This window comes from Lytechinus pictus, chromosome 18 (assembly GCF_037042905.1).
Source record: "Lytechinus pictus isolate F3 Inbred chromosome 18, Lp3.0, whole genome shotgun sequence".
In the NCBI taxonomy this organism is placed as follows: Eukaryota; Metazoa; Echinodermata; class Echinoidea; order Temnopleuroida; family Toxopneustidae; genus Lytechinus; species Lytechinus pictus.
The window spans coordinates 25,946,234-26,000,000 of record NC_087262.1 but is presented as its reverse complement, the minus strand read 5'-3'; the positions used below and the strand labels follow the sequence as shown (position 1 = coordinate 26,000,000).

Here is a 53,767-nt window from a genome sequence, read left to right as displayed (position 1 = left end):
TGATATATTCATTGTTATCAATCACACATTTATATTCACCAAAACCGATGACAGGGAGAAATTACCCCCCCCCCCCTCTGTTTGACACCATTTGTTACAGGAAAATTGTGAATAAACACTGTTCCATTCGACCCTAATCTTCTGATTTACATACATGTTTAACATTAGTCCTTAACTTAAGACCAAACTGTAAGTCATCTTAATATAATTTAGCTGACTCTTTCATCATTACGAGGAGCTCAAATACTTTTCCTAGAATACTTTCTAAAGTAATGGTCCTAGAATTACAAGATGTACCTAAATTGCACCAACGCCCTTTTGGTATTGGAACCATCGTACTCTTAACCATATCAGCAGGAGCAAACCCATGCCATAGCAGAGTGGTAAATAACAAAGATAAATGTCTGCTAAAGACATCTTTACCATGAATTATATAATCTGAAAAATAACATATATGTCATCACATTTTGACAAATTCAGTTTAGAGATGATTGCTTTTTTTAATTTCGACTCTACTTGTGTCATGCAGAGTTCACATTGGGCAGTACCATGACCTGTACACTTCTCATGAACTCTGCTCTGAATTTTTCTCCATCAAATCCAACAATGTTAAACAACTCATCAAAATTTTCAGCAAACCTTGCTAGCAATACCCTCATTACCCTGTATACCATCGAAAACTGAATTCATTGACTTATTATTACGTGTACGCTCTTCAGCCCCCGGGTTCAGCCCAGAAAGATTTGGGATTATTTTTCTTCAGTTCCACAGCTAATCTATCACATTTTATTCTCTCAGAATGCTTAATTGCCTCTTTTAAAGCCTGATGATAATCCTTTCTTGTTTTTTCCTCAAAACAATAAACCATCTGAGGTGCAGCCATTATGCACATATAATGACTTCTGACAGACGGTAGACTAGGCCATGGTCATGAGGTAAATCTTGGCTGAGCTGGGCGAGGGAAAGCAGGCTAATAAAGGCTTTCCAAGAAATGAAGCATCATGCGAGGAGATAGAGAGAGACAGAGATAGCTAGGTGAGAGGGGGGGGGGGGAGCGGGAGAGGCCGGGGGAGGGGCAGTCAAATACATTGCTGTACACATGCGTGACCAAAAAAAAACCGCGTTTAAAGGTCAAGTCCACCCCCGAAAATGTTGATTTGAATAAATAGAGAAAAATCAAACTAGTATAATGCTGAAAATTTCATCAAAATCGGATGTAAAATAAGAAAGTTATGACATTTTAAAGTTTCACTTATTTTTCACAAAACAGTGATATGCACATCTCAGTGACATGCAAATGAGACGGTCGATGATGTCCCTCACTCACTATTTCTTTTGTTTTCTATTGTTTGAAATATACAATATTTCATTTTTTACAGATTTGACAGTAAGGACCAACTTGACTGAACCATATAGCATTAAACAATGCTAATTCCACATGTTCATGGAGGAATTAATCGTTGTTACACTTGACAAAGAGGAGAAAATTAAATTATTTCATATTTCATATAATGAAATACAAAAGAAATAGTGAGTGGATGATGTCATCAGTCTCAGTCTGGCAATTGAATGAATAAATACCTCTGATACGAGGAAAAGAAAAAAAAAAAAAGTCATCAGTCTCCTCATTTGCATACTGACCAGGATGTGCATATAACTGTTTTGTGAAATAAAGCGAAACTTTAATATGTCATAACTTTCTTATTTTACATCCGATTTTGATGAAATTTTCAATGTTATACTTGTTGGAGTTTTCTCTTTTTATTCAAATCAACTTTTTGTTGGGGTGGACTTGTCCTTTAAAGGTTTTTTTCAGTTTTAGATGCGGGCCGCGCATGCACTCGTTAAGGGTATCAAAAACACCGATTTCCTAAGAAAGGGTGGTTTTGAAAGATTAGTCAATGGTCAATCGCGGGGTCAAACGTGTTTAGGGTATGTTTTTTTCCCCAAAAGTTTTTTTCTTTTAAGACTAGCCAATCGTGTTTCGGCAAACTTTCGGGTAAAGTTTTTTCCCCAAGCTTCCCCCCCCCCCCCCGGTTTTGTGTTCTGGCGACAACTTGTTTAGGGGCCAAAATGTTTATGAAGCCCGCGAAAAATTTGTTATGGGGTTATTTTGCACACAGAGAAAAAAAAACTCGTTTAGGGGTGTTTGGAAATGATTGTGTACAGCAATACATTTGACTGCCCCCCCCCCTCCCGGGGGTAAGGAGGGTGATAGAGAGAGAGACCTTAAAGGAGAGAAGATAGAGAGGAGAAGACAGAGGTACATAGAGATGTACAGGGAGGGATGTCGACATGATCAGATGAACATAATAATAAATAGGCCTAAATAAAATAATAATAACGTTTTATTTACCCACATAGGGCAGCCACTTCAGTTAGGAAACTACCAGGGAGCCCTGTATAACATGATATGTAATTATTACCCTTCTCCATTTTAAATGTTGAGCGCCTAGCAAAGACATGGAAAAGGCAGAAGGTCTCATAAGTCTTTGGTATGAATTGGCGGGGATCGAACCCACGACCTCCTGTTCATAGAGTTGTGTGCTCTACCACTCAGCCTCCATGCCCGTATAGAACAAAGAGAGAGGAACACAGAAATAGAAAAGAAGAAACTTAAGAAATTAGAAAAAATGGAATATGAGAGCGGGATAGAAATGGAGGGAAACAAAAATGGTTGAACCCGGAGGAAGGGGGACACCCGGATTTAAAAAAGGATAGGGGTGTGCGGCCACAAAATCTGACACTATTCCCTTAAAAACAGGGAAGCGTTTCATTTCATCGACATTTTTGTCCGACAAGTTGTCAGATCTGGTATCTTTCCTAGATTTTGATAAGCTGAGAGACACTATTACTGTGGCAATTGTCAGATAAAACGGGATTTGTCGGATAAAACGTCCAACAAGTCCTTTCAGAAACGTTCCCCTGAACATGCTGAAGTTGCTATGAAATAAGGGGCTTAAGAAAAAGAGAGAAATAAACAAGAAGATGAGAGCGGAAGAATGATCAATAAAGACTGCAATAAGATAATGATTCAGATTGTGAGGCAATGTTGCACTATAGGTTGTGACCAAAGTTTTTTTTTTTTTTATTGATGACATTTGTAACTACCAATTTGTCTCATCTGCAGTAAATCTTATCGTTGCCGTAAAATTGCTTTTAAACCAAATACCCAACTATGAATGCATTGTGAGTAAAAGCTATTAAATGCACATATAATCATACTATTGCACCTGGTGCTTTCATTGACATGCATCAAGAGTGTTTTAAGTTTAATTCTACACAAGAAAGTAAACGGATACCCAACTCTTTCCTTCTTCTCGGGGACTTTTTATTGATTAGCATATCTGTATTCTATTTATCAAAATACACAACAAAATTCAGTCATCAACTAATTATAATGCCATGGGTGTCGATTTGTGTTGCGAATCTATTGTTCAAGGGGGGGGGGGTGATTTATTTTTTCACCCCCCCCCCCTTGAATAGTATGACGTCACGGATCGACACCAGAGTATAATGCTAAATTTTACAACACCCATTTTCAGTTTTTCTCGACTGTCTTTAAATAAAGTACAGCTCAACTTTGTTTTGTTACAATTACAAAAGAACGAGCTTTAGCATAATTTGTATATTCCCCTACACCATGGATACGAGACAGAAAGACACAAAGGAACGATGATATTAATATGATGTCATACCTCATTTATTCATGTTACATTAATTTATTCTCCCCGTTATAGCGCGCCCTTTTCCCCAGTTATTAATTTTACTCATAAATAATATTACTGGGGGATCATCACTAAATATGGCGAATTACTTTAAAAAGTGTATCGTCTACAAAAAATGATGACTCCAATATGTCGGCTACTTTTTGACGTCATTTATATACACATACTATTGTGAAATAGCGTGTATATAGTTCATGATGTAGTAGAATTCTACCTATGTAAGGATAGTAGTCAATTAAATATTCCTGATCACGCTAAAATATGGATTACAAACATGTAAAGTAATCATGTTAATCATGATTATGATCTATATAATATCACAGGCAGACAAAATGAGAGAGAGAACAGAGAGAGAGAAGGGGTGGACGAAGGGAGCGGCAAGAGAGTAGAGGAGAGAGGGGAAGAGAGAGAGAGGGGGGGGGGGGCAGATAGACAGATCGGCAGGAAGACATACAGATGTGGAACAAACGAGAGAACTTCGAATCATACTGGAAATGATGAAGACGAAAAATAGAGGGTCTAAACTTAACCTTGGAAAGGTGCACGATTTCTTTCAAATTGGGGGGGGGAGCAAAACGAGCTATTTTAATTGAAGAGAAGTCTATAATTGGTAATCTTCTGTGAAAATTAAAGAGAAATTCCAGTAGTTGCAGTAAACATTGATTTCATGAGAAAGTCTTAAAACAAGGATTAATTGCCAGTATATCATCGAGGATCTAGATCTGGTACAGTTACATAAACTGAACTTTGTGAAATCTTGAAATCTACGCTGAAAAATGTTCACGCTGAAGATCACCAACACAGATAGGCACACGTGGGACAGTGTATTATTATTGCTGGAATAAAGACCCGACGGAAGTGACCGAATCCGCGCTTATTTTGCTTATTTCTCAGCAATTACACAATTTCTTCCAGAATCCTTTGGCACATATTTTTTATTTATACAAACAGACACTTGGATGGTCATTATGTTAGATTCTGTAAAAAGTCATTTTGAGATCGTTACCAAAACTGGAATTTATCTTTAAACAGGGCATATTAACACTCATAGCACAGTAATTGGAGGTCCAATTCTGTTAACAAATCTTGTATATATTTACAATCCTTAATGATCAATGATTCTGTATGGATTACATTGAAAATTGATATATTGTGAAAATGGAATAAAATAAATGTTAATTTGAATTGAAAATAAAATAAGTTTGGGTTAGAGATTCATTGCAGATTTAAAGTGGGAAATATGAAGATTTCTTTTTTGTAAACAAAATAAAATTATAGATTCTTGATCACCCCCGTCGCCCTTCCCCCTTTAGTACAGAACCGTTGAATAAAAATGACTATGTATTGGTAACTTTGCCATACAATGGGAAGTTACATCCTTGATTTTGATTGGCTGTTGATCAGCGTTACCATGGTAGTAACCATTTGATGGCAATGTCACCATAATAGTAACTTTTGTGCAACGAGACCCAGTACGGCAGTGACAAGAAAGAGAAAAATATCAATATTTTTAAAGCAGTATAGTATAAGAGATTAGGAGAAATGGGTATAGATGGGGGAGGGTGGTATCGACAACACTCACAAACTAATGTTGATAACTTTGTCATGGGCTTTAGATCCATTGCCACATCTGATTGGCCAATAACAAAAGAATGGGCAGGGCCTCGACCGTGTGGTGATTTTTTTTCTAAAAGATACAGTAAAACCGCAAAGTGCAAGCTTTTTTATTCCTATTTTTTTTTCATCTGGGCGAGTCGTAGCGACGAAGAAAAGGCCTGGGAAAGCGTGATTACAGAGGATTTTCTGGCATAGTGGTGATTGTGGCGTGTATAGAGGTGAATATCTAGACAATACCTCTTTCTAAAGAATAGTTCGGCATCAATATCTACACCCCCCATTCTTTTTAGTTGATATTTCTTGATTTGACCTGAATGTTATATAGAAATGTAAAGAAACTCGCAGCAACCAAGGGCTAATTGAAGACTCAACGTTACACAAGTTACACAACCAAGAAAAAAAACGGAGAAATGAAAAGAAAAGGAAGAGAAAGAGTGAAATATTATATTGTTTTCTGAATATTATGTCAAAATCTATCCAAAAATTAGATTTTGGTATTGAAAAGGGTCAAAAATTTACCAAATTCAAGTAAATCTCAAACCAATTTTCTTATTTTTGTTCTTTTGATGTTTCTTCTTTCTTATCTAAAATATTCACACAAAAATCACTTTAAAATTCGTCGAGATATATCATTAGTCTACAAGTTTCAATCATTTTTTTTTTCTCCTTTCTGTATCTTACTTTTTTTTTTGTAATAGGTAGTGAAACAGGTTTTGGAACAGGTCGTGGAAAAATAAAATGTTTTCGTTTGGCCAGAGAGTGAGATATAAAAACACTTTTCTATAATACATCATTTTGATTTCTTTCCATTTGAACTATGATCCATTACAATCTAATTTTTGTGTTGTCAATCAATCTGATGTTAATATCGCCAATTGTTGACTTCAGTCGAAATATCTTTAAGCCCCTAACAACAATGCTAGTCTCTATTCCTTATATGCAAACGACGCGTATTTGCGGTCAAATGGTAAGAAAGAAAAACGCATTGAATTATTAGAAGAATGTTCGTATTTAGAACGACGAAAGCTATTATGAGCGCGATGAAAAATATTTGGTTGCCTAAACCAGCTTTTCGTTGCATATATACCTACCATTCGATGGATTATGGTTAAGCAACAGAATCAAATCTATTCTTGGGGGAATTAAAAAAGTATTGTATATCCCCTCGGTATTACGACTTTATGGTGGATTCTTACATTCATAAAAACGCGTTAAGCTGTGTATTTGTCAGACGAAGAAAAGAAAATCCATGTCAGATTTTTTGTCGATAAGAGAGAGTAACAGAGCTCCCGTTGTCCTCGTTAATTGCTTATGATAGAATCCTCCCAATAAGCCCTTTTCTTTTGTCATGATAACAATTGTCATTTGAGTTAGATGGCGACGGTTGAGATCGAGCCCTGGATATTTTGATGTCAGATTATTCAGAATTCATAACTGATGAATGGGTTCATAGTCCACATTTTAATTGTAATTTAGCAGTGTATGTAATTCGCATAAAAGTGAAAAGGGTGCATTATCATTATTATGGAATCTAAAAATGTTGACGTTGCTATCAAATTATAACCATGAAAACTTTCGTCTCAGTATATGAAAGTGAGGAAAACGTAAATCAACCTTTGAACGTTTATATAGTCTTTATTAATTTATAAATTATGTATAAGGGATGATTATTATCTTATTCGTGCATTCATAACATTGATCAGCTGATGATCTGATCGTTTTATACAAGGAAAGGAGGATACGTGACAAGAGGAGAGTTCTATGATATCATCCAAAGAGTTTAAAAGTGACGGTACGGGGATAGAAACATAAAGCATACAAAATGTGAAAGAACGTAAGAATGAGAAACCATGAACACAAAACAAAATATATGTATATATATTTCCTCTTTGTAATATATATTCATAAGTACAGGAAATTCTTACCCTGCAACTCCCACCCCTTACAAGCGCTGCCCCCGCTCTCAGATTTATAACATTAAAGGGATTCTCCGGGCTGAAGATATTTTATCTCAATAAATAGAGTAGAATTCACTAACCAAAATGCTGAAAATTTGATCGAAATCGGATGTTATTGAATTTCAAAGATTTGCATTATTCAGGTGAACAGTTCTAGGCATGTCTTCATGAATATTCATTAGGTGGGCTGATGATGTCATATCATATCCCCACTTGTTCTTTTGTATTTTATTATACGACATTTGGTTTATTCAAATTTTTTCTACCAAGAACTAAAACAATTGGATTGAAAACTGGTTAAAGGCATTAGTTATTTCTCGCTGCAACTTCTTTCATCATAATGGAGACACATCATTTACACATTTATGAAAAAAAGAAATATGTAATAACATGATAAGAAAAGGAAAGAGGGGATTTGACATCACAAGCCCACCTAGTGAATATTCATGAAGATATGCCTTGAATTGTTTTACCAGAATAATGCATATCTTTAAAAATCAATTACTTCATTAATTGCTACCCGATTTTGATGAGATTTTTAGCATTTTGCTCTGTAAAATCTTCAGCCTGGAGTATCCCTTTAACCCCCCCCCCCCCCCCTATCTCCCCTCTTTCTTTCTCTCTCTCCCATCCAGTCCCCAATCTCTCTATTCGTATCATGTGCTAAAGTAATTTTCAATAAATATTATTCTCTGGAGTAAAATATCTATAATTTTATTTTTTACTTTTTTATTTTGATGCTGATCTCACCATGTTACGGATCAGTGACTCCATTTTCATGAATTACATACTGAGAACGAGAGAATCTACGAAGTAAAATCATCTAATTTCGTTTATTTCATTCATAACTTTTAGACTTTTCACAATGAATACATTGAGTTATTAATCGCTTCTCGCTAGAGGTTTTACTGGTTCATTTCTCTTTCAAAGATACCAACTATCTCAGAATTATTTATGATAACATATTCACAGACATGGTCCATTAAAACCAATTTTGAAAGTTTTCTATTTCCAAAGTCACTTTTTAAGTTATAAATGGCAGGATCAAGTTGACGAGTCCGCATTTTGTTCTTCAAGTTCTTGTATTTTAGGATGAAATGAACAGCATGTAAGATCTGTTATGTGATAATAACCATTATATATCAATGCCGAAGCTGTATATTGAACGATGCAACGAAACAAATTATAGAAGTGCATGAATCTTCCTTCTCTAAGCGAAATAAATCCTCTTAAAATCATTGAATCAATTCTGATACTAATATCTTCAGCTTAAGTTGGTAAAAATGTTTTTTCTTTTATCTGAAATACCATTTCGTAAAACAATCCAACATTATTATGGCGTTTATTCTCATGAGCTTTAATAACGGTTTAATAGAAAATGCCTTCTTTGCTTGCTATTGGTTTCTCCTTGTCACCATAGCGACAAAAGTATGTAATGAGAAGAACAGCGAGGAGAGTAAGAAACAATCCGAAAAGAACTTGATAGCGAACAACCTCTTCATGGTGGCGCTCTTCAAATAATTCACTCTCTTTGCGATAAAGTGCCGCCGGGGCATTGTCGATGGTTTCAAGCAGACGTCGATGTTTTTCTTCTTTTTGCATAGCAAGGGCTATTCCAATGTCCTCGAATCTATCCAGTTTCTCTTCCATGTCAGTCTTCTCCTTCTCGAGCTGTAGAACTTGTTGAAGTCGAAAATCAACCTTGGAATGACTGAAGTCTTCGAGTTTGTGTCGTTTTTGCCGGGCCACCCGGAGTTTCCCTTGGTTGTTCCGGGTGTTTCGAATGAAACGACGCTTCTTTTCTTCGAGTTTGAGGATCTGCCCCAAGACTAGTCGTCGTTTGTCTTTCGGAGTCGCGATCTCATCCTGCAACATCGCAAGACGGTCGCCGTCCTCGCCGAGGTTACCGTTAGCATTCTTCGTCATATCATCAAGTGGGCCCTTTCCAAAAAGACGCCTGGTCCGTTCATCCCCATCAGCAAACATTTTGATTTTGCCACCTGCTTGTCCATCAAAAGGTTTCAATTGACTAATAAGAACAGGGTTGACGATGGCTGTAGTGGCAGTTATTGTGGTTGATTTCGTCTTTGGTTGTATATTTGGTAAAGCTAGGTTGTCGACGGCAAGTCCTGTGTAATCCTTATCGTGCATGTCGTGTAAGGATTTACAAAAGTAATCTGAAGGTGTTCTTCTGTCTAGACGTGATGCAGAAGGAACATAGTGCTCACCCGGTATATGTAGATTCCCGAATTTTGTAGCAGGATACCTAAGAGAATTAAGGGGAAAAAATGATGAACGATGATTACAGATAATACAGATGATTACAGAAAATGAAGGAACGGTGAGGGTATGGTAAATTGCCAATTCGTCTACTGCCACTAACTCGTCCACTCACCACATGGTCTACTTTCATTTAGTCTAATGCCGTACCATTTGGTCCAATAACCACTTGGTCCAATTATCACTGTCTTCGTCTAATCACCATTTCGCCTATGACCATTTCGTCTCATAACCAGTTCTTTCAGTCATTTTACACAATTAACACTTAGTCCGATTATACCAAATGGTATATGGACTAAATGGCTACTGGACCAACTGGTTATTAGACGAAATGGTGAGTAAACGAGTTGGCAATTGGTCAAATTATAACCAACAGAATAAAAACGACCCCGATGGGGGCCTTGTCCACATGCTAAATTGGCAATGGTCTCGAGAGTCCCTATATCTACCCCCCCCCCTTTCTTAAAGACATGTTTTCAATAACAATAATATGCCTAAACTACATTTGTACTGATCTTGTGAGCTAACTGTAGATTATTATCCTCAAATCTGGATTCATGGAGTACAAAGGTATTATAATGACAATCATCACCATCATCACCATCATCATCATCGTCATCATTATCATCATCATTTATCATCATCATCATCATCAAGATGTTATGAGGCAATGTAGTCCTATATTATCCTCGATCATTGGCGATTTTTTTTTCGGAGGGGGGGGGGGAGGTGACACCAAGCCCCCCCCCCCTCCGAAAAAAAAAGTTTAACGTGATAAGAAAATGAGAAAAAAAGTAAGAAGGGGGATATTGAAATAATATACTTATACACTTATTTTGAATATTATGTCAGAATCTAGTCAATTTTTATTGTTTTAAAATATTTACATGATGAGTCAATTTTTTTGCTCGCTTGCATCTTTTTAGAACTTTTGCTCCATTCCCCACCGACCCCTCCATTTTTACGCCACTGTCCTCGATCATGGATTGATCAAAACTTTCATCCCCATTTGACGTATTTGCTACGAAAGGTAGGGTCAATGTGAAGTGTTATTTATAATTATGCTAAGTTTCTCAAGACCAAATAAGCATGTATTCGACCTTCAGGGCCTTTGTTGCAAGAAGTACTATACTTACCTTGATATATTGATGCCGTGTATGTCATGTTGCTGTCCACGATATCTTTTTAATTCCATCAGAATTATAGCAGCAGTAAACATTTTTATTTATTTTACTTATTTCAAACCTATTCAGTTCAAATTTAAATATATTTTTATAAGTTTCATTTATTTTCGTAATGCTTCAGTTTGCATAGGCTTTTGAGCTTTGAACACGAAGCGCGTTGCTATGCGTATGTTAATTGTGACGTCACGACGCACGAGCCTTCATGATTATGACGCCACAGTATACATAACTCTGGATGTAGTTGTATTTCATTGATCAAAATAATGTCACGTCAAATCTTTGCCCCCCCCCCCATCAATCATCATTATGACCGCCCCAACAGTCGCAGGTGTTTCCATCCCTAGCCCCATTTCTGTATTTTTTCCGACTTTTTTTTCACCGCCAATGGGACAAGCCAAAGGGTCGGAAGCTTCGCCCCCACGATCTGCCTATAATGTAAAACAATAATAATATCCAAGATATTTCATGAATTATACAGTCCTGATGCACATTTAGAATAAAACATGATAAAGTATGTACACCTTTTTTTATTGCTTGGCACGAACGTCAAAATAGAGAGCGCTTATATTACAGGAAATGGTGGAATTTTTGCCATCCTGGAGGCACAGACTGTAAGGCAAGTTCAAATTAATGCCCCTTTAAGGAATTTTCTATTTATTATGCTAATATGCTACGTGCCCTGTCAGGAGCATAAATACATAAAACAACAACAAAACAAACTGCAAAAATGAATTAAATCATCATCATTGACGAATTTTCATTATTGCGAAACAGTTTCTATTAACCCGCGAAGCGCGAAGCTTTTGGTGTTTCATAAATTAAAATGAAAATAGGAGCCGTCTCTCTTGTCTCTAGTACCTATATCAGCTCCAATTCAGTTGACTATATTGTGATTTTGAACCTTGTTTTCGAAAGTGATTGTGAACGCACAAAAAAGGAATACAATGGAGGAAATTAAAGTAATAATAACCCCGCGCGAAGCGCGGAAGCTAAAGCGTTTTATCATTTTTTTCAAAGAAAAAGGTTCCGAGAAAAGGAAATTCTCTAAGATATATTGAATACTTCCCTTGGAAAGATCAGATTTGATTACAAACAATTAGCGACAGTGCATATCTTTAATTCGCAAAACAGAGGAGAAGTGTATATGCCGGGAGGAAGATATTCCTCCCCGCGCAGAGCAATGAAACTCTGAAATTTTAAAGTGCGGACGTTTCATCAAATGCAGATATCTCTAATACCACATCGGCTCTAATTCAATTGATTATCTAAGATTATTGAACTTCATTACAAGGAAAATAGTGCGCAAAAAGTTGAAACTTCTGTGATTTATTGAAATTATATAAAAAAAGGATGCCTAATTTCTTTGACTTATCCTGAAGCGCTTCATTTTGAATGATAAAGAAACTTAATTGTCATTCAAAATTTCAATCTGAGGGCGCAAAACAGGAGATGAATGTGCAGGGAAATGATATGAAGTTTAATAGAATTTGATAAAAAAATATTGTACTTTTTTATTTAATACGACACGAAATTTATACCTTCCTCTTTTTAAATTAGAAACCTGTTTGCCCCAAAATTATGGTTGTTTAGTAATGAGCTGAAAAGCGGGAGAAGTTGCCTATATGGAGGTGACGGCAGAAATTGAGATAAAGATTTTACCCGCCAGGAGCCGACCCGACCAGAAGTTGCGCGATCAATAAAAAAAAAAGATAACTTCATATACTTCGGCCTAACCTTACTCTAATTCCATGCCCTAATGTATACGTTTGAACTTTAACGGGCAAGAAACACATATAGCTGAGGTGGAAAAACAGGGTTAGAGAAAGGGTGAGGGAAACAATGGAGAACTGCAATATTGTCATTTAACCGCGCGCAGCGCGGAAGCAAAATTCATATATATAAATTTAGAGCAAGAGTAACGGAGTTTCTTTTTTGAGAAAAAAAATAAAGAATAAAAAGAAAAACCCACAAAGCTACCTTTCTTCCCTTTCCTCTCTTCGCTTGTCCTTTTCTCCTCTCTTTTTCCCCTTCTTTTTTTTCTTTTTGGGGACGTTTTGGGGGGGGGGCGACCGCCCCCACCGCCCCCCCCCCCCCTGGCTACGCGCCTGATAAACGCACCCATAGACACCGTGAATTTGAAGTCTTATGTGAAGAAAAAGGAAGGGAGTAAAACAGAAGATAGAGTTGATGAAGAGAGAATTCGGAAAAAGAAAAAGAAGATCAAGAAAAAAAAGAAGATGATGAAGAAGAAGAAGAAGAAGAAAAGGTAGAAGTAGGAAGAAAAATCAGAAGAATGAGCAATTAGATGGTTGAAAGAAAGAGAGACGTAGCGCAGGGGAAGAGTAAGAAATATATAAGATTTAAAAAATCTTTGGATGAACCCATGGAAGTTTATTTACTTTTATTAAAGAATTTGCATTTCTTTTGTTTAATCTAATAACAGATCGATTCATCAACGATAAGGACGATGACGACGTATCGGTTCCATCTGACGTCGATTGCAGTGATGAGTATCACGATGCTGATGTTGAATCCATCATTGATGATGACAAGACTTCAGTATCCGGCTTTGAGTATCTAGAGAATATGTGTAAGTATATAAAGAGAACCCCCCCCTAAAAATATGTGTACATATATCATTATACTTAGAGTACAAAATCGATGACAGCGAGAAGAGACGGCATAAAGAGTTTAAATGCAATATAGACCTATAAAGAACCGCAATGCGCTTTACAGAAAAAAATAGACATTACTTTTACAAATTATGTTAAATTAATGAAGGCAAACTGCAGGCATGGCAGGTGAGAGTGAAATCATGAAAATATATTTTATCTCCTTGGTGAGATCCAACATATAAAAAAGAAAGATTTTAAGGGGTAGGGAGGGAGGGAGAGAGTAATGCTTAATTCGATGATATTAAATACGGTCACCTCAGTTAAAACTTTATTCGGAAGAGATGACAATTTTAACATTTTGATATATCATAGTTGTGAAGTAGGATGATATCATACTTTTTGAAATTTATTTACTTTAACAAGATGCCGTCAACATTCAAAAGGAGGTCGAGAACCTTATCGAGGAAACGGATGATGAGTCCAGTGGAAATATGGCTAGCTCAGAGTCAGTGGTGGTCAAGGGGGGTTTCATTGACAGGATTACAAATATTATGGACGCTGATTGGTCAGGTGAGCTATTCTAAATTTTGAGCGCGTATTATGAAGATTTTATGAAGAAGTTCGTTCTTTCTGTTTGCTTCACTCTCTTTTGTACTTGCCATCATCTCTCTCTCTCTCTCTCTCTCTCCCTTTCTGTGTTTCTTTTTGCATTTCCCCTTTCTTTGTCTCTGTTATTTCTTCTCTCTTTCTCCCCTGCTTTTCGTTTCTGTATTTTGTTGAATATGGGTGTGTGTTTCGTTCTTGATAATCTATGAAATTTAATATGTGGAAAATAATAGTGAAATGATATGCCAGTTTCATTTCTCTCTACAAAGGAGCTAATATGGTCCTTAATCATGCTATAATCACACTCATCTAAGAGTGAGATGAGGTGAAGACAAGTCCTGATGGTATGAGATTTCAATCTTTCAAGAATGAAATTTTACCTTATTTTGAGATGAAAGTGTGCATCTTTCCACACTTTCACTCCAAAACGGTAAAAATTTAGTCTAAAAGATTTAGAGAGTATAATCATAATCAATTGGAGGTAGAGTATAAACATTAAATTAGTTTTGTTTATTGATTAGATGAAGACACCATCTATCCCTCGAGCACATCAGTGGGAAATGATGTCACAATTGAGGATGAAAAGGACGTCGACGAGGAGAAAGATGTTGGTGTCCCCGGAGAGACAGAAGATCGTATTCTCTTAGGTTTGTTTATTTCAATAATTGAAAGATAAGACAAAGAAAGAGAGCAGGAAGAAATAGGGAAAAATTAAAATCGCAAGAAAAAAATAATGAAATGGAGGAGAATTAAGAAGAAGAAGAAGAAGGAGGAGGAGGAGGGAGGAGGAGGAGAATAAGAAAAAGAAGAAGAAGAAATTAAGAGGAAAACAAGGAAGATGGAGATAAAAGCAAGGGAGTGAAAATATAATGATATCATTTTAAAGGACAAGATGTGTCCACAGACCAAATAAATCATTGATAAAATAATTGTATTAAGCTTATTTTGTTGATCTAAATATGTTTTTCACTCTTTTTTTCATTAAAACATAAAATTAATTATCATTTTAGTAGAATACATCTACCGTAAAATCCATTCATTATCAAATGAATTATTATTTTTTGTTATTACACCATCCAGAAAAGTATCATGACTTCCACTTTAATATCTTGGATGACATCTGGAATGCATGCGACAACATCTACCAAACCGGACTCCAGATCGTACATGACATCGTGATGGGAGAGAATAAGGATGAGAAGGACGACGATGAGGGATGTACCGTGGTCGATGGTGAAGAAACGGGAGATCATACTCTTTCAGGTTGGTATAACGATTGTGATAAAGACCATTAAAGACCCTCATTCTTAATCTTTAAATCGGTTGTAAATTTTCATTGTTTTCATTATTAGACCATACATGATTATTTTCAGGCTATCAGAATGTTTTAATACTGCCTCCCTGTCAGATAAGATGAGGAAAATCACCTAGCTGATGTATATTGGCTGGTTGTCATTTTAAGCTTGGTCTTTTTCTTTTGAGGTCGCCCTGCTCTCTGGGACGTCATCAACTGCATGATCGCAGGCGTCCCCTTTGAGAAGAGGGAGAAGAAAGAGAAGGAGGAGGAGAATGGGAAGAAGGTGGATGGGTAGAGGAAGGGAAGCAGAACATGCAGAAGGCAGATCGAGGAGGTGAAAGGATGATGACTATAGGAGATGGAGGGGATACGAAGTTGGAGGGGAGAAGGTGAAGCATTGGAGCAGTATTCCTGAGGAGAAGGAAGACGATGGAAGAGGAGGAGGATGGTGAATATCAATATGATGTCGAGGAGGAGAAGGGCAATATTGACAACAATTGTGACTCTGACTGTAACGGTCATCGAAGAACCAGACGAACATATTCACAAGGTTTGTAAATCTGATTAATACTGTGAGGGTGAAAAAAAAAAATAACCATAATTGATGTAAATAGTCATGGAATCAATGGACTTTGAAGTAATTATCATGTTTGGGAATTGCTCATTCTTCAATAAAAAAAGATGGAGTATTTTGTATGTCAAAAAGTAACATAAATGCACCTTTGGGATAAAATAAACAAATTATAATGTTTACACTCTAAAAACAGTTTACCCAATATTGGGTAAAATGGGAGCATGTATGCTTGCTGGGTAAAATGATACCAAATAAGAAAGGGTGGGGGAAACAATGGAGAACTGCAATATTGTCATTTAACCGCGCGCAGCGCGGAAGCAAAAATAGAAATTTAGAGCAAGAGTGAAGGAGTTTCTCTTTTGAGAAAAAAATAAAATAAAAAGAAAAAACCCACAAAGCTACCCTTTTCCCTTTCTTCCCTTCGCTTTTCCTTTTCTCCTCTCTTTTTTTCTTTTTTTTTCTTTTTGGGGACGTTTTTTTTTGGGGGGGGGGGCGACCGCCCCCACCGCCCCCCCCTGGCTACGCGCCTGTGTACTAGTAAGTAAAATGACGTAGGTTATGGTGGGATAGTGGGGCAAGCAGTAGGAGGGCCTAATCAAGATGGGATGCCAAATGCCCTTTTTAGGCATAGCATGCCATTTGAATATAATTCACCTAATTATGTATTCTCTTTATTCTATACGTGTCCCTTCAGGGTCGAAAAGGAAATAAACAAGTGGAATGCCTCTGGCCGTCTCACCTGCATCACGCGATTCAATATAGCAGCAGTGCTGATTTTGAAAACTACTATAACTCGCACAAGATGTTCAGTGATACTTGGTTACTCGTATTTCCACGTTTTATGAATTAGACCAATACACTTATAGAGATATGATGGCAATTCAACAAATACCCCCAACGTGGCCAAAGTTCTTTGACCTTACATGACCTTTGACCTTGATCATGTGACCTGAAACTCGCACAGGATGTTCAGTGATACTTGATTACTCTTATGTCCAAGTTTTATGAACTAGACCAACACACTTTCAAATTTATGGCTGTAATTCAACAAATACCCCAATTTGGCCAAAGTTCATTGACCCTAAATGACCTTTGACCTTGATCATGTGACCTGAAACTTGCACAGGATGTTCAGTAATACTTGATTACTATTATGTCCAAGTTTCATGAATCAGATCCATAAACTTTCAAAGTTATGATGGTAATTCAACAGATACCCCCAATTCGGCCAAAGTTCATTGACCCTAAATGACCTTTGACCTTGGTCATGTGTCGTGAAACTCATGCAGGATGTTCAGTGATACTTGATTAACCTTATGTATAAGTTTCATGAACTAGGTATATATATTTTCTAATTTATGATGACATTTCAAAAACTTAACCTTAGGTTAAGATTTTGATGTTGATTCCCCCAACATGGTCTAAGTTCATTGACCCTAAATGACCTTTGACCTTGGTCATGTGACATGAAACTCAGGCAGGATGTTCGGTAATACTTGATTAACCTTATGGCCAAGTTTCATCAACTAGGTCCATATACTTTCTAAGTTATGCTGTCATTTCAAAAACTTAACCTCAGGTTAAGATTTGGTGTTGACGCCGCCGTCGCCGTCGCCGCCGTCGGAAAAGCGGCGCCTATAGTCTCACTCTGCTATGCAGGTGAGACAATAAAACGAGATATTTCATGAAGTACATAGCAAAGAAAAGAGAATAAACTTTAGGGAAAAAACGGTTTTGCTTCACGATTGGCACATTTCATTAAAAAAAATCACTACGGGATTTTTATTCATTTATTCAATTTTTATCTATTCATTGTCTCACCTGCATAGCAGAGTGAGACTATAGGCGCCGCTTTTCCGACGGCGACGGCGGCGGCGGCGGCGACGGCGGCGGCGGCGGCGACGGCGACGGCGGCGTCAACACCAAATCTTAACCTGAGGTTAAGTTTTTGAAATGACAGCATAACTTAGAAAGTATATGGACCTAGTTCATGAAACTTGGCCATAAGGTTAATCAAGTATTACTGAACATCCTGCCTGAGTTTCATGTCACATGACTAAGGTCAAAGGTCATTTAGGGTCAATTAACTTAGACCATGTTGGGGGAATCAACATCAAAATCTTAACCTATGGTTAAGTTTTTGAAATGTCATCATAACTTAGAAAATATATGGACCTAGTTCATGAAACTTATACATAAGGTTAATCAAGTATCACTGAACATCCTGCATGAGTTTCACGTCACATGACCAAGGTCAAAGGTCATTTAGGGTCAATGAACTTTGGCCGAATTGGGGGTATCTGTTGAATTACCATCATAACTTTGAAAGTTTATGGATCTGATTCATGAAACTTGGACATAATAGTAATCAAGTATTACTGAACATCCTGTGCAAGTTTCAGGTCACATGATCAAGGTCAAAGGTCATTTAGGGTCAATGAACTTTGGCCAAATTGGGGTATTTGTTGAATTACAGCCATAAATTTGAAAGTGTGTTGGTCTAGTTCATAAAACTTGGACATAATAGTAATCAAGTATCACTGAACATCCTGTGCGAGTTTCAGGTCACATGATCAAGGTCAAAGGTCATGTAAGGTCAAAGAACTTTGGCCACGTTGGGGGTATTTTTTGAATTGCCATCATATCTCTATTTGTGTATTGGTCTAGTTCATAAAACGTGGAAATAAGAGTAACCAAGTATCACTGAACATCTTGTGCGAGTTATAGTAGTTTTCAAAATCAGCACTGCTGCTATATTGAATCGCGTGATGCAGGTGAGACGGCCAGAGGCATTCCACTTGTTTATTATCTTTATGCCCTCCCATGAAATAGATAGACATTTCCTTGTTACTTTTCCCTACAATACTTATCTTGTTGCGAAGAAATGTCTCTATGGATCCCCAATTAAAAGAAAATGATATATTTACCGTTTCATTCAAATCGCGTTTATTGGATTTTATGAAGTAATAACCCCGCCTCCATCCCTTTCAAAAGTTTCCTTCATACTCGACCAAGATTAGACATGACATGAGATGAGATCACCCTGCTATATAGACATACCATGTGTCACAAGCAATTCTTTTCTATTTTTGCACTCAAGCCAAATTCTAAAATTTGTTTATTTAACATAGAAAATGTTAACAGGAAAAATTGATTAATGGTGTAATTTTGAAAGTTGTGTTTAAATGAAGAAAATCCAGATTTAAAAGGTATTGATAAATTACTCATTTTGGCCTTGTGATGGCAGTATTATTGATTGAGTTATATAAAAAAAAACCTATGTATTTAATTACTTTAAATAGGAAGGGCTATAATGTATTCAGCTCTTGCAGGTTCTTTTGTTGTAGGTTCCAGGTTCTAGTAACAGGTGGAACAAACACTTAGCATTCCAAGACCCGCCCGAGGTCCATTGATTGTACAGTGCATCTAATTGCTGTGCACAGAGAGTAGGATCACTTTCCAGCTTTAATTATCACAAATATATTGCAGTGATGGAATGGCAGTGTATTTCAGTAATTTTCAGGAGAGAATTAATGTCAGTTTTTTTCTAGGATTGATACATTTATGCTATATTACCTAGATACTCTGTCATTTCTTATTAAATAAAAAGAAAGACATGTATTTATCAAATGATTTATAAAAGTGATCATTGAGATGTTAAAAATTAGGATTTATCATTTTAGATAATGGGAATTTATTCAATTTTAAAGGGTCCTTTGGTCAGGGAGCTGTTACCCATGGACAGCCATTTTATTCTGGTGCTACATCCTTAGAAGCCTTCAGATTTCGTCAGCCCTGAACTAAGATGTCATCTGAGTATTCAACCCCGAGTTCAGCTTAGTTTCTTCTCGACGTCATGCGACAGGTCGAAAGCGCCTAGACTTCGGTGACGCCATTCTTCGACAGACTTCGTGGATCTCCGATAACCTTCGACATACGTCATCGGTTTTCAAGGTCATCGGATAACCGCAACTTCGGTCAACGCGTCATTTTTTTATCGACATCATATGGACTGCATCCATGATTAATCAGGGAAGTCCTTTAGTTTAATAAACCTTTAATATTGTCCGGACAAATTATTATTTCTCCCATCCAATACTGATATATTCTAGTTTATTCCAAATCTGAAATTCTAAATTGATAAAATCAAACTTAATTTATTTTGTTATCTTTTGAAAGTCAATATCATTTATATGTGAACCTATGTTATATTCATTGTTGAAATTTCCATAGAAATGAATCGCATTTGGAGCGAAATGTTATAGTACAACTATAAACAACTTTAAACCGGAATAATTATTGTGCAGTGCAATTACTTATGTGTACTTTGACTACATCATAGCTCTCTTCACTTTAAAAAAGGATGCTTGGGGTATGTGAGGTTGTTTATGTGATTTGGGGTTGATTGGTGACCAAATCTTTAGGTAAACAAAAACCCAGGTTTGATCCTGACACCATGCATAAAAAAACAAATATAATGTAAAAAAGAAAAGAAAGGGGAATGGAAGGTGAGGTGGGGGGGGGGGGGGCGAGGGAGATAGCATCAGGAGTTCACTGGGATTCTGATTGGGGGCCATGCTCCCCCCTCCAACAATGCCCACTGGTATACATAGGGGGGTGGCTTTGGAGACACTTGACTACCCCCCCCCCCCCCTTTCACAAAATTTCCAGAACCAAGAAAACAGTTAAGAGGCCAAGGTATTTTAAAATATTTTTTTATATGTCAAAGACTATATCACAAAATTAATTTTCATATTTAAAAGCGTTAAAATTTTTGCTTACTTGGTTTGCTCACTTGCAACTTTTGTCTAGTAATGTCCAGCCCTCTCAACATCGTTGGCTCATTATTTCTGTTTATGTAATTACACCAATTACTCAAGATAAATGAACAACAATTTCCAATACTTTTCTGCAACAAAAAAGTAAAACTTTTGGCTATCGCATGGCTTTTTATTTGCCTCCATGCAACATCATCAGCCCCCCTCCCCCTCCCAATACACCTACATGGAAGAAGACACGCCACCACTTCTTCAAATAAACCTGGCCCTATATGACATTGAGATCATCACCAACATGTTGTTCTCAATATCTTAGGAGAGTATGAATTCTCCTCACTGTTGTCAGTTAATCAAAATCAAGGATTTCATTCATATTATCAGTGAAAGACAACTTGTCAATGATGACAACATTTATGAGATGAACCTGAATCTTATATACTCAAAAACTTCATATCCATAACTCTTTGCACATTCAGTATTGGTAGAGTGGAACCCCATTACAGGAAACATTTTCATCACTGAAAACACGAGTGAACTTTTGACTTTTTTTTCAAATTAAAATCTCATTTTTTGATATATTTTGCCTTAATGTCAACAAATATCATTACTTTTCTTTTTTGAGGTCATAGAACTTTTTTTTTTTTGGGGGGGGTCTTTCTGTATGTCAGTGCACTTCACTAGACCCAATAATTACAATATTCCCATGCCCTCTATCTCTATATCACCTGAAAGTGTCATCCTATTGGCTTTCGTTGGGGGGGGGGGGGGTAGGGGCAATAAGGTTTCACTATATGCTGGACAAGTCTCATTCTCATAAACCTATAACTTTCTACCAATCTTATTTCACAAATCCTTCCTTCTCTTTCTTATCAAAGTGAAAGTTAGTCTCATTCACTTTCAAACATAACTTTTCCACAATCGTAATTCATAAATCTTTATCTTTCGCATCATGAGACATCAAAGTCATCATCCAGGCTGAAAATAATAAACAGAGTAAAACTAATCAAGCTTAATGCTGTAAATTTCATCAAAATCAGACAAAAATAACTAAGCCATTGACTTCTAATTAAACCTTTTAGCATTTTTTTGTGAGATTAGTTATATGCATAAATATGTAATAGGTGGGGTGATGATGTAACATCCCCATTTCACATTTTTTCACATGAAATCATGATTTCATGTGTGTAAAACACGTCTCCCCAAAGTGTGCAGCAATGATTATCTTTTTTTTGCTTATATGTAATCATTACATTCTTGAAGGCAAAATGTAATCAAATAAAAAAAAATAAGCGGGGGAAATGACATCAGCTCACTCATTGCATATTCATGAGGATGTCAAAACAGTTCAACTCTGATATAATGCAAAACTTTGTTACCGGTATTCCTAATTTTGATGAAATTTCAGCATTTTGTTAATCTTGATTTGAATACATCTATTCAGATCAGATTATTTTCAACCTGGAATACTCCGACAGGTAAGCATGCAAGTCTCATTCTCTTTCACCTATAGAGTACCCAAGTGATGACGTCACAAAAAACTTTTTTTGCATTTCAGAATTTTATATACCATATTTTGGTAGAGCATGATGAAATACCTCCACTACCAAGTTTTGGTGCAAATCGGTCCATGGGGGCCTGAGTTATGACCTCATGATAGCCCAATTGAAGTCAATTTATTATTGGCCTGGTTCTAAAAGTTTGGAAAATTCATGACGTCACACGTCGGTACTCTATAACTTTCAGAGCTGCCAACTTTAATTGTGAAAAATTCATATTCTTTGTTTCTTCTTATCCTGTTTTTCAAGCCTAAAGTAAAATTATATTTCCTTCAAAATTTTGAAAAACACCAAAAGTCATAATTTTTGCAAGTTTCAATAATCTTATTTCTAGGTGAAAAATCATACATATGAGTCACTTTCCCCTTAAAATCCAACTAAATTTGATAAAATTCTACTTATTGGCAGCTCTGTACTTTCTTACAATCACATTTCATAAACTCATCTTTCTTGTGCTCATTCATTTGTCACACTCCCACATGTCATCACTGCCATTGAAATAGCAGCACCTATGGCTCTCTTCTGCTACAGTAGCATGAAATAAACAGTCTGCTCGTAGAAAGACATTGTTTTTACATTCATTCAACCATTCTGTGATTCCAACCAAATAATATGCACAATGCAGTCTAATGAATTCCGATCGGGCACAATTTTTTTGAAATACAATAACACTAAGCTAATTTCTTATCCAAATAAAACAATGATAAAAGGGATGTGGCTACCTGTATGACTCAAGCAAAGAATTACAATAGCCAAAAGCATTGAGACTTCACCAACATGCTCAAAGGCAATGAAAAGTATAAACCCGGGTACTCAACTATGGTTGTAAACAACATATCAGCTTTTATTACTGATACAGGTTGGTTGGTCCTGATATGGTTGGCAAAATTGCAAAACGATGTCTTCTAAGAATGCAGTGATCGCGTTTCAAGCAGAAAACCCAAATTATTACAAATTTTGAGAAGTCAAATTCTATGTTTTTTTGTCCTCAGGGTGTTTATTCTGAGATGCAATTGATAGACTTATTTTACAATTGGCGACGATGAGTGGCTTGGTGTTGTTGTGAGCCTACAGACGGCGACCTCGGCGACCTCCCTTCCTACGAGTACTGTCTGATGGGATAGGTGTTACATCCTCTGTAATGTGAGGGTAAGGGAATATGGAGGAGAAAGATCAGATGATTATAGAAAGAGAAAGATGATAGGGTTAAGGAAGAAAACAACAAAAATAAGAAATAAATTATGATCAAGGTTTAATACATACCGAAAAGAAAATCGACCGCAGCTGTTATTTTTATTAAAAGAGAAGCTCAATGAAATAATCTACTTTATCTGCAATCCTATATCACTTTATGAACTGTTTATCCATTATAATTTGAGAGCATAACAACAAATCATATGGCCATGTGTCTTGAACTCGCTTCACAAAAAGGTATGTTTTTTTAACGCTTTTTCAATTTTCATTTGGTTTATAACACACAATATCTCAGTTGAACGGAGAGATATTTTCATGACAATGGTATCATTTTAAAGCTTAATATACATGTATACTCTATCATGTCTGAAAAAATGAGCACAATAGCACATAAATTCGCAACGACAAGTGGCGAGGGTGGTGGGGGGGGGGGGGAGAGGTACACACAAAGTCTATGGGAAAATCACGTTTCATATTTTGAACATGAATAACTTTGGTATACAGGGGGTTAGAGACTTCATTTTAGTCTCATTTTAAAGCGTGAAATGAGTATTATAATAATCCAACACTCTTTTACAAATTATTTCAATCAAATAATTTTAATTAGTGATAATCAATTTAAACAAGTGGAATGCCTCTGGCCGTCTCACCTGCATCACGCGATTCAATATAGCAGCAGTGCTGATTTTGAAAACTACTATAACTCGCACAAGATGTTCAGTGATACTTGGTTACTCTTATTTCCACGTTTTATGAACTAGACCAATACACTTATAGAGATATGATGGCAATTCAACAAATACCCCCAACGTGGCCAAAGTTCTTTGACCTTACATGACCTTTGACCTTGATCATGTGACCTGAAACTCGCACAGGATGTTCAGTGATACTTGATTACTATTATGTCCAAGTTTTATGAACTAGACCAACACACTTTCAAAGTTATGGCGGTAATTCAACAAATACCCCAATTTGGCCAAAGTTCATTGACCCTAAATGACCTTTGACCTTGATCATGTGACCTGAAACTTGCACAGGATGTTCAGTAATACTTGATTACTATTATGTCTAAGTTTCATGAATCAGATCCATAAACTTTTTAAGTTATGATGGTAAATCTACAGATACCCCCAATTCGGCCAAAGTTCATTGACCCTAAATGACCTTTGACCTTGGTCATGTGATGTGAAACTCATGCAGGATGTTCAGTGATACTTGATTAACCTTATGTATAAGTTTCATGAACTAGGTCCATATATTTTCTAAGTTATGATGACATTTCAAAAACTTAACCTTAGGTTAAGATTTTGATGTTGATTCCCCCAACATGGTCTAAGTTCATTGACCCTAAATGACCTTTGACCTTGGTCATGTGACATGAAACTCAGGCAGGATGTTCAGTAATACTTGATTAACCTTATGGCCAAGTTTCATGAACTAGGTCCATATACTTTCTAAGTTATGCTGTCATTTCAAAAACTTAACCTCAGGTTAAGATTTGGTGTTGACGCCGCCGCCGCCGTCGCCGCCGCCGTCGGAAAAGCGGCGCCTATAGTCTCACTCTGCTATGCAGGTGAGACAAAAAACCCTAAAATTCAACATAAAAAACAAAAAATTCTCGCATAGGAACATGATGAAGTTGGTTTCAATTGGAAGCCGAGTATAAGCTCTATAAGGGGTGATCAATTTGAGTCATTTTGCTTCATAAAAGAAAGGTTGTTGTAACTTGTAACTTTGGTTTCCAAGGGGCTGGACCTTTCATTTTGGTCTCATTTTACTACTAAATATAACATGTATAGTAATACACTTCTACACACATCATGTAAATAAATGATTCATTAGAAATTTAAGGTAAATTTTTTTAAAATTTTGGTTTTCGATATTTGAAACTAACATAAATTTGCATAATGAAATAACCTTGATGAAATTATTGAATACCTGTAAGTTATATATCATTTGAAAGGGAATTTCTTGAGCTCTTCTTCTTCTTATGTTGGTTTGAGTGGCGATTAGTCATATTTGACTATTGTCGCCATTGACTCTATCCATAAAATCTCACTTCTCACATTATGATATTATTACCAATATGATGTATACATTATGAAATATTTTTCTTGTGCATCCCATACAAATCTGATAAGTAATCAATGGTATGGGCAAAGAGAAAGCTAATAAGGATGTCTGACATAAAGTATACCGTAAGTAACGGTCTATTAACCGCACCTTTTTCTCGGCGGGATAGAAGCAAAAGTCGGGGGTGCGGTTTATCCACGGTGACGGGTCTGAGCCAGCCCGTTATAACCCCTCCCGAACATGTCTGCCAGTTCACAACACATCGAGTGGCCGGGCGTAGCCGCCCAGGACAATGTCGTTTAGAGGGGTATGAGCCACAGGTAATGAGAAGCGATTATAACAAACGCACCCACCTTCATGACACTAATTTCGACTTTATTCTCGGTTCAAAGCAGCGAAGTTCCCTGGCTAAGTTCAAAGAGAAGCCAAGCATACTCGGTAATATTTTGTCACAGACACAGCTGAGCTGAGCTAGCGAGCGCGAGAGTTGAGTTAGCTAAGGCCGGCTAGCTGAGCTAGCTCGCGTTGTATTGTGGTTACAGTGCGACTTAAGCTGGCGCTATTCATTTTAACCCTCGATCCCCTCCAAAGTCCCGTTTCGTGCCAGCTTATTTTTTCTTTCCCGTTTGCTTTTCATAAGATACCATGTACACCACGCAACGAGAGAGACGGCACGAAGCCGTCAAAACAACTGTACAAAAATGCCAATTTCTTTGTTTCTTAAACCTTCCTGTAATCCCGTATCCAAAATTCATGCTAAGACATCCAATGCTAGACAAATTCTGAAAGTGATTGTGAGTTTGTGATGCAAGAAATGTGAATGTTTCTTCCTCCTAAGGCAGGAAAGACACAGATCATTATTTGATAAGTTGTACTGGTACCGTATCGTAGTTTGCAATGTACAAGAACGGCAGTGCTGTGTGTGTGTACACTGTGACTGTGAGGTGAGTGAGTGTGTAAGTGGCCAATATTGTCGGGACCTTTCTTTCTTGCAAACATTTGTAGATGAATGGATCAAGAACAGCAGATTTCCGCATACTGGTAATCTCTTTGGATACTTTGAAATCTTTAACTTAGTTTTTGTTTCTTCGTACCTCAAATATAATGTGAGGATTTTTTTTTTTTTTTTATAGTCCAAAGTTGGGGGTGCGGTTTATAGTCCGTTACTTACGGTACTAGGGGTCCTAAAAATTTGAACATTTTCAGTCATAAGACCCTCATTTTTAATGCCATTTTTGGAATCCTCATGAAATTTCCTTTCAGAAAAGGTATACATGTATGTTTGTTTGGAAAGGGTGAATATTTTCAAAGTTATGACCATTTATATACCATTAGGTGCGCCGTCATTAGATTTGGAAGACATAACACAAATTGGGTGAGTTCAAGATGCATTGCTGTATGACCTTGTAAGCAGTGACAAATCAATTCAGGAAGATCGAACATATAGGGGGTTGTATGCATTTATTTCATAGAATTGCCCTAAAGCAAAGAAATAAATCAATACACAAAATGTGATGGACTCAAATTACTTTGCTAGCCAGTTACTGCCATACACACAATTCCCTAGTCTTTGAAATCTATTCTTTTTTAAGGAAAAAAATTGAGAATGAAACACTTGAAACCAGTTGAATTACTTCAAGAGAAAAATGAAAAAATCAAAGAAGAAAAAACAAAGAAACAGAATAACAAAAGTTTGACGAAGATTGAATGAAGAATAAATAGCATTTAAATATTGGAATCACTATAAATGCTATGTAAATGTAGATCCTCCAATTGGAAAATTGGTGAAGCTACACATGTACAACTTAAACCCCAACAAAAAGTTGATTTGAAAAAAAGGAGAAAAATCCAACAAGCAAAACACTGAAAATTTTATCAAAATCGGATGTAGAATAAGAAAGTTATGACATTTTAAAGTTTCGCTTAATTTCACAAAACAGTTATTATGCACATCCTGGTCGGTATGCGAATTGGCAGACTGATGACGTCACCCACTCACTATTTCTTTTGTATTTTATTATATGAAATATTCTAATTTTCTCCTCCTTGTCAAGTGAAACAAAGTTTAATTTCTCCCTGAACATGTGAAATTACCAATATTTTAACAGTTTATGGTTAAATTAAGTTGGTCCTTATTGTCAAATTTGTAAAAATTGAAATATTGTATTATTCAAACAATAAAAAACAAAAGAAATAGTGAGTGATGGCATCATCGACTCTCTCATTTGCATATCACTGAGTTGTGCTTTTAACTGTTTTGTGAAAGATAAATGAAACTTAAAATTTAAAAATGTCATAACTTTCTTATTTTACATCCGATTTCGATGAAATTTGCAGCGTTATGTTTGTTTGATTTTTCTCTATCGATTCAAATCAACAATTTTCTGGGGTGGACTTGACCTTTAAGTTTCCCATTACTTTAGTGCACTGTACTTCATTTAATTTTTACGTTTAGCTACAATCACAACATCAGGTGTTCTTTTTCATGAGGGGGCATGTAATACAGGTTCTACATCATATCATGGATGAATTGTTTGTCCTATCATTAGAATGTGCAAAAGTACATTTTCACTTTTCAGAGTCCAAAGGGGAGAGTCGTACCATCACAGATCTTGTTCGTATTGCATATCAGAGGATCTCCATAGACAGCGTTAAGAGTTCTTCACAACATTCAAATGTTCATAACTTTCTATTTGTCCAGTTTTACTCAATCTTTTACTTGCATTTTTCTGCTTTCACACATCTCACTTGTTCCAAAGGTTTCATTATCCAATGAAATGACATTCCCTACAGGAAAGAACAGTATTACATACATGTAGTGTGTCCATACAGCAGACTATTAGTCGATTTGACAGTCCCATAGGCTCATTATAAAACCAACCTAGAAATGTTCTTTCCGATGAAGTTTTTTTCTTGATTCATGTTCCTATGGGGTCCTAGAACAAATTCAGCTTGGTTGCCCAAACGGCAACTTTGGGCAATTTTGCTAATTTGCATAAATCCAAAATGGCCGCCAGATACCAACTTAAAAACTTAACTTTGGAGCCCCTTGCACGAAAATGATGAGGAATACCTCTTTTTAAGGGTTTTGTGGTGTGAAGAATCCATTTCTATTATCAATTTTGCGATATAAGGTCATCTTCAGATCAAATTCAAGATGGCCACCGCCAGACGCACTCTTGAACAATTAAATTTGAACCCGTTGCCCCAGAATGATGAGTAATACCTCTTTTTAGGGGTTTTGTGGTGTGAAGAATCCATTTCTATTATCAATTTTGCTATATAAGGTCATCTTAAGGTCAAATCCGAGATGGCCGCCAGATCGACGCTATTTTTGGAAATTAACTTTAGAACCCTTTGCCCGAGAATGATGAGCAATACCTCTTTTTAGAGGTTTTGGGGTGTGAAGAATCCATTTATGCTATAACTTTTACAAGATAGGATCATCTTCAGGTCTAATTCAAGATGGCTACCAGATGTCATCTAGAAAGCTTGAGCTTATGACCACTCATCCCAGACTAATACATAGCAGCTCACTATATTCAGTGGTGTGTAGTATTCCTCTCGAATAAGTTCGAGAAGTTTACTCGATTTCCACTCGACCTCAAGGTATTCAGGGATATCTTTTCCTTGTTGTCTTTACCATCCTGATCTAAATAATGCTCAAAGACCTCTTCCTTGATATTCTCCATCTCGACACTTCCAGTATTTCCCCATGGTGCCACTTCCTTAGATCTCATCTCACCTTTCCAAGGACATTTGAGTCACTATACAGATGGAAGAAAGAAGAGTGCTCTTTTCGACGTGTACAATGACATTTCTGTCAAGGATTATGAGAGAATACTAAGAGCTGGTGAAGTTATCATAGACCATAAGTTCTCCATCACCAGTAACCTGCCTACGAGAGATATCATGAGGAGCAAGAACAAACGGAGGCTGGCAAGCTTGTTGAGTATGCCTACCATCAGTCTAGGCATGGACCTAGTGGTAGGTCCATGGTCTAGGGTAGCATACAACAACGGAGATACTTGCTGATGGTGTGTTTGCTCATGATGAGGTAGATATCACCTTGATCTCCTATGTCTTGCAGCAAGCTGTGGTCAGAAGGTGCTTTGTGTGCTTATAGCGGTGACACAGACATTTTTGTCCTGCTTGACTATTGGGTTAATCAGGCGGAGCTATAGTGCAAGGTACAAATGGAACGGTGAGATGGTACAGTACTGGATGTCAATACAATCTGTGTTGACCTGGGACCAAAATGTTTGCAATTGCTTGGTGTTCATGGCCTCAGTGGATGCGACACGAAATCATCCATACGGCAAAGGCAAGATAAGTGCACTCAACACACTATACTTGCTGTGGATTGTCAAGGTTTGGCCAATATACTTTGAAAGGTAGGGACCACTCTCACAGATCTGATGGAAGAAGCAAAACCCTTCTGTCTTGCTATGTATGGCCATCAACCAGACGTGTCTATGGATCGTCAGCTCGCTTCTCTCTCTTCATCAAGAAGAAAAAGAATCCTAAAGTAATGGCCCTACCTCCAACATCTAATAACCTGTTGCTGCATGCGCTTCGAGCTCTTTTGATAGCTGTAGATCAGTACCAGCCCCTTGATGAGCCCGGAGATATAGCTCAATTTGGATGGGAGATCCGAGATGAAATCCCCATTGCTGTCATTGCTCATTGCTCTAGGTGTCCCTACTCTACCTAAACTGATTAACGTAATTCGCTGTCAATTTACATGATGTAGGTCACAGGGTAAGAGATGCAGCATTGAGATATGTGGATGCCACAGAGAGCATTTGTCATGTACGACATTCTACAGTTCAGGTAAAGTGGAATTCTGCAATCCATACACTATCGTTCACAATCATGACAATGTCAAAACTGGAAATGACGAAAGTGTCGTGATGGAGGATGTCGAGGAAGAGATTTTGAGCCTTGTTTAGATCGGGATAGTGAAGACCGTGAGGAAGCTTAGAGGATATCCCTGAATAACTTAGGGGCGAGTTGAATTAAGAATGATCAAGTTAGCTTCCCGAACTTGTTCAAATTAGAAATATGTTATGTTTTTTTCTCAAAGGCTGTACAAAATTAATATGTATGAGTCGTGACAGATGTTCCACAAATTTTGAGCGACAAAAAGTCAAGAGGAAGTGTTTACCGCTGTTTGAACCCTTCCAAAGAGGTCCTATCAGTCTCCGAAAAGTGGTTTCAGTAAATTTTAGCTTAGGTCTGTCAGCCATCTTACTTTACGTTATAGGCCATTTACCCTGCAGCAGACCATCTTTTGAAAAAGAGAAAAACTTACAGAAACACCACCTAAACCCCTTATTATAAGTTGTTAATAGTACTCTGGGATTAGTGATTCAAAAGCTCAAGTTTCCAAAATGACATCTCGTGGCCATCTTGAATTAAACCTGAAGATGATCCTATAATCTAAAATTAATAAAATCAATGGATTCTACACACACCAAAACCCCTAAAAAGAGGTATTGATCATCATTCTGGAGCAAAGGGTTCAAAAGTTAATTTCTCAAAATGGCGTCGACCTGGCGGCCATCTTGGATTTAACCTGAAGATGACTTTATATTGCAAAATAGATAACATAAATGAATTATACACACCCCAAAACGCCTAAAAAGAGGTATTACTCCTCATTCTGGTGCAAGGGGTTCAAATCTAATTTTTCAAGATGGCGTCTGGCGGCCATCTTGGAGTTAGCCAGAAGATCACCTTATGTAGCAAAATTGATATAAAAAATTGATTCTACGCACACCAAAACCCATAAAAAGAGGTATTCCTCATCATTCTGCTGCAAGGGATTCAAAAGTTCAAGTTGGTATCTGGCGGCCATTTTGGATTTATGCAAATTAGCAAAGTTGCCGTTTGGGCAACCAAGCTGAATTTGTTCTAGGACACCATAGGAACACGAATCAAGAAAAAAACTTCATTGGAAAGAACATTTCTAGGTTCGAAAAATGTCTAATCGACTATATGTGAAGATGTAATTCACACTGTTGAATTTTATACTATGGATACCTGGACATTATGGGTTCACAATGTGTTTACATAGTTGACTATTTGAAATATGATTCACAATGTTAAAATGCTGAAATCAGCAGTATGAATGTGTTCCATACCATGAACACACACCGTGTCCTTTCCAGCTCTTCAAAAGGTTATTCAATCAAATAAACTCAACAACTAACCACCAAAAGAAATGATATCTGATTTTGTCTTTGTTTAAATCTAAACTATGAAAAAAGAATACCTCATTGACAGAGCTTTGCTACAGCTGGGTGTAACTTTTCGATAGTTCGTAACTGATTAACAAATGAAAAGAATTACCAGCCTCACATTTAAATGTACCTACTTTCTAGAGAGAATTGAATTCTGAAATCAAATGTCTTTTCAAAACTTTGGACTCTAAGCAGGTCAGGAAAGGTGACAAAAGATTTATTATCTCTATAGAAATGTGACAGTGGAGGAGTGTACAGGGAAGGGGGTCTCACTCTCATTGTCATCCAACATGGTCCACTAATTAAGCACTTCCTGTGATTATTTTTGGTTGTAATGGTCAACACAATATAGGGCTTAAATTAATCCAAGGCCATGGTCATGGATACCTCATTGACTGGCCTTGATACCCCCAATGGGCCTTGGAGGTTTGTTGTACCATTTGCATTTACTTTTTCCCCCATCAGCTTTTGGTGTTTGTTTTGGGATTATTTTATTTACTCCAATATCATAAAAATCTTTTCTTAGTGGTCACGTAAAACCAAAGTATGGAGATGAATATCATCAATATCACTAGACCTTATTCACTGTCAGCCCTGATACTGTCGCAGCGGGGAGATGGATAATCCTTCACTAAGTTTCACAATATACCACCTAACAGCCAACTAGAGAAATTGAGAGGGTTCTTACCAATGCGACCAATCTTCATGCCAGAGCGAGCCAAGGCACGGAGAGCAGACTGAGCACCAGGTCCAGGGGTCTTGGTCTTGTTTCCTCCTGTTGCCCTGAGCTTGATATGAAGAGCTGTGATACCAAGGTCTTTGCATCTGACAGCAACATCCTGGGCAGCCAACATGGCAGCGTATGGTGAAGCTTCATCACGATCAGCCTTTACCTTCATACCACCAGTAACCCTTGCGATAGTTTCCCTGAAATTACCATAAAAATCATACTTCTATAACAATATCATAAACTTACCCAGCAAAAAGGAGTGGAAAAAGTTTTATCACAAATGTAAGTTAAATAATCCACAACAAATTCTACAAATTGCCTCATTTGATATCTTATTCTCCATCACAAAAAAATGAACAAAGATGAGGTGAAGAATGTCCATTACAGAGACAGTGAATTGCTGGTTCCACGAATCTAGATTTACTCATTTCAAATTCTTTTTACAATTCTGGTGTCTGACAGCTGACAATATGTACATGTATGCATTTTTTATAACATAAAGGTACCACTACCCCAACTTGTTCAATCTATCTGTTGATGGTATTGATGCTATTGCTAATGTATTGACTCATTTGGGGTAGTCCATGATGGACTCTTAGTAATCATATCAATGCCAAATTATCCACTTTTTAAATAACAAATTGAGGCCTCTAGCAATCTCGCCTGCATTACGCGATTCAATAAAGCAGCAGTGATGACTTTGAAAATGACTATAAAATAATCATTCACAAAAAAAACCCACTAAATATGCTACTAAGTTCATTGACCCTAAATGACATTTGACCTTGATCAAGTGACCTACGACTTGTGCAAGATGAGCAATGACTCTGGATTACCCCTAGTCTTGAGGACTCCATGATGATGTTTTTTTAATATTTTGACATATACTTTTTCATCATGGAGTCTTGAACCACTGGCCATATATGTATAAGAGACACATCAAAACAAAGATGGATTTCCCTAGGAAATCCATAGAGGGTGAAATCGGTTTGTAGGGCCGAATTTTATTTATCTATGAACCTTGATGCGCCTAATGCTTATAAAGGGATAAAAATTATTTCACTATAAATGGTAAAAATGAAACATTTCTTACCAGACCGATCTCCTGTAGATCCCTCGATCCGTTTGTCAATAAAGCAAATACAATACAGCCTGACCCTTGAACAGCTTCGTTATGACGTACATCCGATTAGCGATGCGGTTTTGAAGAACAATTTATAGATAAAAATTATTATTTCACAAATACTAAAATTAATACGTGATTATAAATAACTAATAGTATTATACTAATTATTTATAATCACGTATTGAATTTTAGTGTTTGTGAAATAATAATTTTTATCCATAAATTATTATTTCACAAATACTAAAATTAATACGTGATTATAAATAACTAATAGTATTATACTAATTATTTATAATCACGTATTGAATTTTAGTGTTTGTGAAATAATAATTTTTATCTATAAATTGTTCTTCAAAACGGCATCGCTAATCGGATGTACGTCATAACGAGGCGGTTCAATGGTTAGGCTGTATTGTATTTGCTTTGTTGACAAACAGATCGAAGGATCTACAGGAGATCGGTCTGGTAAGAAACGTCTCATTTTTACCATTTATAGTGAAATAATTACTATCCCTTTATACGCATTAGGCACATCAAGGTTCATAGATAAATAAAATTCGACCCTACAAACTGTGGATTTCCTAGGGAAATCCATCTTTGTTTACATGTGTCTCTTATACATATATGGCCAGCGGTTCAAGACTCCATGATGAAGAAGTATATGTTAAAATATTTAAAAAACATCATCATGGATTCCTCAAGACTAGATTACCCCTATGTCCACATTTCATTAACTACATCCATAAACTTTCAAAGTTATGATGGCAATTCAACAATTACCTACAACATGGCCAAAGTTCATCGACCTTAAATGACCTTGGTCCTGTGACCTGAAACTCGCAAAGGATGTTCAGTGATACTTGATTACTCTTATGTCAAAGTTTTATGAACTAGATCCATAAACATTAAAAGTTATGATGGAAATTCAACAAATACCCCCAATATGCCCAAAGTTCATTGGCCCTAAATGACCTTTGACCAGTCATGTGACCTGAAAATTGGCAGGATGTTCAGTAATACTTTATTACCCTTATGTGTAAGTTTCATGAACTAGGTCCATATACTTTGTAAGTTATGACATTTCAAAAACGTAACCCTAGGTTAAGATTTGATGTTGACGACGCCGTCGCCATCGGAAAAGCGGCGCCTACAGACTTGCTCTGCTATGCAGGTGAGACAAAAATCAAATGATCATCATTATTTCTTAACCTGAAGGAGTGAAGGTCCTAAATTAACAATATACATGTATTTCACACTTTTTCCTGGAAAGACATGGGGGTAAATTTGCCCCCTCAAATCTGTTTGACATAAAAATTTGACTTACATGTAGAAAAGGTATGCCTCCATTGCATTATCTGGTCTAAAATAAAAATATGTTTCGACTTGGGCGAAGTTTAGTGAAGGTCGACTTACAACACAGGCCTAATCAATACAGGAAATTCAATGTGTGATCTAATGTGGGAGTTTCCCTGTGAGAAAGAGCATCTTACCTGCCAGACAGATCAGTCACATGAACAAATGTGTCATTGAATGAGGCAAAGATATGGGCAACCCCAAACACATTCTCTCCCTCTGGAACCTGGGGGCCAAGGTTGACCTGCACTTCTTGCTTTTGCACCTTCCCTTTACGTGGCGCCATATTCTGCAATGAAATGGAAAAATGTATGACTCAAGTTAGTTATCATTTCAAGCCTGATGCCCTTATTAGTGTAACCTGTCCATCATAAAAAAATAAATTTTACTGCAAAAATTAGAAAATTCTTTCAGTCTCATGATTGAATCCCCTGCTGCCCATCAACAGTGTGACACAAAGTAGAACTTCAAGATGGGCCGCCTGTTGAATGCAGCTTACCAAGGCAAGAAAAGCAAACTGACAAACAATATTCCATCACGTTTTGAACATGAAAACCTTAGTCTTAATTTTAAAAAGCTGTCCCAGTAAACTGATCATATTCTAATAATAATTTTCATCCATTAAGTCAACTAAATGCGTAATTTGAAGATTATAACTTTGAATTATTTATGAGATAGAGATACCTAATCTTCTGTTCCCATCACTCACCCCAGCCCCACTTGAGTATACATGTAGGTGAGCAAGGCTAGGCTAAAACACAATTCAAAAGTAAACCTACAGGTAACTCTGCCTAAGTGGGTCAAATCTTTTGGGACCACATAAATCTGTTAGACTTGGGACAAAATTAGACTTAAAAGAGCACATTTTGAAACACATTTGACTTGTGGAAGGTCGACTTAGGACGTTACCTGTATGTACATAGGGTCTATAGTCTAAACTACGCCCAAAAGATAGAAAGTCAGCTCAGTGCTCAACTTTATTGCTGGATTAGAGCAGAGTCTATTATTTTACGTGAGCTGTTGTTTAAAGGTCAAGTCCACCCCTATAAAATGTTGATTTGAATAAATACAGAAAAATCAAACTAACATAACACTGAAAAGTTTATCAAAATCGGATGTAAAATAAGAAATTCACGACATTTAAATTTTTACTTATTTTTCACAAAATAGTGATATGCACAACTCAGTGACATGGAAATGACATTCAATGATGTCCCTCACACACTATTTCTTGTTTTTTATCATTTGAATTATACAATAGTTCATTTTTTTACAGATTTGACAATAAGGCTCAACTTGACTGAACCATGCAAATTCCACATGTTCAGGGTGGAATTGTCGTTTACTGGACATTGAGGAGAAAATTAAAATATTTCAGATTTCATACCGGTATACAAAAGAAATAGTGAGTGGATGACGTCATTAGTCTCATAATTTGCATACTGACCAGGATGTGCATATAAGTCTAGACTACATGTATATCTACTGTTTTGTAAACTTAAGCGAAACTCTAAATGTCATAACTTTCTTATTTTACATATGATTTTGATGAAAGTTTCAGTGCTATGATTGTTGGATTATTCTCTTTTTATTCAAATCAACTTTGTGTTTTGGTGGACTTGTCCTTTAAACAACTAAGAGCATTATCATTTTGCAACTTTGTAAATCGCGTGCGTCAACAGCACGCATTTCCAATTCAATCGGCTGATATGTCCAATGCTTGGGAGAGTGCCATATTTGGAAAGGTGTCAAATTTTCCGCCGTGGGGAACCCCGCTACGAACATGTGCGATCTCGGCGGCGATATTTCCGGTGGAAATCACTTTCCCCTTACAAGATTTTTTTTTTGGTCATTGATCTATTAGACCATATATATAACTAGGGTCATAAGAATCTTTGGAAGTCAAAATCATGGATTTTACCCCTGGAATATTTTTGAGCCGCAACCTGGATCTACTGTGTGTGCAGTTCAATATCGAGGGGAAAGTAAAACTTCCAAACATCGGACGAAAATGACTTCAACTCCCTCCCCACAACTGGTACGGGAACCCGCACTGCCACTGGACTAACAGGGAGCTGCGGCCCGCGAAACGGGCCGGAGCCCAGGAGTCGACCGTGCAAAACAAGGGAGACACAGGGGTACAGTAGATTGGGGTCTCAACAGTAATCTTAAAAATGTGGAAAAAGAAATTATGCACTTAGCCTACCACGATTATATGAAGGTCTATCGTCAGTAGAGGCGCACGGCCAATATTGGAGACTGTCTCCAATGTGGGAGATTATCTCCAATATCAGAGACTTTTGTAAAGAATTTGGGTATCCAATTTCAGACAGAGACAGTCTCCGGTGTGGAGACCAATTTCCTTTGTTTATATTTGCTGCAAAAGGATTACCTTGGCGGCAAATAAAAATGTGATAAGCAGATTCCTCATGAAAAATTACCCCTTTTCACCGTCTACACTAAAAATTCACCGTCTACTCTTGTTTTTATAAGGTCTTGGATTTTTGTTGTCAATCACACACTAAACAAATGGGCTTCTGACCTCAGTGAGACAAAATTTTGGGTGGAAAAAATCATGCTTTTGTTGGTGTTGTTTCTTTTGTCCTTTTGCAAAGCAAGTCTCCAATGTGGGAGATTGTCTCCCCTATTGGAGAGAGTCTCCCATATTGGCCGTGCGCCTCTACTGATCGTGACACACAAATCTTTTTTTTACACAAATCTTGACATCGCATCGAGGCACAGACTGGAACCTAAAAAAAACGAAAATTTTTGTTGCGATACCTCTCCTTCTTTCAAAATACAAAACAAAATGGCCGATCAAGACGAGGCTAGCCTATAGCCTTAGGCTCTATCTTGTTTTTTTGAATTGAGGTTCCGCTTCCAGTCTGTGCCTCGATGTCAGGATTTGTGTCACGACTCTCTCTCTCTGTTTTGATCCTCCCCTCTTCGGAGATTAGCGATAAATCGCGGTCAGTAGCATAGATGAGATGATCATGCACTGGGATGAAATCTAGCTCATAAAAGACATTAGTTAGCATGTTGCTGGGCTCCGCGGGCCGGAGCTCCCTGGGTGGGACTGGGACTGGGTCTGGTTTAGCGGAGCCTGGACTTGAAATTGAATGCATGCACGAGATACATTACATGAACATACTAAATGGTAAGCATGGTAAGCAAGCTAGAGCCCCAATTCTACTCCCCACTAGGCCTATATTCTATTATAATATTAGGCGCATAGGCCTAATTGATATCCGACCAATTTTAATGTCTAACCTCAAACTGGATAACGTGTGTGGGTTTCTATACATGTTCGAATTCGGACGTCCAGCAACGCAAGTTCATATGTACAAAACATATGCAACACAAACATTTATCGCATAGAGGGTAATATGTGACTTATTCGGAGGACAATATATGGACTAATACGACTGATAAGACCATTAAAATTCATGGTGATAACCAAAAATATACATACGACTCAATTCGTAAGAGTAAATTCTTATTCCATAACTGTTCGTAGTGGATTTCAAGGGATTTTAAATGATAAAATATTTCATTACTCTAGTAAATACGGCTATTTGGATCGAAAAGGGTGATTAAAATTCACAGGGTTATAATATCATATTGGAAAATTATACAGCTTTAAAAAAATACGAAATATAATAGTAACTGTTATAATAAAAAAAGGGGAACAAATCAGTGATTTTACGCCACATGAAAAAAAAATTCGTTTAATTTTGTGAATTAATATTGCTCGAGCCGGTATATTCCGAACATATTCGGATATTTTCCGATGATTGCCGATTCCTATAATGTGTGTTATAAAATAGCTGTATTATTTCAAGCATCGCGATTGGTCAATACGCGTCACATGACATCCAACTTTTTTTGTGCACTGCACGGTAGTGCAAAAGGTGTGCAACGAAAATTGACATTGCACGCTCGAGCAAACCAGTGCGGTAAAGTCCAACAAAACTGTACTGTAACTTTTTAAAAAATTGTTTCTGTGTTGCTATTTTATAAAACAAATAATGCACTTGCTCTGTCGTGCGTAAAAGTAAATGCAGAGAAAGCTCGGTTTCTTCAGATGGAGCACACTGGGCACTCGCCGCAAGCGGCTCGTGCACAGTGCGACTCCTATCTAAAGAAACCTCGCGTGCTCTGCATTTCCACTAACGCACTCGGCTGCATGCATTATTTGTATATTGTTTACGTCCGACGTCCATTGAACAGCTGTGATCAATGTAGTAAGACAGTGTACGGACTCGGGAGTCAAATGAAAGAACAAGGGAAATATTCGCGTCTTTAACTGAAATATTAAGATTACTAGTATGGATGTGTTTCCCGATGCTGTAGGACTATATCCAGATCAAAGTAGGATTGAAAGCGAATGATCTCTTGAGTGTAGCAGTGAATTTATGACGAGCGAGATCCTTTTTTTTTTGTCTGGACGGAGTCAGTGCCAGTGCCCAGTGGAACACACACTACACACACCGAATGAGGATCACAACACAGTCAGTCAGAAGCAATCCTGACAAAGAAAGGGATCGGCAGCTCGGTGCAGGTTTCACAGCACAGGCGAAGAACATGCAGCTGATCTGTACTGGTCTTGATTCTGCCTCAATTTGCTTCATTTATTTGTAGATTTATTGGTGTTTTCGACCGGGTTTCCCTATTTACATGACAGAAAATATGATTTTATTGGAGAATTAACAAACTTTTGAGTCCATCCTTTATTTTTAAAGCTTCGTCTATGTTTTCTGATTTATCTGAAAATTGAAGAGCTTAATTAAGGAAACTAAATTTGTACTGTTTACATGAATCTAAGGGGAAAGTAAGCACGGAATAGGTCTGTCATTTTAAATTACTCCAAGCGTAAATATACGCCGTGTTTGTAGAATGGATTTTATATATGACTGGGATGACCAAGGAGACCAGTTTTCATTTGAGGATAGCGATAGGTTTGAGGAAGATTCATTATGTTCTTGGGTGAGTGAGGCAGAGAGTGTATGTAACAATAACTGGAGAGGATGGAAGAAAAACAGCAATGGAACAGGAGGAGGAGACAGATTGACGTCTGCTGTCCCGCCAACCACTGGAATCTCTTCATCATTAACAGAAGGTAATTAATAAATTATATCAATCATTTCAGGATGGAAAACATTTGCCAGGCATATTTTACATACCCAGTTACATGTACAATGTACATGTGTACATCTGTAGTAGTCTACGCAAGATAAACTGGCATTTCATAGAGCTGTTCATGAGTTTACATACAACTTTAATTGAATGACTGATGAGGTACTACAGTCTACATGTAAAATACCATTAGACCTATGTATTTGTGTTTATTTCATTTTGATGGGGTCATTTTTCAATAGGTTTAATGAACTTTGATGAAGGATACATGTAGGTGCCATTTCTTTTTTAACCTGGATCTATTTCCTTTTCTACTCCATCCTTCCCAAAGCTCATTAAATAGTGGGTGTACAGGATATAGGTAGCCAGGGTCTTACTTCCTTCCGAGGAGTGTGAGCTCTCTATATTTCCTTGTGTAGTCCCATTCGGCAGAAAAGATAATTGAATTGATACACAAAGTAGATGGCATCTCTTTTCAGATTTTACATTATTAATATTATGCACAAACTGCATGAGATGAAAACTTTAAAATAACATCATACTACGTAAAATGATGATTATTTTGAAAGTTTTTGTCTCATGCAGTACAAGTGTACATGTATGTGCATTGAATTTGAAATACAATGTTCACTGTACATGTATGTAATCTGCTCTCAAATCAAGTTTTATCAATAGGCCTACATGTAACTACATGTGTACAGGGTAAAGTATTGGAAGAAGGCCTGCTGCTTGATTTGGAAGTCTGAATACATAAGTGCGTGTACAGGTGTACAAGCATAGAATTGTGCAATCAGAACAGGGAATTGTTAGGAAAGACTTGAGTTGAAGAAGTTGCAACTCTTATAATTTATACTTATTGATGGGTCCTAAAGCATTAGCAATGGGATTTGTTACATTCCACCTGGCTTTGAACTTCCAGGCGGCATACAATTCCTTTGCTTAGGTGATTTTCGGAAGCCCAGTACAAGGTTTCGAATTGATAAAAATATTGGTTAAATTGGAATATGAATTACATGTACATTACATTACAAAGCCCATGAATTTTTGTGTATGTACAATAGGACACCAAACAAGTGTCTTAAATTAGCAGTATTAGTACCATTTCATAATTTATGTACCAGGGTTGATAAACAAAAATTAGATTCAGATTTAAAAAAATCAAATGTTTTAGTATGTTCTGATCATTTGTGCACATTCTTATGTCATTTAATCCACACTGCATGTGTCAACCTATTTTTTTCTTTATACTAGTAATTATCTCAGGATACTGAGGTACATGTACATGTATAGTGTACCTGTATCAATGTATACAATATTAAACTCGTAACAAAGCATTTGTGCCCATGTGGTCCTCTTGTACAAGCTTTATACAACCCCCCAAAACAAAGGAATATCTTGGAAACCACATTTGTGCACATAAAGTGGAAGAAAGCCCTTTCCTTGTCAATGGAAGGGTTAGTCATAGGCCAATAATAAAAGCTTTATCACTCCACACATATTTTCCTTGAAACAGTGTTATTGTTGTGGTGTTTGATGCTGGGGACTGTGGTCAAAAGAAAGAAACACAAAGGAAATCTCACTATTGCAGAGAGGTGATGAACAATATAAAGCACTCCATGCAAGAGGTGGGGCTGTAATGAGTACATATCTGAACTATCTTCTTTATTTTAAACAAAAATAGATTTATAATGCACGATTATTGAGTGTATTCCCTTCTTTTGATTTTACGGTACATGTACAGTAGTTTCAATCTATTGTACATACAGTACAGTACATACATGTATGTTGTTTGAAGGTTTGCATGGTGGTATGTACAATCGCTGATGTGGTTTACGGTACACCATGTGAAGTGTTATAGAAACAGTGGATAGAAGAAGAGAAGAAACGGATAGGCGAGAAAGTGGAGATTTGAGAGTAGAGTATTCTTTCTTGAAAGTACATGTAGTCCTGAAAAGGACTGTAAACCAGGAAAGATTGATGAGTTGAGAACAGCTTGAGTAGTAGAGCTAATGAGGAGATGCTGGCTTGAGTCGGCGAGTAGAGATGATGAGTAGTAGAGAGACTCGACGTTTCGGACAGGTTGACTGTCCGTCTATAAAGACGGACAGTCAACCTGTCCGAAACGTTTCTTATTGTTCTTCGCCATCGTTACAGACGCGATATCCTCGATATCTTTCACAAAATAGTTATATGTACAAATTAGTGACATCTAAATGAGATAGTCGAAGATGTCCCTCACTATTTCTTTTGTTTTTTTATTGTTTGAATTATACAATACTTCAATTTTTCCAAATATGACAAGAAGCACCGAGTTGACTCAACCATAAAATGTTAAAAACAATGGTAATTTCAGATGTTCAGGGAGGAATAAAACTTTCTTTCACATGATAATGAGGGGAAAAATAGAATATTTCATATTTCCTATAACAAAAAAAAAAAGAATTAGTGAGTGGATGACATCAGTCCCCTCATTTGCATAAAGACCAGGATGTGCATATAACTGTTTTGTGAAATTGAGTGAAATTTAAAAATGTCATAAATATCTTTTACAAATGTACATCTGATTTTGATGAAATTTTCAGCAGTATGCTTGTTGGATTTTTCTCTTTTTATTCTATCAACTTTTTGTTTGGGTGGACTTGTCCTTTAAAAACAACCTGATTGTGGGCCAAGGATACACTGTACTTGGTCATTGCCATGATGTTGTGATTAATCCATGTTCTTTTACATATAGATCACATGACCCAAACCAAGGATAAATCCAACATGTTATTTAATACATTCTCAGAGGAAATAATATGACAGCAGGCCAGTATATTCCATGTGGGAGGATGATTAATAACAAGAATGAAATATTCTGAAATAAACCTGTAATCCAGCCCTGCTGTAACTTATTGTTCCAGTGGTCTTGTACATTACATGTATGCTGCCATTGTCATTTATACATTTTATGTACATGTATTTTGGCTCTTCAAAGGGGAGGGGGGCATTTACATGACCAGATAAAGTGTGTTTGTGTGGGTGTAGAATACATGAGTAAAACACTTGTTGCATAAGGTCTATTCTATTGAGTTTGCCAATGAATCAAGTAATAAATATGTTTGGGTATGTGCTACATGTACATGTACAGTATGGTCATCAAATGTGGTTTCCTTTATTATTCCATACAGTATGTATTGTTAAAAATTTGGTTAATGTTATAAACAAGAATTACATTGGTAGGATTAGTCCAAATAAATGTTTGAGTGATTTTAAGTATTATTGGCGATAAATAATAGTGGGCCAAGTAATGATCCCTATGGTACACCACATAGAATAGGTCTACATTTACTTACACGAGGGAGAAAGTTTGTGAATAATAATATTTTTTTTGATCAAAGATTGAAAGCCCTGGAGAACCCATGCAATTCAAAGCACTACAGTACATCTAGTCCATTCTCATATACATGTATGTACATGTATAACTTTTAGACAGGATTTTTATTTTGATTTCTGCGTATTCTTTCAGTGAAAATGAAAATATAAAGACTTTGATGCGCTATATAAATAATGTAATTTTATATACATGTAGGCTGCTGCCTACTGTAGCATCAAGTACATGTACATGTTGATGTAAATAGGCGAACCTCTATGACCATGGACCTACTAGTCCATGGGATGACACAGTATCAGACTGGACTGATAGTGAGTCAGTTTGTTGATATGGATAGCCTAGCCTTGGGTTGCTCAGCTATGTGAAGTGTTCATGGCTATGTATGGACACAATCTTGACCTCATAGAAGGTCAGTGAAGTGGACATATGTTTACTCTGACAAGGCCTCCACGATGCAGAGAGAGAGAGATTGAAATGTAGTTCTTAGTTTATACAGGTAACATGGAATTTTGGAAATCATACACATTGGAAGTGAATTACAAAGTAGTTGTTTTCTAAAATTATTTAAAAAATCAAATTATTCATGAGATTCTGATAAGAGTAAAAAAACGCCAAACCTTTCGGCAGATCAGGACTGGGAATGGGGGGGGGGGGTCTGCTTGCCATCTACACATTTACATTTCATTGACATTACCAATACAATGAATACTGCTGCTCCATTTGACAAAAATTCAAAGGAGATTTTTATCTGTTTTGGGACAGGTACATGCAGGCCTACATTGTATGTTTTTATGATTTTGAGTATTTAAACAGCATAGGGAATTGTAAAAATACAGAGTTTAAAAAACGAAATTCAGATTTTTGGTAAAAGAGAAATCGAGTCTCTCTATCAGTATAAAGTCTGAGGTCAGTTTGTTTTTAATATGTGTTGAAGTGTCCTCAGAATGAACTCGGTCTCAGAGAATGGGCAAAGGTCATGGATAATGGATAAGTGGCCAGTAAGTAGGTCAGGTCAGCTTCCTTGCATTTATTCTTTCAAGACCAGATTAAAGACTTTAGCAGCCAGCATAAGTATTTTGAGACGTGGGCAATAAATTGATATTGCTGTTAGGAAGGGGATAGGGGGGGGGGCAAACTGGATCGATCATACAGTGTACATGTATGCAAGAGGCTAATGCAATTGCTTGGAAGAAATAGAGAAATAGGACAAAGAGAAGGAGAAGAAGATGAAGAAGAAGAAGAAGAGGAGGAGGAGGAGAAGAACATGGAGAACAAAGGGGGAGGAGGAGAAGACCTATGAAGAATGAGACGAAGGAGGAGAAGAAGGAGGAGGAAAAGAAGAAGAAGAAGGAGGAGGGGGTGGGGGAAGTGTAAGAATTAAGGAGGAGAGAAAAGAAGGGAAGACAGAAAGAATACGGACAAGAGAAAGGGAAAATAATACAATGGCATGTGCTAAACTTCTTTAAAGGTCAAGTCCACCCCAGAAAAATGTTGATTTGAATGAATAGAGAAAAATCAAACTAGCATAACTCTGGAAATTTCATCAAAATTGGACATAAAATAAGAAAGTTATGACATTTTAAAGTTTCGCTTATTTTTCACAAAACAGTGATATGCACATCTCAGTGACATGCAAATGAGATGGTCGATGATGTCCCTCACTCACTATTTCTTTTGTTTTCTATTGTTTGAAATATACAATATTTCATTTGTTACAGATTTGACAATAAGGACCAACTTGACTGAACCATATAGTATTAAACAATTCTAATTCCACATGTTCATGGAGGAATTAATCATTGTTTCACTTGACAAAGAGGAGAAAATTAGATTATTTCATCTTTCATATAATAAAATACAAAAGAAATAGTGAGTGGATGATGTCATCAGTCTCCTCATTTGCATACAGACCAGGGGCCTGTTGAAGAAAGAGTTGCAATCAATCGCAACTCTAAAAATCATGCGCAACTTGATTTTCAACCAATCAACAGCACGCATTTCGGACTTGCTATTGATATTTTGACTTGCGTTTAAACGCAACTCTTTCTGCAACGGACCCCAGGATGTTTTTGTGAAATTTAGAGAAAGTTTAAAATGTCATAACTTTTTTATTTTACATTCAATTTTGATGAAATTTTTAGGTGTTATGCTTGTTGGATTTTTCTCTTTTTATTCAAATGAACTTTTTGTTGGGGTGGACTTGTCCTTAAAAAAAAAACAATCACAAAAGTGTAATCATTATTCAAGCCCTGGTTTTTAAAGGCACATTAAACCAAAACCCTAAATAAAAAATGCAGTGCAGTAGGCTTACGCAATGTGTTTCAAGATGCAAGTTCAGGGGAGTAATTTTCAAAAGAAAATCTGGACTCCATATGGAAGGAAACAAATTATTACTGATTGAAATCCTTTGTTTGAAAAGGCTTCAGTTTGTTTGAAATGGAGGTCATTTCAAGTTCAAAAGAGTTCACACTGACATGGAAACTTTTTTATTGAAGCAATGATATAGAAAGAAAAGTTATTAAGTTGATCCCAAAGTTTAAAGGAACTGACTGTGTATTTTGCATGTAAAAGTATGTAAATAGTAGACCTACAGTGCATGTACATGATCTAAAATTCAATTTGAAGAGTAAAATCCAAAATAATAAAAACAATAGAAACTTTAATCAAAGTTGAATAAGAAATTGAAAGTTGATTTAAACTCATGATTTGTTCATTAATATGAAAAAGAAAGGTGATGCATAATGTGGTTTATAAGCAGGAGCAGGGATCGGGGGGGGGGGCACAGTGCCCCCCACTTTTTGAAGCACTGAAAAGTGCCCTTTTTATACAAGAAAAATGCCCCGAACGTGTACTGTGTCCCTTTCACCTAAGGAGGACCCGTTTTAGGTGTTAGCTAGTGCCCTTTCTCATATAAGTGCCAATTTTTACCAAACTATGCCCCCTCTCGAACATGTTCTGTGACCCTTTCTCCTGAGAAGGACTCATTTTATGTGTTAGCAAGTACCATTTCTCGTATCAGTGCAAACTTTTACCAAAAAATGCCCCCTCATGAACGTGTTCTGTGCCCCTTTCACCTGAGAAGGACCCATTTTATGTGTGAATAAGTGTCCCCTTGCATTTTTGTTAGTACCCTTTCTCGTATCAGTGCCCCTTTTCACCCAAGAGAAGTGCCCCCCATGGACATGTTCTGTGCCCCCCTTTCACCTGAGGAACAATTTTATGTGTGAGCAAGTGCCCCCTTGCCTTCTTGCAAGTGTCCTCTTTTGAATCAGTGCCTGTTTTTACTCAAGAAAAGTGCCCCTCACAAAGATTTTCTGTGCTTCTTTCATACCTGAGATTGCTGAGAAGGACCCGTTTTATGCCGTTAGCAAGTGCTCCTTTGCCTTCTTATAGGTGCCCCTATCAAAACACCCTTTCTGTTCAAACTGGCTAGACGCCCCAAAAGAAATTGGTCAAACAACTCCGTCAATTTAGTCTCATCTACATGTACAGTATGAAGAATTCCAATGCAAAACGAAAGATTCCAAAATAGTCCACTCCCCTACTTCATCGATCTGTTGAAATGGCAAAAAAATAAGCTTGATTACCCTAGTTGGTTTTGCTCATTCATATACATTAACACATTAAAAAAAAAACCTTTTATGTAAACTTCTTCATAATCAAATACTGTATACACTCTCTTGCCGGTCTCCTTTCTGATTGCTTGTAATTTTTAGAATTTGCTTTCCTTTGTTCTATTAAAAACCTAAAGGCATTTGCAATTTTATAATAACCATATTTGGTCATTTATGTGCTGCCTTGAATCTACATGTATCATTCCATTTATTTTTTTTTTAATTTATAATGTACATGTAATGCATTACGGCCACAATCAGTAATAAATCATCTAATACCTGATGTATAATTAAATATTTTTACCTGAATATGATTTTCTTTTCTTTTGCCAGTTTATTTCATTACGCATTCTTTCTTCCTGTCTATTTTATGCAATAAAATTAATGCGATTTCAATTCACTTTACACTCAGAAGTCAGAACTCCTTTATGTAATTTGATCTGTTATAATGACAATCTTTTTGTAATTTGATCTATTAATAAAGAATATCTTTGTGTAATCTTTTTGTGTAATTTATGTATTGAAATGCTCATCAATTTTTTTATATTCAAGGTCTACTCTTTGTATTAATATCTATGTATGTTATACTACATACTATGTAGCATGTATATTTCAGCCACTGGCTGCCAATCATGTACAAGTATTGCCAATAAAACATTTTCGTTACAAACATTTAAAAAATTTTGCTTGCTTGCTTCTCTCGCAGCTTCTTATAAATTTTATGTGATACGACATATCTACACGTAGCCCCCCCAAAAAAAATTTTGGTCATGATTGTAGATAATTTGCTTTTTCTTTGTTTTAAGATAGTGCCCTTTTCGAAGGAAAAGGTGCCCTTTTTTCCCTGTACACCCCCCCCCCCACTTTCAACTTCACTCTGCTGCCCCTGTCTATATTAAAACTTAATTTATGATTAATGTGAAATCTTCAGTATACTGTTATTATTAAAGTTTATCTGTATTGTAGATGTATCTGAAAATTAAGATAAAAGAATAAGTAATAGAAATTTATCCTTATGGCAGATTTGACATTACAGACCAGGATATGCATATTGCATATTACAGATGGCCTGTATGTGAAATTACACAAAATGTAAAAATGTTGTTGTTTTCTTGAAATTCCATTTACAGCATTACAGGTATATTCAGCATTATTGTATCCCCCGAACAGAGTTCTGAGGATACTATGTATTAGGCCTCGTCGCGCCGCCGCAGAGATTTCCTTGTGGGCACTCTACCAGCTCCGATCATCTTCAAATTTGGCATGATGATGGTCCATTATGGTAAAGCAAAGCCGCCTATTGATTTTGGTGTGGGCGGAGACATTGTTGCCATGGTAACAAGAGTTTTTGTGGAAATAGCAGAGAGTTCCTTGTGAGTGCTCTATTGGCTGCGTTTCTTCTCTGATCATCTTCAAATTTGTCATGAAGGTCCATTATGGTAAAGCAAAGCCGCCTATTGGTTTTGATATTCCCCAACAGGTGCTACTGGAGAATTAGGTTCTGCAGAGTCACGCTGCTGCGTCATATTATTTATGTCATCATATTTGGCAAAATGTGGGCGGGGTCATTGTTGCCATGATTATTGTATTTATTTGTCAAATTTCTGTGTGAGCTCTATACATGTATATTGCAATGATGGATGATACAGTGGGTTCGGGGGATACATGTGCTCGGCCGCGCGACCCGCCGAGCATTTCTAGTTGTTTGATAATTATCCGTTTTCCTGATCAACTTTTTGTTTTGATGGACTTGCTCTTTAATTTTCTACATGTACATGAACATGTAAAATGTACAGTACATACTAGTCGTACACATACAATCTGTACATGTACAATGAACCACATGATAAAAAAAAATAATTCATTTATCATCAGGTTTATGAATATATTGTGGTACATATACATGTAGGTAATAGTAGTTATGTGAAAAAGAATGCTAATCAACAAGGTATTACTCTGTTTATACATACATGTATTGTACACATGATAAAGTAGGCAGTACAAGCCATGCAACCCCTTGTGATTATTGTGTCAATATTTCTCATTACATTTTTCCATATATACACATCCAATGCAGAAAGTCTGGCTGGCATGGTCATGCATGGATAATGAAATTACCATGGTAACCCCTGTAGTGTATACATGTAGAGCACTGCTGTGAAGTGGAGTGTGTGTACATGTATGAATGTACCCTTGGGTGGGTGTGTCACTGCGCACCTGATTCTGTATATACATGTACATGCAGGAGGCTCTCTATACACCTGGTACATGTAGGCCTACTGTCTGTGCTCACACCTGAAATGAATATCAAATTTCATGTTTACATTTTGATATGATAGCCTGTACCTGTGCATGCATTCTTTGGTCCTTGTCTACAAATCTACAGAAATTATTTTGTTCCATAGTCAGTTTAGGCCTACATATACATTGTGCATGTACATACCCATTTAATAAACATATATGTTTATGTGAACATTCATCTACATGTATGTGCACATTCATCTACATGTATGTGCATGGGCATTTTAATAGTAGCCCCTTTTTTTTACATTTTAACATGTGATGTAGTGCCTGTCTTTTCAGATGTTTCCAGAGCTATACAGTGTACTTTCAAAATTGCTCTCCTTTCTTTAAATTGGCATGGTGTCATTTGACATCATCAGAGACTCATAATTGTTATGAATGTTATAGGCCTACATTTACATTTATATAAAGGGTAATCAATATCAGGAAGAACCTGGGGAGGACAATGGATTTATGCCACTAAAAATAGGGCAGGAGATATAAAGGAGGAATAAAATCCGCATTACGGGTGAAGACACAATATTTCATCCTAATGTTTTCGTGTAAAGTCATTAATATTATAGTATTTTTATTATCATTATCATTATTAGTATTATATGTATTATTATCATTATTATTATCGTTATTATTATTATTATGACAGAATAATTTTACTTCTCAAATTTGATTAGCATTTGTGATTATTAGAGAAAAGCTTTCAACTACATACATGTACTGTATGCTCTGAACAGTTCTATGTCAAAACTTGCTACACAAATGAAATTTTGTGTAGCGATCACACAATTATATGAAGCAAATTGCAATGGGATACCAGGAAAATTATTCCCTGTATTATTATTATTACTATTATTATTATCATTATTATTTTTATCACTATTTTTAGCATTATACTTGTTGTTCTTATCAAATTGTAATTGGTAGTAGCTATATATATTTCATTGAAATGAATTAAAACAAAATATACTGTTATATTTATCATAAGTAATATGCATGTAACTTTGTAGAGGTATACATGTAGGTTTAAATGTATCACTCTTACAAATCCATGCTATCTCTTCATTCTTTGCTCTCTAATTCTCATTGATTCTGTTTTCTTTTCTAGTCCCCTCATTGGTTGAGCTGACAGCGAAGACTACCGCCCTCCACATCCCGTTTGAAGTTGTGGAACGTGTCTATCCCCCTGTTCCTGAAAATCTTCAACTCCGCATTGCTTTCTGGAGCTTTCCTGAGAATGAGGAGGATATCAGGTAAATGTCCTTGCATACAGAGATATTGAACTGGGGGGGGGGGGGGGGCTATTTAAAGGGGTACATGTAAGTACTCTAGACTGAAAATGATAGAATTTGAACAAATAAAGAAATATCAGACAAACAAAAAACTGAAAAAATTGATCGAAATTGAACGGGAATAACAAAGTTATGACATTTTCGGTAAAATAGTTCTATGTTTGTACATATTCAGTGTGCAAACTGATGTTGTTTTCCACTTGTTTATTATTTGATATTATGTTTATTCAAATTTTTTTCTTCCAAGAATTAATAGGAAATGGATTGAAACTGGATTTAATGCATTACCTATTCATTGCTGCAACTTATTTTATAACAAGGAAGACATAGCCTACCCACATGAAAATTATGAATTATTTATGAGTTCAAGTAATAACATGAGAAAAGGGAAAGTGGGGGACATGACATCATCAGCCGAACTACATGTGTATAAAGTCATGACAATGTGCATATTACCGGTACTTTTTCACGAAATATTGCTAAACTTAAAATTCAGTATTAAACTTCATTATTTGTTATCAGATTATGAGATTTTCAGCATTTTTGCTTGGTAAATTTTACATGTAACATTTTTTTTTCAGCTCGGAGTATCCCTTTAATATTAATAATCATGCCTTTATATAAAAATGCTCTAGATTGCAAAATATACCCACTCCAGTCAAATTGTTATTGGTTTCAGTGCAAAAGGCATTTTTGAATGAACAGAGGCTACAAAATAGCCCCCTTTAAAGGACAAGTCCACCCCAACAAAAAGTTGATTCGAATAAAGAGAAAAATCAAACAAGCATAACACTGAAAATTTCATCAAAATTGGATGTAAAATAAGAAAGTTATGACATTTTAAAGTTTCGCTTAATTTCACAAAACAGTTATATTCACATCCTGGTCGTTATGCAAATGAGGAGACTGATGACATCACTCACTCACTATTTCTTTTGTATTTTAATATGTGAAATATGAAATATTTCAATTGTCTCCCAATTGTTGTGTGAAACAACGATTAATTCCTCCCCGAACATGTGCAATTAGCGTTGTTTAATACTATATGGTACAATTCAGTTGATCTTTATTGTCCAATCTGTAAAAATTGAAATATTGTATAATTCAAACAATAAAACACTAAAGAAATAGTGAGTGAGGGACATCATCGACTGTCTCATTTGCTTGTCACTGAGTTGTGCATATCACTTTTTTTGTGAAAAATACCGGTAAGCGAAAATTTAAAATGTCACAACTTTCTTATTTTACATCCGATTTTGATGAAATTTTCAGCATAATGTTTGTTTGATTTTTCTTTATTTATTCAAATCAACATTTTTCTGGGGTGGACTTGACCTTTAAGAATACGATTTTGTCACTGGCAACAATGAAAATCATGTCACTTTAAAAGTCTGCCAATATTCAGAATATTCTGACAAGCAAAAGAGAAAACAATTCAGTGTTCTTGAAGTTTTCTCTTCAGAATCTGACAAACAAAGAAGAAGAAAAGGTTATCACTGCACAGGATCACCATCATGAAGATTAGGTACATGTATATGGCGGTCCATGATGTAGGCCATCACGTAATATGAGCTATTCATAGTATGATAGAGTACAATGTATTGTATGGGTGAGACTGAAATGTGAGTAGGCCTATATGTTGCGCATTGTATATACCATCACTATCACAAAAAAATGCAAAGTGGATATTTAATACAATAATAACAACCCTTCGGTACAGAATATCACATTCAGTGTCACCCATTTACTGTACATGTACAATTGAGTACATGTATGTGTATGCATGTATGCACATTTTATAGGCCAACAGCGTTCGTAAGGTGTGAATCTATGTGCAAAGGTATACTGAAAGTGTGCGGACATAAATTATGCTGGAGCTTGAAGATGTACGCGTTCATGGTCAAGAACATGGTAGGGGCCCAAGTACATGTAGGCTACCTGCATAATACCTGTGTGTACATGTATGACCAGTGGGATCATCAACATCTACTGATCTGCCAACTTCCTCCCCCCCCCCCTCTTTATCCCTACCCATCAGATAATACAGACTACCGTAACCCTTTACATGTAGGATCAACAAGGTTTGCTACTTATCTCCCCCTCCCTCCCCTCCATCTTGTATCCCCTCAAGTACTTCAGACAAATCCAATGGGATCAACAAGATCTGTTACTAATCTGTCATCACCCCCCCCCCTTCCACACCTATCCCTGAAGTACACATGTACAAATCCAGTGGGATCAGCAATGCACTGCTCATCTCCCCTCCCCTATCCATCCCCTACCCCTCCCCTATCCATCCCCTACCCCTCAAGTACATGTACTGCAGATAAACCTGGTAGGTGAGGATTAACAAGATCAGTTACTGACCCCCCCCCCCCCCAACCCATCACCTACCCCCTCAAGAACTGTTGTAGACAAAACATGACCTCAAAGGTGACAGACCAGGCCAACGTCAAGACCTGGTTTCCTGCTGTTTGTTTCTCTCAGGCTGTCTCACTTTCTGCAATCCAGCTCTCAATATAGCCTTCTGGTTGGACTGAGATACAGGCTATGGATTAACATTCGATAGATATTGTGAGAGATGATATTACATGTACATACATTAGATAGCCAGGGCTGTGCGAAAACACTAACATATAGATGTCACCAATACTGTAGGCTTTGTTATAATAGTACACATAGAAAGAGATTAATTCAATCATAACCCTTTGACAAAAAAAGTCTGTAATAATGTTTTTTTTTCATGAAGGAAAGAAAATGCCATTGTAGACTTTAAAAGAAATTTTCCCAAGCTCCTAGGTACATGTATACATGTATGCATTCCATGAAAAGTAACAAATATAAAAACTTATATGTGATATATGTGATATTAACAAAAATGTTTAATTGAGTTTGATTTCCAGTGAGAAGAAAATTATGAAATACACTGAAGCAGAAGTGAAGGAGAAGAAGGAGTTAGCAACAAAGAACAAGGCCTATTTGAAAGAGAGAGGGAATAAGAAGTAGTAGGAGATAAAAAACTATTTATTATCACAAAGATAATATTATAGGACTAGCCAAATCATATACCATTCTGGTATACTGCAGGCATTGTTAGATTCTATTCTTGTTCATTCAAATGATGATGTTCAGATCAGTGG

At 36.6% G+C, this 53,767-nt stretch overlaps 2 protein-coding genes and 1 long non-coding RNA gene across 7 annotated transcripts; all 3 read right to left on the bottom strand.

The window, feature by feature from the left end:
* Positions 1-8,122: 8,122 nt before the first annotated feature.
* LOC129281928 (uncharacterized) lies at positions 8,123-9,564 on the bottom strand. Its single transcript, XM_054917853.2, has one exon. The coding sequence runs from the start codon at positions 9,452-9,454 to the stop codon at positions 8,672-8,674; it is 783 nt and encodes a 260-aa protein (XP_054773828.2). The 5' UTR covers positions 9,455-9,564; the 3' UTR covers positions 8,123-8,671.
* Positions 9,565-23,163: 13,599 nt separating this feature from the next.
* On the bottom strand, positions 23,164-38,528 carry LOC129282285 (small ribosomal subunit protein uS11A). 5 transcript variants are annotated; one of them, XM_064113156.1, is made up of 4 exons: positions 38,472-38,528; positions 35,052-35,203; positions 32,394-32,632; positions 23,164-23,329 (listed from the first exon to the last, which is right to left on the bottom strand). In XM_064113156.1, exons 2-4 carry the CDS (start codon positions 35,198-35,200, stop codon positions 23,262-23,264), a joined length of 456 nt encoding a protein of 151 aa, XP_063969226.1. In that variant the 5' UTR covers positions 35,201-35,203; positions 38,472-38,528; the 3' UTR covers positions 23,164-23,261. The 5 variants fall into 5 exon arrangements, 3 of the variants coding, with proteins under 3 accessions (XP_063969226.1, XP_063969227.1, XP_063969225.1); XM_064113157.1 differs by having other exon boundaries at positions 38,185-38,502; XM_064113155.1 differs by having other exon boundaries at positions 38,387-38,502.
* A 549-nt stretch (positions 38,529-39,077) lies between these two features.
* LOC135157506 (uncharacterized) lies at positions 39,078-45,624 on the bottom strand. The gene is made up of 2 exons (XR_010296504.1): positions 42,164-45,624; positions 39,078-41,280 (listed from the first exon to the last, which is right to left on the bottom strand). It is a non-coding gene; the product is annotated as an uncharacterized LOC135157506 (long non-coding RNA).
* Positions 45,625-53,767: the final 8,143 nt, after the last annotated feature.

Bases quoted from the DNA above. Each gene is read 5' to 3' on its own strand.
- LOC129281928 (XM_054917853.2), bottom strand. From the start codon at position 9,454: ATGCACGATAAGGATTACACAGGACTTGCCGTCGACAACCTAGCTTTA.
- LOC129282285 (XM_064113156.1), bottom strand. From the start codon at position 35,200: ATGGCGCCACGTAAAGGGAAGGTGCAAAAGCAAGAAGTGCAGGTCAAC. The intron at 32,633-35,051 runs GTAAGATGCTCT...TGGTAATTTCAG, and splicing joins GTGACTGATCTGTCTGGCAG to GGAAACTATCGCAAGGGTTA. The intron at 23,330-32,393 runs GTAAGAACCCTC...CTCACATTACAG, and splicing joins CATGAAGATTGGTCGCATTG to AGGATGTAACACCTATCCCA.